At 38.3% G+C, this 72,089-nt stretch overlaps 1 protein-coding gene across 2 annotated transcripts; it reads right to left on the reverse strand.

Annotated features, from left to right (window-relative positions):
* Positions 1-11,889: 11,889 nt before the first annotated feature.
* On the reverse strand, positions 11,890-58,958 carry LOC149206193 (putative plastid-lipid-associated protein 14, chloroplastic). Of its 2 annotated transcripts, XM_089395339.1 has the most exons (15): positions 58,808-58,958; positions 57,285-57,677; positions 57,051-57,094; positions 56,866-56,944; positions 56,667-56,783; positions 56,262-56,444; positions 56,075-56,161; positions 14,782-14,888; positions 14,598-14,685; positions 14,399-14,479; positions 13,813-13,889; positions 13,441-13,576; positions 12,949-13,011; positions 12,781-12,858; positions 11,890-12,686 (listed from the first exon to the last, which is right to left on the reverse strand). In XM_089395339.1, exons 1-15 carry the CDS (start codon positions 58,883-58,885, stop codon positions 12,090-12,092), a joined length of 2,208 nt encoding a protein of 735 aa, XP_089251465.1. In that variant the 5' UTR covers positions 58,886-58,958; the 3' UTR covers positions 11,890-12,089. The 2 variants fall into 2 exon arrangements, with proteins under 2 accessions (XP_089251465.1, XP_089251466.1); XM_089395340.1 differs by lacking the exon at positions 56,075-56,161.
* Positions 58,959-72,089: the final 13,131 nt, after the last annotated feature.

Below are 72,089 nucleotides of genomic sequence, written 5' to 3' on the forward strand. Positions count from 1 at the left end.
TTTTAACTATGAATATTCACCCCCATTTTACCATGGGTATTATTAACTTGTAAATAGGCTTTGTTAAGATACCATGGCTTATCAATACCAAATGCCCAAAAACCATAACTCATTTCAAAATCAAAATATTTTATAAATATTATATTTTAACTTTATTTTATCACGTTTTTAAATTCAATCTAAAAACAAAAAGGTATAGGGGAGTTGTTGTAGTGGTGTAAATGTTTGTAAACATTTACATGTGGGCTCAATTAAAAAAAAATTACTTCACAGTTTTTGAATTAAAGCTTCTGTGATCCATAAATTGAATATGAAATAAATTTAAAAAATAAATAAATAAATAAAAATTAAAAAAATAAATAAATAAATAAAAAGTATTTAATAGTTTCTAAATTAAGACTTCTATGGTCCATAAATTGAATATGAAATAATTTAAGGTGAAAATCACATCATAAGACACGTGTGTTTCGAACCATCCAGTTTGGAACCATCCAATGTGGTAAAATGAACCACACTGGGCTGGTTTGAAACATGTCGACATGTCTCTTATGATGTGAATTTCACCGAAAGTTTTCTCATATTCTACTTAATAGTTGTTACATAAAATTAAAAAAAATAAAAAAAAAATAAAATAAAGTTAACATAAAATTAATAATAATATTTATAATTAATTGTAAGTAATAATAAAATCAGCTAAATCCATCTTAATTCCAAATCTACCAAATGTTGAGAGAGATCAAATCTCTTGAGATGCAAACCTCTTCTACAGTGAAAAAGATTTGATCCCTCTCGGTGTTTAGTAAATCCAGAGTAAAGATGGATCTAGGCTAGTTTACTTTCAATTACTTTATATAGAGAGAGATGTCATATGTAATATTGCAATATATAGAGAGAGAGAGAGTGCACGCTCTACATTGAAATATTTTTGATGATCTAGATTGAAGTGAGCATTAAAATACTTTATCTACTACATATATATATATATATATATATATATATGCGCCATGTGTAATGATGAAATTATACATCCCTCTTATAAGAATATTGACTTTGAATTGCTATATATAGAGAGAGAGTGTGTGTGTTTTATATTGAAATATTATTTTTATGATATGAATTGAAATATTTTTCTTATTATTAGCATTTTTTAAATGTCATTTGTCAACTCCATGTTGATTGTGAAAATAATTACACATCTTCTTCATATTACATTGTAAAAAACACTTTTGACACAATAATATTTGTCCATGATTATTTAGAAAAAATGGCTCAACTTTTTCAGAACTAGAGTTGTGCAATTACAGCAATCTAATGGCTAACCCTTGCAGAATTACACCAATCTAATGGCTAACCCTTGCGGAATTACACAATCTAGGTACAAATAAGATCATTTGGAAACTTGTGCTGAACGATGAGAACCAAGGTATTTTGTGAAAACATACGAAGGGATATAGTTGATAGGAGTTAGGGTGACACGGCAATTTCAAACAAGTGTTTGCATATCAGGCTATGGTACTTGACTCTCTTCCAAGATGCTCTTAAATATGCTAGTCACCATGAGCCATGTTAAAGAATAGGTAAGCCCGCCTTTATTTCTAGTGTTAGCCTTTGAGTCATTTGACAAGTGGCTATTTATTTTATTGGGCCCATCAACCTACTTGCAATGCACACTTATATGTTACAACGTAATGGTGATTGATTATATAAGGCCTTGGGTTGAAGATGCACCTACGCAGAGTTGCGACATTGAGAAGACCACATGTTTGATCGTTGGGAACAAAATTAGTAGGTTTGGTTGTTCAGATATTTTAGTTAATTATCCATAATCACACTTCGTACACTGTACAAACTGCTAACCTTACTAGGAAATTCATGATCTGGCACCATCGCAGTGCAAATTACCACCCTTAGTGAAGAGGAATAATGCAGAATTCTTATCAAATTTGAGAACTTTTGGGGAGTATCTATTTGTCTCTGTGGTTGGGCTAAAGTCTTCTTCTAGAATTGACCAAAGAAGTTTATCAGCTTACCATCCTTCATCAGTTTATATTAATTCGCCTTCATATGAACTAGACCCACATGAGTAATGAACAAAAATTTGAATCTATAGGAGATTATTATAGGCATTTGCACACAGTTGTATGATTCCTTGATATTTTCACCTTTTAGGGTTTTGAGAAACATTCTCCTATCTGTCAGGAACCATAGGCATAGCTCATTATTACATTTCGTAATTATGGTACCCCTCTATATTTGGCATATTCAACTTTTACTCTCCTATTTTACTTCTCTTCAACGTTCGTCAGTGTTAGTGTAGCGGCCAGTGTATGTACAGATCACCTTCCTATAGATAATAATAATAAAAACAAGATTAGAGTTGTTGCATTCCAAATGCATTGTAGCTCTTTTTGTAGGTAAGGTCTTTTGCTATGCTTCCAAAGTTATTCAAGGTTTTTATATACTTTTTTGACAGATTAAAGGGAACATCTTGCACACTTAAATGAGCAAAGGTGCAAAGCTAACTCGTTTATTTCCATTGTTGTGGTGCCACATTGTCCATATCAATTGCAACTTGCTGCTTCAGATCATTATCTTGCTAACCCCATTTGGAGATAGGTAAATTTTCTTCAATTAAAGTACCATACCTAGCAACATCACACCACTCTACATAATGATGTATCTGAGGATAAAGATGTGTCTAGATTGTGTTTGTTTTAACCTTTGATTTTAATCCTTTCAACAATTGTTGACTCGATTGCACATGTAAATGTAGCGGAACTAGGAGGGTTAGACCAATCTTGTTATTCTTCTTATTTGATAATTTATTTTATGCAATTCCATACATGATTATTAGTTTAGGAATGTATATTTATTTTTAAGCTGAAATATAATTACTTTTTTCTTTTTCTGAGGGGAAAAAAAAGGAGAAATCCATATATGGTTTTGGTTAAATAACAAATTGTCACAATGACTATAAAATGCATTTGGAGGAGGCACATAGACAATGTTATTACGGATAAATGTGCAAAAGATTGTTGATTGGAGTAGAGAAGAAAGGTTTTGTTTGCCTAGGTGCTAAGGCTAGTAGAAGAACCCAAGAGACAACCACTTGGACAGATTATTAATTTAATTGACTATTTCCTATAGTTAAACTTAAGAAAAAATAAAATTTCTAATTTAACTTATGATTTAATCTTGACCACTGATCAAGATTTACTATCAACCATTGAGAGGGAGATTAGGGTTAAGATCGAAATTATAAGAGGAGATAGAGTGAGTTAGTGGCAAGTCAATTGAGCACAAGCAAAATGTGTCAAATCAGCGAAGGAGGAGTCGAGGGTGTTAGTTTTTGTAGCATCGAATGTGTTCTAGCCACGAAATTTGGTGGAGAGGCTAGAATATATGTATTCTCCAAAACCCAAAAATTGTTTCTGGAAATTCCACCTAGAGACGACTTAATTAAAATAATTAATCAGTTTTTTAATATTTCCCAAGTCTAAACTTAAGAAATATGATTAATTAAAGGGTATTAATTAAGTCATAATGAGAATCTTCTAGAAAAAGACTTGGATCGAGTTCTAGTTAATCTTAGCCATCGATTAAGTTTTAATTGTGGTCATTGATGTCTCAACAAGAGATTATAAGAAGAAACTCGATGGGGCTTAGAGAACACACACCAGTAGTTCGATTTCACTCGCAGAGCGATTTCCTGAGTAGAAGCGTTGAGTTACCAGAGAGAGAGCTAGTCAGCTCAAAGCAGTGAGAGAGGAGCAGGGATAGTAAGGTCAGAGGAATTTTTCCGAGTTCCGGTGAGTGCACTACAGAGAGGCAATAAGTGCCACAGAGAAGCAGCGCAGTGCTTCAGAGGGGATTTTGTATTTTGCTGGGGAGAAGCAGTGATTTAGTGTCAGAAGTCGGAGAGAGAGTCTGGAGGCCAAGAGGATCCATTTTCCAGACAGTAGTTGATCAGATAGCGAGAGGGAAAGCAGTTCCGAGTTGTGAGGACACAATACTGCATAGGTTGACGCAGTGACTGCACAGAGGCAGCAAAGAGAAGCTCAACTAGATCCAAGGTCAATGTCGAATCGCCTGTGGGAGTCAGATTTTGTTCACTAGATTTATTGTCAGTCATTTCTCTGTATGGATTGCTAGATTTGAGCATCCATAGACTTGTACTCAGACTTACTACTACATAATATTAAAACCCTCAAACACTACACCAGTTTTCCTGAGTTGGGTTTTTCGGGGACTTGGTCCAAAAATAATTGTGTATTTATGTGTGTGTGCATATATTCTTCCAGTGTTTTTATTTCTTCTGCAGTATTTATTTTGTGAAGGTTGCAGTGTATTTAATTCGATATTTGTCATAGCACACAGCAAGTAAATTGTTTAATCAAATTAACAATTAGAAGAATTAACATCAGTTGTTGCAATAGGATTTGGGGTTTGCCAAATTTTCACATGGTATCAAAGCACAGATTGAAGCCGAAGAGCTCAATTGCAGGCTAGAAGAAGGAGCTTCGAAGCACTGCACAAGAAGTTGTTTGAAACCCTAGGGATTGTGCAATCCCTTTGGCCAGGAGGGTCAATTTTTGAGGAAAAGTTTATTTCTCTGAGAGAGTCGACGAAGAATAAATTTTCCAAATCAAAGATTACCAAAGGCAGAGGGAGAAGCAGTGTTTTCCTTGCAGATTAGATCTTCAGCTAGGACGCAGTTATTTTGCAGCAGTTTGCTGGTGCAAAATGGCGTCAGGAGGAAGGAAGAGCACACACTGAGGGAATTCTTTCCTCAGGGAACTTCTGGTTCAAAAGTTCAATTTTTCACTGTAGCGAAGCAGTAGTTGTGAGCAGATTTTCCCACTCCAGCAGGGAGTGCATAGAGCTAGTCAGCAACTGCGCAGAGGAGAAGAGGAGGAGTTCGACTTTTTGTAGAGATGGCATCAGCAGGGCTGAGAGATCAAGATCAATTGGATAGAGCCTCCAACTACGTGATCTGGAAGGCAATAATTTCTTGTCTTCTAGATGAATACAATCTCAAAGCCTACATTGATAACGTGGTAACTATACCCACGGATGCAAATCAGATGAAGGCCTACAAGGAGATGGTGAAAGCAAAGAGGTTGATTCTCGATGGGGTTGGAGATCACGTGGTGTCTCACATAGCTGGCAAAGATACTGCAAGACAGATGTGGAAATCTCTCATTACGCTATACCAAGGATCTTCTGAGCAACGCAAGATGTACCTTGAGGAGAAGTTGAGATGTACAAGGGTGCAGAAAGGGGAGCACATAGACCCCTTCCTCACTAGGTGCTATACCAAGGATCTTCTGAGCAACGTGAGATGTACCTTGAGGAGAAGTTGAGATGTACAAGGGTGCAGAAAGTGAAGCGCATATACCCCTTCCTCACTAGGATTCAGGGTGTCCGAGACCAGTTGTCTGCAGTAGGGTCAACGCCTCAGCCTACATAATTGGTGCGGTTAGCTCTAAACATTGTTTTCGAACACTGACATGTCTTCAGCCAGAGTATTCTGGGCAGAGACAAGTTGCTAGAGTGGGATCAAATGTGGGTTGATCTGCATGATGAGGAGATGAGACGAGATTTGGTGAAGAGCACCATAAGTGGCAACAGCAGCAGCATTAGGATGAAGCAAGTGAAGGAAGAGGAGAATGTAGCCCTCACATCAAAGGGGCAGCAGGAGCAGCGCAGGAGGAAGGACCTTTCCAAGGTCCAATGATGCAAATGTGGTGAACTTGGTCACTACCGCACTCAATGTCCTCTCAAAAACAAGGACAAAGAGGAGAAGTAGGATGAGCAAGGTGCATCTACGAAGATCGACATGTTGTCCTCCAGATTGGAGGAAGAGTTTGCCATGATCACCAATATACCTCTAGGAGTGAGGTCGGGTGATTTGGTTTTGTAGCCCTAGGGAGTTACAAGATGGGAAAGATTCTTGAGGAGGTCCACCTCATGAATCAATACCTTGTTGCGGAAGCCCATAACATGTAGTAGCAAGACGGATCAGTGGCAGATGGTATAGTCAGATGCCAGAGTGACAGATGTAGTGGCTAGTAGCGGTCAAATATTGGGTAGCGCAGTGCAGAGTTGGCAGCGGTGCAGTTGGCACAGAGCAGAGTCAACAACAACGCAGAGGCTTCAGTGACAGCGCAAAAACTAACAGCAGTCAGAGACTCGGGAGACAGATGCATCATACTTATCACAGTTAATTCAGTATTTTGGATGCATTTTAGTTGCAGCAGCAGCAGATGGAGAGGGAGTTGCAGTGTTGGCAGCAACAACACATATGCAGCATATATCAGAGTTGCAGCAACAACTAGACATCAACAGCGTGACAAGGGGTGGTGCAAAGACAAAGTGTTGCTTCAGTGGGTTGCAGCGCTAAAACACATTCCTCGCTAAGAGGGAGTGTTAGTTTTTGTAGCATCGGATGTGTTCTAGCCACGAAATTTGGTGGAGAGGCTAGAATACATGTATTCTCCAAAACCCAAAAATCATTTCTGGAAATTCCACCTAGAGACGACTTAATTAAAATAATTAATCAATTTTTTAGTATTTCCTAAGTCTAAACTTAGGAAATATGATTAATTAAAGGTATTAATTAAGTCATGGTGAGAATCTTCTAGAAAAAGACTTGGATCGAGTTCTAGTTAATCTTAGCCATCGATTAAGTTTTAATCGTGGTCGTTGATGTCTCAACGAGAGATTATAAGAAGAAACTCAATGGGGCTTGGAGAACACACACCAACAGTTCGATTTCACTGGCAGATCGATTTCCAAAGTAGTAGCGCTGAGTTGCCGGAGAGAGAGCTAGTGAGCTTGAAGTAGTGAGAGAGGGGCAGAGATAGTAAGGTCAAAGGAAGTTTTTCTAGTTCCGGTGAGTGCACTGTAGAGAGGCAATAAGTGCCACAGAGAGGTAGCGCAAAGCCACACAAAGGCAACACAGTGCTTCAGAGGGGATTATGTATTTTGCTGGGGAGAAGCAGTGATTCAATGCCAAAAGCCGGAGAGAGAGTCCGAAGGCCAGGAGGATCCATCTTCCAAACAACAGTTGATCAGATAGCGAGAGGGAAAGCAGTTCCGAGTTGTGAGGACGCAATACTGCATAGGTTGACGCAGTGACTGCACAGAGGCAGCAAAGAGCAACTCAACTTGAGCCAAGGTCAGTGTCAGATCCCCTATCCGAGTGAGATTTTTCTCACTAAATTTATTGTCAGTGATTTCTCTGTATGGATCACTAGATTTGAGCATCCACAGTCTTGTACTCAGATTTACTACTGCATAATATTAAAACCCTCAGTTGTTGAACCAGTTTTCTCGACTTGGGTTCTTCCGAAGACTTAGTCCAAAAATAACTGTGTATTTATGTGTGTGCGCATCTATTCTTCCAACATTTTTATTTCTTCCGCAGTGTTTATTTTGTGAAGGTTGCAGTGTATTTAATTCGATATTTGTCGTAGCACACAAGAAGTAAATTGTTTAATCAAATTAACAATTAGAAGAATTAACATCAGTTGTTGCAATAGGATTCGGGGTTTGCCGCATTTTCACATGGTATCAAAGCACAGATTGAAGCCGGAGAGTTCAATTGCAGGCTGGAAGGAGCTTCGAAGCACTACGTAAGCAGTTGTTCAAAACCCGAGGGGCTATACAATCCCTTTGGCCAGGAGGGTCAATTTTTGAGGAAAAGTTTATTTCTCTAAGAGAGTCGACAAAGTATAAATTTTCCAGATCAAAGATTACCAGAGGCAGAGGAAGAAGCAATATTTTCCTTGTAGAGCAAATCTTCAGCTAGGACGCAGTTATTTTGCAGCAGTTCACTGATGCAGAATAGTGTCAGGAGGAAGCAAGAGCACACACTGAGGGAATTCTTTCCTCAAGGAACTTCTAGTCTAGAAGTTCGATTTTTCACTGCAGAGCAGCAGTAGTTGTGAGCATATTTTCCCACTCCAACAGGGAGTGCGTAGAGCCAGTCAACAATTACGCAGAGGAGAAGAGGAGTTCGACTTTTTGCAGAGATGGCATCAGCAAGGCTGAGAAATTAGAATCGGTTGGACGGAGCCTCCAACTATGTGATCTGGAAGGCAAGAATTTTTTGTCTTCTAGATGAATACAATCTCAAAGCCTACATCGATAATGTGGTAGCTATACCCACAGATGCAGATCAAATGAAGACCTACAAGAAGGAGATGGTGAAAGCAAAGAGGCTGATTCTCGATGGGGTTCGAGATCACGTGGTGTCTCACATAGCTGGCAAAGATACTACCAGGTAGATGTGGGAAGCTCTCGCTACACTATACCAGGGATCTTCTGAGCAGCGGAAGATGTATCTTGAGGAGAAGCTGAGATGTACAAGGATGTAGAAAGGGGAGCGCATAGACCCCTTCCTCACTAGGATTCAGGATGTCCAAGACCAGTTGTCTGCAGTAGGGTCAGCGCCCCAGCCTACAGAATTGGTGCGGTTAGCTCTAAACAGCGTTTCCAAAGACTGGCAGGTCTTCGTCCAGAGTATTATGGGCAGAGACAAGTTGCTAGAGTGGGATCGAATGTGGGTTGATTTGCAGCTGGAGTAGATGAAACGAGATTTGGTAAAGAGCACCATCAGTGGCAGTAGCAACAGCAGTGGGACGAAGCAAGTGAAGGAAGAGGAGAATGTAGACCTCGCATCAAAGGGGCAGTAAGAGCAGCGCAGGAGAAAGGACCTTTCTAAGGTCAAATGCTTCAGATCTGGTGAACTTGGTCACTAAAGCACTCAATGTCCTCTGAGAAAGAAGGACAAAGAGGAGAAGCAGGATCAATAAGTTACATCTGCGGAGATTGACAGGTTGTCCTCCAGATTGGAGGAAGAGTTTGCCATCATCACCGATATACCTCCAGGGGTGAGGTGGGGTGATTTGGTTTTGTAGCCCCAGAGAGCTACAAGATGGGCAAGATTCTTAAGGAGGTCCACCTCATGAATTAATACCTTGCTACGGGAGCCCATAGCATACAGTGGTAGGATGGATCAGTGGCAGATGGTGCAGTCAGATGCCAGAGTAACAGATGCAATGGCTAGTAGCGGTCAGATACTGGACAGCGCAGTGCAGAGTTGGCAACAGTGCAGTTGCACAGAGCAAAGTCAGCAGTAGGGTAGAGGCTTCAGTGACAGCACAGAGACTAGCATCAGTCAAAGACTCAAGAGACAGATGCATCATACTGATCACAGTTGATTCAGTATTTTGGATGCTTTTTAGTTGAAGTTATTGCAATTGCAGCAGCAGCAGATGGAGAGGGAGTTGCAGTGCAGATGTAGTGTTGGTAGCAGCAGCACAGATGTAGCGTATATCAGAGTTGCACAGTAGTTGGTAAGCAGCATCAGCCAAACATCAACAGTGTGACAGGAGGTGGTGCAGAGACAGCGTGTTGCTTCAGTGGGTTGCAGCACTAGAACACATTTCTCGCTAAAAGGGAGTGTTAGTTTTTGTAGCATCGGATGTTTTCTAGCCACGAAATTTGGTGGAGAGGTTAGAATACATGTATTCTTCAAAACCCAAAAATTGTTTCTGGAAATTCCACCTAGAGACGAATTAATTAAAATAATTAATCAGTTTTTTAATATTTCCTAAGTCTAAACTTAGGAAATATGATTAATTAAAGGGTATTAATTAAGTCATGGTGAGAATCTTCTAGAAAAAGACTTGGATCAAGTTCTAGTTAATCTTAGCCATCGATTAAGTTTTAATCGTGGTCGTTGATGTCTCAACGAGAGATTATAAGAAGAAACTCGATGGGGCTTGGAGAACACACACCAACAGTTCAATTTCACTGGCAGATCGATTTCCTGAGTAGCAGCGCTGAGTTGCCGGAGAGAGAGCTAGTGAGCTCGAAGCAGTGAGAGAGGGGTAGGGATAGTAAGGTCAGAGGAAGTTTTCCCAGTTCCGATGAGTGCATTGCAGAGAGGCAACGTAGAGGCAGCGCAGTGCTTCAGAGGGGATTCTATATTTTGCTGGGGAGAAGCAGTGATCCAATGCCAGAAGCCGAAAAGAGAGTCTAGAGGCCAAGAGGATCCATCTTCCATACAGCAGTTGATCAAATAGCAAGAGGGAAAGTAGTTCCTATTGGGTTGTGTTATATTCTTTCCACGACTAGCCCACGTAGTTAACTGGGGGGTTGAAGGGGGAAGGAGCCCCCCCTTCATTGCGTCGATTGCATAGCGGGGGCTTCGCAGGGGGTTTGAGGGGTGCAAGTAACCCCCCTCTATGGGGTCCGGGGCAACACCCCAGAAAATTTTGTTTTTTGAACCCTATATATTAGGTTGGGCAGACCTACCTATGGTTTTGTGCATGTTTTTCACACATGGTTTTTGGACGCGATGGTTTTCGGTCCATGGTATTGGATACTTCGACATGTATAAATTTGTATTGTAACATTGAAAGAAACATCTTGAAAAATCAAGCTGGTAGTCTCGGTTTTGGGATCCAGGGGAAAATCTCTGTATATATGTGTTTTATGTGTTATGTTCTCGCATTGTTTACTTTCTGTGTTTTAAAATTCGTATGCATGTAATTTCTGTACGGGGTCAAAACCTATAGTTCTAAATTGTGAGGACGCAGTATTGCGTAGGCTGACGCAATGACTGCGCAGAGGCAGCGAAGAGCAACTCAACTTGAGCCAAGGTCAGTGTCGGATCGCTTGTAGGAGTGATATTTTTCTCACTAGATTTATTGTAAGTGATTTCTCTGTATGGATCGCTAGATTTGAGCATCCATAGTCTTGTACTCAAATTTACTACTGCATAATATTAAAACCCTCAGTTGTTGCACCAGTTTTCTCGAGTTGGGTTTTTCCAAAGACTTAGTCCAAAAATAACTGTGTATTTATGTGTGTGCATCTATTCTTCCAACATTTTTATTTCTTCCGCAATATTTATTTTGTGAAGGTTGCCGTGTATTTAATTCAATATTTGTCGTAGCACACAGCAAGTAAATTGCTTAATCGAATTAACAATTATACTGCAATAGGATTCGGGGTTTGCCGAATTTTCACAGAGGGTTTCAGCAATTCGCAGTGTTCCAGCAATCGAGAAGGAGAGATCGAGTGAGGATTAAATTTCCTCAGCTCAGACAGCCTTAGCACAGCCTCCAGTTCGCATGTGTGCCCGGAAGAAAAACATGCACACCTGTTCTATTCACACAGGACGCAAATAGCCAGATCTGCGCAGGCCATACGGTAGATAGTGCGTGAGAGGGATATTGATTCATCTCAAAGCTGATCAGTTGTTTTTCCTGAGATAAAAAGGGAAATTTCTCCCTCCTTGTACTTCTCAGAAGAAAATCCTTTGCTGAAGAAGGATAATAAAAGACACACATTGTTGCAGGTTTTCCCCAAAGTTGGGGTATCCTGGGTAAATCTTGTGTTATATGGTTGATGTGTTTGCCTTCTGATTTATTTTCCACTATGCATGTTAGAAAACTCATTGTATTTGCAATTTATGTTTCCAGTGCAGCAGTTGTTTGTATTTCTGATTTTTACACTTGGAAAATTGTAAATCAGTTGCTGGGTTTTAAGGAAATCTAACAGAGAATATATAGTTGAGTTCATTACACCTTCAAACCACTTGCCTGCTAGGTTTGTACATGAAAAAGTGTTAAAAGGGTGATATAAATGTTATTATTTGATCTCAGATTTAAAAGGTGATATAATGGACATGATTTCAATTTTAAAGTGCTCCTAGTTTTTGTTCAAACTTGTTTCTGTAAATTTGCAGTCTGATCCTGCTCATATGATTGTTTTCACCTGATGCTATATTGGGTTGTATGATAAACAATCTGTCATATATGAAATAGAACTTACACAAGTGCACTAGCCTGACCAAGCATAACTTACACCAGATGACTTAAACACCAATTTTAATTTTCAATGGCGTGCAAAACAAGGCATATATATACAGCATTCTTCCTTTTTAAAGAATGATGAATTTTAAATGTACAGCTCAACAAATGAAAGAATGCTTGACCAACATCAGAATGAGTGAAGAGATGCAGCTTCAAGCACATCTTCCTAACAATGACAGTGGGGTACATTTAAAGTAGTCAACTTTCAAAAGTGCGAGTGAAGAGGAGAGCAGAACCTGCGACACCTCGCAATATTAACATCCTTGAATCAACATATGTCCCACAGACCAACTTTGATATGTCAAACATTTCCTGGGGAACCTGTAGGCGAACTTCAAGCAGAACCTTACTTGGCAAGGAAGTACCTTTGGTAGCGTAGTCAAGATTCATTGTTACCTCTACATCTGATGGGACCAACTTCACCACAGGAAGACTTGAAGGTGTTTCTTTTGGTAGGAACTGGCTTACTTTTCTCCATTGTCCATTTCTTGAACTTTTCCGTGTCACTGGCACTTGAGAGGTTGTGAGGATGCTCTCATTGCTCTCACTGTCCTTTTCCTGAATGGCTCCTTGGTCTATAACCTGGGATTCAATTTGGTAAATTCTCTCTCCATTTGTCATCTCAACATTTGAAGTGATGTGTAGATTTCCTTCTTTGCCCCTTTTATCATGGGGCCAATGGGGATCAACCATGACTGTGAAATCAATATCAGCTGCCATAGAAAAGCTTCTTTTGCTGTCTTTGATTGGCAAAAAACTAAGATAAACATTTCCAATAAGAACTCTCGGGGAAGCCTACATGAAAAATGCAATTGTTGGAAGTTAACAGATTCATAAGGTACATGAGACACTAAAGGAAACCAAGAGATGCGTCAGAAGTTGAGTTTACCTCACGAATTGTTAGGCCTATTTGCCTCCCTGTATGATACAATAAACGCCATTTTCCAGGCAGTAATGCATGCCAGTTCTGCAAGTTCAGGAATTGGTACAGAAAGTATTTCAGAAGGGTGCAAGAAAAAACCTCAAAGTGTATAGGCTATGAAGAAAACAATAGTACCTTCCAATCTGAATTAGGATTCAACCTCTCCATAAGGTCAATGTAGTGTGCCAACCTGTTACGCTACACAAAAGGCAATATACTATCTTTAGATGTGCTAGACAAAATGTTTCAATCCATTGAAAAGCATTGGCATCATACGGTAAACATAAGAAATGTTCGGCAGAATTTAACCCTTTAAATTGTAAAACTTAATTAGCATAATGTTTGGGTTCTTCGCAACTAAATTATTCTTAACATGTGAACATTCAGGCTATCCTAATCAGGTAAAGAAAATTCGTTAAATATCTATTAGGCTACATGTTAGCAACTTATACAAATGAGGAATGCTTAGCTCTAGGAACGTATATGTTTCACTTTTCAATGCCTCTACTTTCCGAAAAAAATCAATTTGATCAAAACACATTTTCTGGTACCCATTCACCAGAGAAGAACTGAAAGAAGATTGGCGTAAGGCTATGAGCATAAGTATGTTTAAAGAAAACTGCATACCTGATGAGGACCATAAATGTACTCCTCGGCAATGCGTACAGCTGTTGAACCTAAACCCCAACGAATGATCCCAATAGAAGGCTCCACAGGCCATCTTGGTCCGCATAAAAAGGGATGTCTCAAAGCATCCAAGCAACTGTGAACAAGTTAAAGCAAATTCTAACCTAAGTCTAGAATTTATTCCCCCCCTTGGGGTATTCTAGCAAAGCATTGGTCCCAAAGATGGTAAGACAGAATAAGAATAAGAAAAATTCAACAAGAAGATTTTGAAAATGATTTAAATGGACTTTTGTATGTAGGCATAATAAATTCAAGCATCAATTCAGGCCTGGTTTTATATGTCTAGACAGAAAACTTCAATTTTTCAGCTACCTTATCCGGTCTGAAGGCTTTGTGGCAAGCATCAATGCCAAAAGATTCCAACCTGCACCCCAGTTCCTATCCATTATCTGTCAACCAAATAAATACAAATTAATCCTAAATGATAAACCTTGTGTTCATATAGATAATAGAGAAAAGGCAAATTTAAATACTTATATATCATTTTGTAGTTGTTGTTGTTTTCTCAATTACTAATTCTACCTTTTTAATATATGAGAACTATAAACTTTCCACTTTTTACCACTATGAGTTAACATTACTAATTCTACCTTTTTAATATATGAGAACTATAAAATTTCCACTTTTTACCACTATGAATTAACATAAAAATAGTTCCAACCCTTATATCCATATTATTATAACCTTACATCGAAAAAAGTTAAAATCACTTGAATACTCATCTCCTAATGAATACACCCTAGCTATATAATTTGGAACAAAAGCATGGTGGAAGAAAGTCCCTGTCTAGCAGAGGCAGGGCAGTTTCATATCAAATTGCAAAAACACTTGACAACCCTGCTAAATTTTCTAATTAATAAAGAAAAAGATCTGAAAGGCTATTAAAATGAACACATACCTGTACACCTATACTTCCAGCTGGAGACTTTTTGTAGAAAATTGGCAACAAAAACTCACGCAAGCATGAAGGATTGTTTTCCTGAATTCATACTTCCAATGTTTCAAAAAGTTCATAACAATGCAGACATGCAATACCAATTTATAAACACAAGAACTTGTCTGGAAGCTATGTTCTTCAAGAACTGATTGATGCACACCGTTGTTAAGAAGGATTTGAACTTCATGAATATGGAGGGATCCATGAGCTCCCGCAATACCATTTTAGCCATCATGAAGCCCACGCACCTGAAGTCCATACAAGAGAAATGTCGAATCCAAGTACATTGGAGAGAAAATGCAATTATTTTCATATTTATAAAAATATGACAAATCCTAGACTACCTGATATCGAATGCAATCATAAGTTGTCGCCTGTCAATATTGCTATCAAGTGCACTAGACTTTAAGCTCCTATCATGGAAATCAGCTGCATGTCCAAGTATCCCCACCTGCAGAAATAAAGAGTATCTTGAAATTTTAATTAAAATCCAAATTTGGTGTTTTTACTGTATATTCATCAAGCTCCTTGCACAGTCCCAACTCCTGTAACTATTGTCAAACACGAAATACTATTAATAAAATGCAGGAAGAGAACAGTAGTAGTTGAAAATTCAAAGTTGTCATGAATTTCAGTGTCAAACAGTTGATAGTTAATATCAAATGAATAGACCAGATGCCCATTCTTGGTCTAATCACAGCAGCATTCGATCACCAAAAACATTCTGAATTGGATCTTTCTAAGGTGGTTACGGAAACTCACCATTAAGGAAGGAAGTGAAATAGCCTGATTTCAAATGTCAAGGTTTATGCATTAATTTCAATCTAAAAGACTTGCTAAACTGACAACTAGATTGAAAAAGATTCAGAATAAGAAAAAGGGACTCTTTATCCAACATATCCTTAATTGTGGCTCCATAACTTGAAAGTCCAAGCTCACAAGACAAGTACAGATTTGAATCAAGATATTATATAAGAAAGTACAGGCCTTTTAAAGTGGACTAAACATCAAACTAAAACAGAAAATATAGGATGGAATCATTAACTGAAAATGAATGTTTCAAGTACCTTTTGTTTGGAATGAATCAGATATGCACAAATCGCTTATCAATCTCTGGGACTGTGGATTTTGTGGTCAAAATGAAGTCTGAAGCACCTCTTCTTTGAATGTATCTATGTTAACAAATTCTGGGTATATATTAGTTTGTTGCCATTTGCTAATCGGAATGAATGTTGTGAACCAACATAATTTACCTGTCTGTTTGAGATGTTTAATGTGGGCATTATGAAATGAATTGGATATAGAATATTAATGGCTTTTAGGGAAAAGGTGGAATGAAGAATATTCTAAGATTGTGCAAAGGAGGCTCACTGACTTTGACCTGGAAGTCATAATTTGCAATGTGGTTTTGCAGGTTTCATTTCAGCTTCAATTCAGGTACTTTTGTAATACAGGAGATCATCATTCTATAGTTTGTCATGCACCTGGATCTGTTAAAAGAAACACCGATAATGCTGGAACAAGGGGTAGGTTTGACCCTTACTTTATTCAAGGCAGAGGCAGACGAAGAAGGGAAGCCCATTCCCCTATGAGAAATAAATCCTATAATGATCCTGTTGGCTGGACAATGAACCTGTACAAGATCTCCCACGTGGTGATTACGGCTGGCCAATACAATATATAGTGAATCAGGTTGGGAGATTGCTGAAGAAACAGAAGTATTAACCCTAAGCAAAGATCCAGATTACATCAATCCAACTCACATCAGTGTTGAGATATATATATATATTAAAGTAGCCTTATATTTTGCTAAAAATATCACATATTTGAAAACTAAATGGGCATTATCAGCTGCAAATTGGGTAGTACCCCGACTGTTTTAATTTTGTGTAAGAACTGATTGAAATGGTTTAGTCTTAGACAGGGAGGATTCGGCCTGTCCTTTGGCTGGTCCTCTCTCACCTTTCAGTTTTGAACTAGCATAAATTCATATTAGCCCTGGATCCATTAAGTGCTGAGAGGGATCAGAAACCTCAAAGTGAACTTAACAGAACTGGGGTTAAATATATGCTAGTTTTTTTTATTTTACTGGGCCAATGCCAACATGTGTGTTTGTGTGTACATGTTAAAGAGTTACATAAAAACATGAAGTAACAGGGATCTCCCCCACCTGGGCCATGAAGCACCTAGCTTCTATCAGCACAATTATCTTTAAATATGTTGCATTTTAGTGCCCAAATGTTTTAGGCCAGGATTTCTGGTTCTCTCCCCTTGGCATTTTTCAATCTTCAAGACTCTACTGTATTCCAATCATTGTGTTTGTTCCCTTTGCACTTCCACTTCATATGATGGACTGTTTGGTCATCAATCACCTTACTTTTTGGGACCAGAGAAGCAGCTAATCAGATGATAAAGAATAATCCTAAGCGACAGGTTGAGGAAAACAATACATTTGAATAGTTGTTTATGGCTCTGATATTCTATAGTTCTAGATGATGACACACAGTGACATAATTGTGTAACTGGATCCCATTATGCTCTCTTTTCAGTCTTGGCAGTTATGCGCTCTTTCTTGCTGCTCAATTTCTGATATCAGCCACTATTTCGAGCTAGTAAATGGCATAGCTTTTACTGTAAGTCTTTTTTCCAGTTGAAAAAAGAAGAAAAAGCAAACACATTTCTGATCAAAATGACATGCCACAGAAATTCATCTATCAACTAGGCCACAGAAACAATGCCAGAAGACGTAAAATAGATGTAGCAAATGTCATGAAATGAAATGACTACTAAGGCTGAAACACATGTTAAATATATGCAGCAAATGTGCTTTTGAATGTCATGGCTGACTATGGAAAATTTATTAATTCTTCTATACATACCTCTCTCATTTGACACTCCAATCCCCACAAAATGTCATTATCAGGATTTGCTTGAACTACTGGTTGATCACATTAAGAAACAATTCTGGCTTGAAATTGAGGAGTTGGGTTATTTGCTTTGAAAAATTGTTTCTTGGAGACAGTTCAAAATGTTTGTTATTTGCATAAATAAAAATAGAAAACAAAGGAGAAAGCCCAGAAAGTATCTGATAGTAAGGTCACAAATTAAATGATTTATGTACACATGTAAATCTCAAGTTACGCATGCAATTTGAGTTTAATCAGAATTCCAGTGTGTTTTATTATTCATACATTCCCTCAACATAGTTGAAACTTGGCTGTAATAGAGAAAAGCTGTTTCATTTTGAAACTGTAGTAATTCCTTGTACATTTTTCTTCCAGTTAAGCTCTTAGGGTTCAGTCTTCAGGTTTTCAGTTTATATCAGCACTTTACATTCTGTATCTTGCTTTGTATAGGAGCCATTGTTGTGCTTCCACATTGCATCAGCACTATTGTACTCAGCACTCCAATCAACCTAGTTTTGTGGTCACTTGTACATTAATAAAATTACCTTATCTATCTTATCACATGATTTTACTGTTTGGTGTAGCAATGGTTTCAGTGGAGGTCATATTCACTTTCTTTTTGTCATAAAAAAGAAGCTCCAATAACATTACTACATTTGTCTTCCTAAAGACTAGCAATCAACAAACTTACTGATATGAGGCTTGGAAGGTGCCTTTATCCCTGTATCATGATTACATCATCCCTCTATGGCCAGCTGTTTTGGTGGAAACAGTTGCTTCCAAATTCCAAGATAACCTAATGACCATTAGATTCCAGTGGTACGGTATAGTGTCACTGTCCTTTGTTAGATTTACACCAAATGGCACCCACGCAACACTGCTGTGTTCCCATCTCAAAGTATCAACCTCGGTCAATTACTGTATATGCAGAAGAGGCTATCATAGATATCGAAAAGACTTTGCTCTGCAGCCTCCTAGATGGTTTGTTAAATTTATATGTCCATTCTAAGTTTGAATAGTGGTGAAACCGATTAAAATTTTATTCAACCTCCATAGATCATGCACTCCGGTACCTTCTTCTTAATGGATGTGACACTCATCACATTTTGATGAGAGCTCCTAAGTTAACTTGCTACTTGTCTAGGGCCTACAAGTAATTTGTGATCTTTCAACTATATAATCTCAACAGAAATTCTCAACAAGGGTCCAAAATCTTTTGTTTATCAAGTCGTAGGTGAGATAAGGCTGTAAATAGCATCTCGATGGGTTATCTTGTGAAAATCATGTAGGATGTCATTAAGGATGTTTTGGTTTAAGATGAAACAGGCCTTAGATGCAAAGGAACTAGTGGCAGAATGAATTCTATATAAAGCTTCTCTCTAAATGAAATAATAAGGAAAAGGATTCCAAATGGAGACCTGACACTTTGTTTAGTACCATATGCGATTATTGACAAATGCATTACAGCAAGGTTAAGGAAGATGAGATAAGATACTTTTTTATGTTTGTAGCACGGGCAGGTACTTCTATGCAGGCCTAAGTGTCTAGGCATGCAAAAGTCATTCACAGATCTCCTTCGGACACTTGCACTAGTGTGAGCAAGTTGCTTTTGTAACTTAGCCTAAGTTTTGACTTAGCAAAGTACATAATTAATATGTTAGCTAATTGAGCTAAAGTAAACTTAGGAAAAGTGAAATAATTACTTTAATGATTATGTTTTAATCTCAGCCCTTAATCTCAAGTGAGACGAGATCCAATCTCGGCCATCAATCACTTTGGAGATTAGGTTTAGGGATTTAGCTCAATGTAAATTTATAAAAGCAGGGCTGTGGAGAGGGAGAAAGCACATGATACAACAGCACAAGAGATGGACATCTCAGTGACAGGGAGGAGAAGGACTTCCACTCAAATGTGTTAGGTCCGAGGAAGGTGCAAGGAGTAGCAAGGGAGACAGATCCACATCAACCGAGGAGGAATGAAGGATAAATCTAGGGTTTGATTAAGTGGACTATACCAGGCTTATAGTTATTTATGTAAACTCCTCAATTGGGCCATTATCCCAAGATGCGAGCCCAAGTAGGTTAAAATTAAGTTATCAATGAAGAATTGTTGATTGGGTAGAATTTGTATGTCACTTGTGATTGAGACTGGTGTAAATATTTTGTTTCCTCTGAATATTTATGTTAAGAATCCAGCTATTCATTTATTCAGCAATTCTGTAATCTGCTAGGTCAATAAATTGTTAGGAGGTAGGTTCGCAAGAAAATTAACATGGTAACAAAGCAAGAAAATCTAAGAACCAATCTCTGAATCACACAAAAGCCAGGTTCATACAAGAATTGTTGAGGCCAAGTTCGGTCGTGATCGTACAAGGCACAATTTTTTTAGGTCGTACGTTGTATGGCGACCAAGGAAATTGATACAGTGGCCAAGCAAATTGTATGTTTGCCACTAAGTTAAAGTCAAAAAAATTGGCTGAGTACTTTAAAGCTTCAAATAAAAAATAAATTTAAAAAAATGAGTTGGCGGCTATGGTGGACGACAGGCCAACCGCCAGCCAACTTGCAACCAACCCACAGCCACCAAGAATCCATGCTCATAGACAAACTACAGACGTGTTGTGGATGGTCAGTGCATAATCTGGCAGCAGCAGCGCACATGGGAGTGGCACAAAGGAAGTCCACAACCAGAACAAGTGACCAGCGGTGGCAAGAAATTGTTGGACAGAGGGGGAAGTCACTGTGGCCGAGGGTTGCGTGAACGCAGGATAGTCAGCATTGTTGAGATGTGTAGCATCGGGAGGTATTCCCACATGCCAAATAGGCCTACCAAATTGACCAAAGAAAATTATGAAAAATAAAATTAAAATTGTAATTGTTGGGGTTCATGTAGGCTCCAAATCATCAAGTTGGTCCCACCATGAAAGGGTGTGACCCATTATCAGTCAGAAATTACCCTGTTTGTGGGGAGAAAAACTGAGGAAATATTCAAACCACTTTAGGATTGAAAGTTAGCCCTTCAATCTAGATAGGGATCTCTCTATGCCTTTGCTACTCAAGGTCACTACAGTAGCAAGTCACTAATATGCTCAATGGCTAGATTTATTTTGTAAAAATGATGGGCTTGGTTGGAAAAATGGTAACTTTAACCATTGGGCATGGAGTCATGGGATTGATCTTATGGAAATTCCCAAGAACTACGAGTAAGGCAGACAAGGATCAAAGGCATATACAATGTTTATTTAGATTTCGGGATATTCAAATGGTAAGCAAAAGGAAGAAAAAGCCCATTACACAAAGCAAATAAATGAAATTTGTGTAACTTTAGAGGATAAGATCGAACATTTGAAACTGAAAACAACAGAGCATCAAATATGAATTCCACTGTTTTACAAACTGTGTTTCAAACATGAAGAGATAACAATCATGAGATTTACTAAGAAAGAACACATCACAAACAAATTGACTGATAAACACAGCAAAGGAATCTCAGATATGCAAGTCTAAAACTTTTGCCTTGGGAATTTTCATATCGGAATAACAAATACACAATGGAGTCTTTGTTGTGCCAAAAAACAAACCCTTCTCTCTATTTTTCCATCTAATTTATACAAAAATTACATTAGTTTTGAGATCCACAATTTCTGGAAAGTTTAATTACAAAATTTGACAAAATATCAAAAAGAAATCAAGATCCAAAAGAAATGGATCTAAAAACCTCCTCATCCATCTTTAGTTTGTTGTTTGAAACAATAAAGGAGATGGTAAGATATGATCCCCAAGTCGAATTGATGAGGTGGCTCATCAACAGTTGTCTATGAGCTTTTTCTAGCGAATTTCTAAAAAATAGGGTCCAAATATGCCTTCGTATCTCCCAAACCGTGATAGTTGTGTAAAAACAGAAAGAGGTTTTTGTAAATGAGCCCGTTCTTGACAAAAGATTCTTTCAGATTTGGAAAATTCATTTTCAACTTCTCAAAACCGAGCCCAAAGTTGATAACTAAAACAGGAAATTATTTAATATTTAATCTGGAAAAATGGGCTGCAGTGATTCCTTCGAAACTTCCAAACCATTACACCTGTGTAAAAGCCGACAGACTTTTTTGTTAATGGGTCTGTTCCCGCCAAAAACCTCTTTTGGTTTTCAAAAGTTTATTTCCAACTGTTCAGAAATTGCATTTGAATACAGTAACTAAAACCAGGTTTTAAACTAAATCTGAAAATATATTCATAAGAAAACAACTAATGTGTTAACATTGAATGATGATCTATGGCGAACTGTTGTAGCAAAAAGGTGGAGTTGTAGCTGGAAAGTCTGTTGAAACTGTGGAAATTCTTTGTTTTTTTTTTGACGTGCTCATCATAACAGCTCTTCCTCAGGTCCCTGACTCGATTTAACAAAAAATGATATTTATTGTGTAAAAATGATCTCCAGAGAGCTTTATCCTAACCAATCTCTTTATCGCAGACTCAAAATATGCATACTATTCAGGCGCTGACAGATCAACTGGGCATATGCTGTGGAGATGAAAACTGCAAAAGCAGTAACAAGTAATATGTCCATGCTTGCCAAAAATAGGGCAGATTCTGGCGCTAACAGATTAACTGGCAGCGTTTTGTCAAAACAGAGCAAAAATGTCGCTGACGAAACATTTGGCAGCGTCGTCTTGAAATATTTATTTTAGTGTTTTTTGCTGCCTCTAGCAAGAGGTCCATATTGGTTGTTGGAGCTTGTTTTACCCTCTTGTTATTCTTGGTCTTGGGGCCCTAATTGAACTGTCCACCAAACTTTGAATGTGATAACATCTAGCTCCAATGGGGATGTTGTCACCTTGAGAGGCAGCAAAGGACCCCGTAGACCAGGTGCCTAGTCATTGGGCAGCTCCCAAACTCTGAAAATCAATTCATTTTCCAAATCTGAAACCTGTGACCTGACCTACAACCAACTCATTTTGCAACTGAACCAAACCCAAACTGAAAACTGAACGTTGAAAAACTTACTGAAAGAGATGCTTGCCTAGACAAGCTTATTGCATACCAGTTCCTACTCTAATCTGTTAGATGAATGCTCAATCAAGTGATACGGAATTTCCAGTGTAACCATGAAATGAGATGGCTACTCACTGGAATTATGCTCACACCTTCCTTGAGCAGACAGAAAAAGGTAGAAAGCGGCAACTCAAAACGAAAATTGAATCCAATCCCTGTACTGGTGAATAACACAAACTCCCTTGATGATTCCAATCGGCTGGCCAGATGGTCTTCAAAAACATGAAACATAACCCCATCTTGAAGATCAACAAAAAGACAAGCACTCTCTTCATTTATAGCTACTGGTTGTTCTATGTCATCCAACTCAAAATCATTTTCAAAATGCAAGGGGGCCATCTGTTCATATTTCACATCATCTATGGTAGGAAAAGGCTTTGTATACTCTTGAACACATTCAAAAGGGACAACAATCTTATGTGTTTGGGAACAACCTGAAAATGCTCCTTCACATATTTCAGCAAGAATGTCATTTTGATCTTTAAAATTTTCTGAATATGTCAATTTAAGAGACAAAGAATTATGAACAGATTTTGCAGCATCCAAAAGATCTAAAACACCTTGCTCTTCTTCACTATTTTCTTTCAACTCAAGGTAGTTATCATCATGGACGGGATTACTGCTTAAGGTTTCCATGGATACAATTTCAAAAATCTGATTTTCACCAGTTTCTTCATGAGGCAAAAATTCAGTAGATGAATGATATGAAGGACAGCTTGAAAGACTGTCTTCATCCCAATCTCAGTCACATGTAAACTGACAAACCTGCTGCAAACCTTGCTGGGAATGATCCTGAGTAACATGGCAGCTAGTATCTACTAGTTCTTCCTGACGAGAAGACATTTCAAACATGGCTTCTTCGATTTCATCAACCATAAGGTCTTCATCATCAACATCTATTCCCATGTGTTGAAAAAAGATTTTCAAAATTTGAACAGAAATTTTCAACCAGCACTATAGACGGGTATCTTTCTTTTTAGTTCATAACTTCATACAGAATCCTGAATAGAAATCTTCAAGGAAATATAGACTAGCAGATGGCAATCATTCATACCAAGATCGTGCATTTTCTTCTAAGGTTGCCATAAACATCTTCATCAAACAGTCCTCATGAAATTCAACCCCTAGCCTATGTATGTGCATGTGAAATTTAACCAAATGAAGAGCGGCATCATCCCCATTCTGATCTCTAAATCTTGGCAGATATGTTTGCCAATCTATGTGAGGAATACGATTTGGAAATCTAGGAATATGAGCATGATTCATAGGAGCATACCTTTCAGATTGTGGATTCATCTTGATCCAGTGGAGTCGCCAGTGATACTTTGATTTCTGGATCCTATTGAAAGTGGAGTCGCCAGGTGAATGATGTGCAGACTTTCTGTGTCTATCCTCTGTTTACCATCAGAGAGCAGATATGCTCATTGTCGTACTTCCAGGATGTTGCCTTGCAGCTTCGCGTCCCCGGCAACGGTGCCAAGATGTTATCATTCAGAGATTACCCTGGTTGTGGGGAGAAAAATTGAGGGAAACCTTCAAACCACTTAAGGATTGAAAAATGGCCCTTCAATCTAGAGAGGGATCTCTCTATGGATCTGCTACTCAAGGTCACTACAATAGCAGGTCACTAATATGCTCAGTGGCCAAATTTAATTTGTAAAAATGATGGGCTTGGTTGGAAAAATGGTAACTTTAACCATTGGGCATGGAGCCATGGGATTGATCTTATGGAAATTTCCAAGAACTAGGAGTAAGGCAGACAGGGATCAAAGGCATATACAATGTTTATTTAGACTTCGGGATATTCACACGGTAAGTAGAAGGAATAAACAGCCTATTACACAAAGCAAATAAATGAAATATGTGTAACTTTAAAGGATAAGATCGAACATTTGAAACTGAAAACAACAGAGCATCAAATATGAAACCACTGTTTTAAAAACTGTGTTTCAAACATGAAGAGATAACAATCATAAGGTTTACTAAGAAAGAACACATCACAAAGAAACTAACAGATAAACACAGAAAAGGAATCTCAGATATGCAAGTCTAAAACTTCTGCCTTGGGAATTTTCATAAATATCGGAATACTAGGTACACAATAGAGCCTTTTTTGTGCCAAAAAACCAACCCTTCTCTCTACTTTTCCATCTAATTTATACAAAAATTACATCAGTTTTGAGATCCACAATTTCTAGAAAGTTTAATTACAAAATTTGACAAAATATCAAAAAGAAATCAAGATCCAAAAGAAATGGATCTAAAAACCATCTTTAGTTTGTGTTTGAAACAATAAAGGAGATGGTAAGATCTGATCCCCAAGTCGAATTGATGAGGTGGCTCATTAACAGTTGTCTATGAGCTTTTTCAAGCAAATTTCTGAAAAATAGGGTCTAAATATGCCTTCATATTTCCCAAACTGTGATAGTTGTGTAAAAACTAAAAGAAGGTTTTTGTAAATGAACCCGTTCTCGACAAAAGCCTCTTTCAGATTTGGAAAATTCATTTTCAACTTCTCGAAAATCGTGCCCAAAGTTGATGACTAAAAAAGGAAATTATTTAATATTTAAATCTAGAAAAATGGGCTGCAATGATTCCTTCGAATCTTCCAAACCATTACACTTGCATAAAAACTGAGAGAGGTTTTTGTTAATAGGTTCGTTCCCGCTAAAACCTCATTTGGTTTTCAACAATTTATTTCCAACTGTTCAGAAACTGCAGTTGAATACAGTAACTAAAACAGGATTTTAAACTAAATCTGAAAATATATTCATAAGAAAACAACTGACGTGTTGACATTGAATGATGATCTATGGCAAACTATTATAGTAAAAAGGTGGAGTTGTAGATGGAAATTTTGCTGAAACTGTGGAAATTCTTTGTTTTTCTTTTGATGTGCTCATCATAACAGCTCTTCCTCGGGTCCTTGATTTGATTTAACCAAAAATGATATTTACTGTGTAAAAATGATCTCTAGAGAGCTTTATCCTAACCAATCTCTTTATCACAACCTCAAAATATGCATACTATTCAGGCGTTGACAGATCAACTGGGCATACGCTATAGAGATGAAAACTGAAAAAGCGCTGACAAATAATCTGTCAACGCTTGCCAAAAACAAGGCAGATTTTGGCGATGACAGATTAACTGGCAGCGTTTTGTCAAAACAGAGCAAAAAATGTCGTTGACAAAACATTTGGCAGCGCTGTCTTGAAATATTTAGTTTTAGTGTTTTTGTTGCCTCTAGCAAGAGGTCCATATTAGTTACTGGAGCTTGTTTTACCTCTTGTTTTTCTTGGTCTTGGGGCCCTAATTGAACTGTCCACCAAACTTTGAATGTGATAACATGACCCTTGGTCAAAACCCACTCATTTGACCAATATAAATACACAAGTCAATGTCCACATTTGAACCAATTCATCTTTTCTATTTTCTGATCCACACATGTGAAGTCAAGAAAGGATAATCTGAAGTTTGACCAATTTGCTAGAGCGGGCATTTGAACGAATTTGACCTGCCCTATTTGACCAGAGATCTCGTTGTGCTTGATTAAGAGTTTGACCAAGATTGACCACAAAGAAAGGCTGACTTTGACCGCAGAATAAGAGGAGACTTTTACTGCAAAAGAAGGCCGCAGTCAACCTCAGTTGACTGAAATTGACCACAGACTCTAACCATAGGTCCGAGTTGACCTCAGGCCGAATTTCAGAACAATTGAACAGCTTTGAACAAGATTGATTTCTCTGATTTTTGGAGGTTTGACCAGCACTGACTAGCTGGCATTTGACCATGTTTCACTAGTATCTTGGACTTGGTTTTCGGCACAGATTTCTAGAATATTCTTGGAATTGTAATTTTTGCTGAAAAACAATTTCTCCTTAGACCAAGTTTGTTGGGTTTTTCCCAAGGTTGGGTTTTCCCAAGGTAAATTTGTTGTCTCTTTGTTGCTTGGTTGTCTCTTTATGATCCTACAGTTATCATTGTATTACTGTTGAGATTTTCTATGTATAATTGCTTAATGGTACATGTGACATAAGTTAACTTGATCGAACAATAATTGAAAAGTAATTATCAGATTAGAAGATCAATTTCTCTTATAAAAAATCAACATGGTATCAGAGCCTGGTGAAAGAGCAGCCATTTGACTTCTGAGGTGGATGTTCATCCTCATTATTATCATCAACTGCTGATGCATGTTGCTTTTTTTTTCTTGCATAAGAGCTAGGGTTTCTTTATTCTATGGATTCAAAGGCTCAACAACAAGCTAGCAATGAGCATCAATGCCAAGTCATCCTTATGCCATCAAACACTCTATGTCTTACTCTAGGGTTTCATTTCACAAACCCTAGGACTTTCTCATTTAAAACTTCAATACAAGTTGTAACTTCCAAGTCTTCTAGGGTTTACAAACCCTAAGTCTTCCAACTCTTGTACCACACAACCATAAAGACTTCACAAAAAGGCACATACTTTAATCAAGTACCCCTCAATCCACTTATTCACGATTTCTAACCATCTATTTGACGATGATATCTAGTGTTAGGGGTTAATTCAATTCCCACTAGCCTGAAGAGCTCCTACGAAAATGCACCCCTAAACCTGTTGTCACGATCGTTGACTATTTCTTCGGCAATCCATGCAATCTAAAAACCTCTCTGAAAAGCAGTTTTGCTACTTGTTTGGTCGAATAGTCAACTGAGATTGCAAAGAAGTGTGCAAATTTCGCTAATTTGTCCATCACGGTATAGATACAATCTTTGCCCTGCGCTTTGGGTAGCCCAATGATGTTTTGGAATTGGTAGAGGTTGGAGAAGCCCTACAAGATGTGTGTGCTCGACCTTATTTTGTTGGCATGTCACGCATCCTTGATGTATTTGATCACATCTTCCTTGAGACCTTTCCATGAAAATCGTTCCCTAATTTATCGGTAGGTTTTGAAGAACCCCTGATGTCCAGCTGAGGGAACGTCATGCATAACCTTCAAAATCTTCTCCTTAAGGGCATATTTGGGAACCAGGTATATGCTATCTTTGTCGTAAATAATATCGTTGACTATTTTGTACTTGTCTTGGATGAGTCTATTGATTAGCGCACACGCAAACCGGTTATTGGCATATTTTGCTGAGAGATGAGCCTTCAAATCTTCTGCAAGTTCTATGAGGGAACATGCTACCGATTTCCTAGAAAGTGCATCAGCCACAACATTCCTTTTACCTTTTACATACTCAATATCAAAATCATAGGCTTGAACTTTACTTACTCACTTTTGTTGTCATTCATTCAGGTCTTCTTACTCCAAAAAAAACTTAAACTATTGTGGTTTGTCCTAACTACGAACCTATTCCCACCAAATACTGTCTAAATTTAGCCAAAGTGTGCATGATAGTGAGCATCTCTTTATCATATATAGAACAAAGTTTCTTAGTATCCTAGAGCTTCTGACTTTCGAATGCAATGGATGGCCCTTTTACATTAAGACAGCCCCAACCCCTTCTCTTGATGCATCACGTTCTAATACAAAGGGCTGACTGAAGTCAGGGAGGGCCAAAACTGGACATGAGCTCATTACTTCCTTGAGCTTGTTGAACCCAATCCCTTCTCTTGATGCATCACATTCTAATACAAAGGACTGACTAAAGTCGGGGAGGGCCAAAAATGGACATGAGCTCATTACTTCCTTGAGCTTGTTGAACGTCTTGTCTAATTCTTCCATCCACCTAAATGCTTGTTGAAGCAGAAGAATGTAACTAGTGTTGATCTTCATAATTATATTTAAGTCATGAAAAGAAAAATTATTTATAAAAGGAAATTTTATTGACTTATTAAAGCATAGTTTTCATGCTTGGGTCAATGGTCAATAGGTCAAAACACCAATTGAGTGCTCTAGGATTTTTGTTTAAGTCAAAGTCAAATTTCTTATGGAAGAAACCCTTCTTGGGTTCATGGTGTCAAAGAAAGAAATTTATTTTGTCAAACCCTCCATCCATCAAAGTCAGCATCAAATCGGTTCCAACTTCATCTTCTATAAGTCAGCCTCTACTATTATTCATGTCGGCTCAATATATCGCAGAAACAACTATAAATACCCAAGTGAACTCGTCCAAATGGAAGTGAAGTTAAGGAGTTCGGATGGATTACAGAACAGCGAATTTAGGGTAATTCAGATCATCTACAGGACTGAAGTATTGGGTGACTACAGGACTAGGTTACTGTTGCAGGTTGAAGATCTCTAATGTAGGCCGAAGTTACTACTACAGGACTAGGTTATTAATGCAGGTCGAAGATCTCTATTGCAGGCCAAAATTACTATTACAGGACGATGTCACTATTGCAGGACGAAATTGCTATTGCAGAATAAAGATTGAATTGCAGGAAAGCTGCATTCACCTTTGGTCAGCTTGATGGATGGAGGGGTAAAGTCAGTGTCAAAGGTCTTGGTTGCCTTACTTTGATATGAATCTATCAAGGAAGAGTTTGACTGGGTTTTCCCCTCCTTAGGGGTTTTGCCCTGGCTGAGTGCCTACATCTGGTGTCTCTTTGTTTTTATGGTTTTGGTAGTTGTTTGATGAACAAAGAAATAATAAATATAAGGAGAAGAAAAAGAATTTAATTAAGAAATCAAAAGCATCTATCAAAAGTAAAGAGATATCAATCTTGCCCTAGATTTCTCAACATGGTATCATAGCGTGGTTAATTTGAAAATAAGGGCAAGGAGGACTAAAAATCTGGGCGCATATACTAGTTCTCTCCACAGTGACTACACCGCAAACCTGAGCATAAATAGCAGAGGCAGAATATCTCAGTAAAGGAGAGCGAGGATCTAAGTCTAATCAAGGTCCGAAATCTGCATTAGAAAATCCGAATTTGTGGTGTTATCTCAGAGCTTTAAAATTCCAGAAGTATATGCACTTGCGGAGGAACCAAATTTATATTTTGAATATCAAATAAAGAACCAACATCAGTGCGAATTTGTTTAGAGACATTATAAGCTTATCTTGCAAAGTCACCCTGGAAAAGAGCTGAGCCTCCCTCAAAGTTCTGAAGTATAAGTATACATTAGTAAGGCTAAATATTAGTCAACGTCACCTTCAAGAAGAGCCGAAGATTTGAGCACATAATGAACTCAAGGCCAAACAAAATTGAGGCAGTCTTAAGAACATTTGAAAAGGTTGCAATTTAAAAGTTGCAGTTCTATGACAAATAATCCAAAGTCAAAAACTGCAGTCCAGTCATCAATCAAATTAAAAATTGTATAAAAGGTATTGCAAGAGACTGAACCGAATTATTTAAAAGGCATTGTAAGTTACAATCACCACAGATGTCAAGGAATAGAAAAAGGACCAAATCACTAAGGATCTGTTACCTAGCTACAGGCACTATATTTGAAGAAATCGCAATCTCTGACGTACATATTGGAAAGAGCAAGTTACATCAAAGAAAGCCAACTATTAAAGTAAGGATCACAAGACCTATTTCTGTAAGAAGGACAGTCCATCTCTCTTGGCAAAACATATATCCATTCCCTTGAAAGACAGTAAGATCTAACTCGTAAATCCTAGACTACAACAGTGATGAAGAAATTGATGTCTTGCTTCAGCATGTAAGAAAAGGTCATGAAGATTTCACCAATGGTTAGGTAAGTATTATCTTATTCTTTATGCCTCTAATCTCTAACTATATGTCTTCAGTTAAGCAAGGAGAACAATAAATTCAACAGAAAACTAAGGTATGTAATTCTTGAGATTAAAGTAACATTTGTTAAAAGGGGTTTATCATAAAATGCTTTAGGTTTTGATGATTGGCTTGAAGATTGTTAATATTTAGAATTATAAACCCTAGATAGATCATATATACTTTTGTTTCTAACTCATGATATCTAGGGCCCGTAAGTAGTGTCCCTAGAGCAAATAAAAGTTTGTACTCAAAACCCCTAGAAATCCATTCAAGGCAATCGAAACCCTAGTTAGACATTATGTTATTGTACATGTATATTTTGTTTGTGCTTGTCAATAAATATTGCAGGGATATATTGAAGAAAAGCAAAGATGGTACAAATTGACTCATATAGATCATGATGATGCTAAGAGGGAGTCCTTCAATAAGAAAACCCTACAAATTTTGTAAAAGGATCAACTCCAGGTATGACTAAAACCATAAGAACTTCGTTAAAAGACATGATCATCTTGAAATCTATTACCAACTTTCTTATGTTTAGGTTTTTGAATCATAGAGATTCTTATTAGGGTGATTAATCATAGATTGAATCTACCCTTGTTGAACTATCATTTGTTCATTTTTTTGAAACCCTAACCTTTAGGGTTCACTGTAAAACCCTAGCCTCTTGATGCTAAGGGTATGTCAATAATGTTGAAACCCTAGTCCTCTTAGGGCTAGTGATAAAGTCTAGAACCTATAATGAAAACTCTATCCTTTTGATGTTTTGGGTTTGGTATTGTTACGACAAAACCCTAGTCTTTTAGGGATTGTTGTTATTGTCCAAGTTATAAACCTAAACCCTAAATCTTTAAGATTTTGATAAGTTAGGGTTTGTTGTTAATCAATCGAAAGACTAGATTTTATGGTTTGGTGAATTAGGATTTATGAGTGAAACCCTTGTAATAACTAAAATGAGGCCTGAGGAATAAAACCCTAGACCTGTATTCTTCGGCATAATTAAAACCCTAGCTTGATTGAAATTGTGGTATATCTAACTTTGTTGTATTAGGGTTCACCTCATTAAATATTGATATGAGTTTCTAGTATATGATGATGAAACCCTAGATATGCATATGCTAATATGCTAACTTGATGTTTTAGTTGTAAGTATATATGACAAAAATCCTGGAAGAATTTGTCATTGAGTTGTAAATGCACATTGTTGAAACCCTAGATGTATATTGGATTGTTATTTGATTGAATTGTTGATATCTAAGGCTTTGTGTCTCGAAGATGGGGTTTATGGTTTATGACAAAACCCTAGCAAGAAGTTGAAGTCTAGTATGAAAAAGATGTGTCTCTTGTCAATTATGAACCTAACTAGGTATTTGATGTCTAAAGTCTAAATGCTTTGATGATTCCATTATAATGACATGATTTTGGTTGACTACATACTTATGTATATTTCTATTTGGTTGTACTTGTTATTAAGGTTTTGCAGGTACATGATCTTCAAGATGTTGAAGATGTTCATAATGATGAACATGATGAAGGAAGCTATAAGAATGATGATGACCAAGATGACCTCGATGCCATGAAGCATTCTCCGATGTTATAAATAATGAAGCTAATGATCTCCCCAAGATAAGAGGGAGCCTGGATAGAAGAAAAGGGTACATCTCCCCAGTTGAGAGGGAGTGCATATTATGACAGATATAATGAATACCTTGAAGAAAGAATGAAATCAAAAATTGAATGAAAGTACTAGATGATGAATCTGCAAAAGATTTAAAGAATTACTGAAACTATTTGGTGCTACTGAAGAAAGAGAAGAAGAAAACTTCTGACAAATTGTATAACTTGATGATGATATAAGTAGCATCAGGATGATTGAGGACCCCAAAGGTTTATGTTTACTTATATATAGTTGAAAGTTTATTATTGATTGGGGTTGTGTTTGTACAAGTAAATCTCCCCTTAAGAAGGTTGAACACTTTGGAAGCATGCTTGGACAAATGGATATAACTGGTTTAGTTTATAGGGAGAGGTGATGCATCTTGTGGTAACAAGATGCTTGGGAGGTTATCTAGTCGGCCTATGTGTTGATGTCTAGATCCCGAAGTAGGGAGGGTGGTGTTGGTCATGGAGTTCCGACCTTGGATTTGCACCTAGATCCCTAGGTTGTTGGTAGAGCTTAAAAGCCTAATGGTACCTGGAGTGGATAAAGCTGGAGTCCCCTTAGTCCCACCTGATTAGAGTACCCTGGTCAGGTATCTAATTTATAGCACTGCGTGTGCTAGAACTCTTCATAGTTCATATCATTTTGAGATCTCCCGTGTACCTCTATATGTATGTTATTATGAATACGTCCCTAGTTAAGAGGGAGTGTTGAAGAATGTAACTAGTGTCGGTCTTCATAATTGTATTTTAGTCATGAAAAGAAAAATTATTTATAAAAGGAAATTTTGTTGACTTATTAAAGCATGGGTTTCATGCTTGAGTCAATGGTCAATAGGTCAAAGCACCCATTGAGTGCTCTAGGATTTTTGTTTAAGTAAAAGTCAAATTTATTATGTAAGAAACCTTTCTTGGGTTCATGGTGTCAAAGAAAGAAATTTATTTTGTCAAACTCTCCATCCATCAAAGTCGGCCTCAAATTAGTTCCAACTTCATCTTATATAAGTCGGCCTCTACTATTATTCATGTCAGCTCAATATACAGGAAGAAACAACTATAAATACCCAAGTGAACTCATCCAAATGGAAGTAAAGTTAAGGAGTTTGGATGGATTATAGAACAACGAAGTTATCGTAATTCAAATCATCTACAAGACCGAAGTATTGGGTGACTACAGGACTACGTTACTATTACAGGTCGAAGATCCATTGCAAGCTGAAGTTACTACTACAAGACTAGGTTACTACTGCAGGTCGAAGATCTCTATTGCAGGCCGAAATTACTATTGCAGGACAATGTCACTATTGCAGGACGGAATTGCTATTGCAAAAATAAAGATTGAATTGTAGGACTGTATTCATATTTGATCATCTTGATGGATGGAGGGGTAAAGTTTGTGTCAAAGGTCTTGGTTGTCTTACTTTGATATGAATCTACTAAGGAAGAGTTTGACTGGGTTTTCCCTTCCTTGGGGGCTTTGCCCTGGCTGAGTGCCTACATCTGGTGTCTCTTTGTTTTTATGGTTTTGGTAGTTGTTTGATGAACAAAGAAATAATAAATATAAGAAGAAAAAAAAGAATTTAATGAAGAAATTACAAGCATCTATCAAAATTAAAGAGAAATCAATCTTGCCCTAGATTTCTCAACAATGCTCCTTCTTCGTCAAATCTGTTAATGGTGCACTTAATTGAGATAATCCTCTGACAAATCATCGGTAATAGTTGCAAATCCCAAAGAATCCTCATAACTTAGTTAGGCTCTTGGGTGTTGGCCAGTCCATATTGCATGGATCTTCTCTTGAAGAACCTGTACTACCCTTGCACTGATTATGTGTCCCAAGTAAAGAATCTCTATCAATCCAAACTCGCACTTTAATGCCTTGGCATAAAGTGACTGTTCCTGCATGATGCTCAAGATTTTATCCAAATGTTCCAAGTGATCATCCCATGTCTTGTCGTAAATGAGAAGGTCATCAAAAAATACTAATAAGAACTTCCTTGGCTGCTTGTTGAAGATGGTATTCATGCAAGATTGAAAGGTGGCGGGAGCCTCAAAGTGTCCATAGTGGCAACGAATGTTGTTTTTGGCACATCCTTCTTTCGAACTTGAATTTGGTGATATCCCGATCGTAAGTCAATCTTTAAAAAATATACTACACCATGAAGCTCGTCCAGTAATTCATCGATTCTGGGAATAGGATACCTGTTTTTTATGGTTTTTTTGTTGAGAGCTCGGTAATCAATACACATCCTCCACACGCCATCCTTCTTCTTCACCAAAACCACGGATAAGGCAAATGGACTTGAGCTCTATCTGATATGGCCCATTGCTACTAGTTCCTGGATAGTCTTCTCTATCTCATGCTTGAATTTCTTTGGATGTTGATATGGTGTGGTGATTACAGGCTTGGCCCCTTCTTCCAGTTCTATAGTAAGCTCAAATCCCTTTTTAAGTGGCAATCCTGGGGGAATATCACCAAATCCCTGACCATGTGTGTCCAACACTCATTGAATGTTTGCTTTGTATTATGGTTTGTCACTGTCGGGAGTCTTTTGACTCATAATCTTGTATTTTGCTGCATATGCTACCTCTTTGTGCCTAAATATGGCCTCCATCCTTCTGGCGGAAACGACTTGTGGTCCACCATTTGCCATACCCCTCAAAACTACCTTACAACCATTTGGTGCTTTAAATTCCATTTCCAATGCTTAGTAGTCCATAGTGTGCTTGCCCAACGAATACAACCATTGAACCCCCAATACCATATTAATATTTGCCAAATCAATTACATAAAATTCACTAGTGAAAGTATAATTAAGTGTTACACTCAAACCTGGGACCATCTGTGCGTAATCCAAGTTGTACCCATCCGCTACTATTACATCAAGGCCTTCGAGTTTTTCTGTGGGAAGCCCTCTCTTTTCTACTAACGTTGCATCAATGAAATTATGTGTAGCTCCCCCATCAATCAAGGTTGTGATGTGTTGTCCCTTGACGACTCCCCGACCCTAAAGGTGTAATATCTAAGTGTTCCTGAAAGAGATGTGATCCTAACTTGTGGTCGTGGTTTCTCTTCTTCGCAGGGTTTTTCCTCCTCTTTAGCTTCTTCCTGTGGTTGTTCTTCCTTGGGATTGCTAGGCTCAGCGGGTTCATCATTACTAGGTGTGGGTTTGTCTCCTTCCTCCTCCCCCTAGGAGAGTACTTCGATGTAATGAATCTTCCCTTTTCCTAAACTGCGATGCCCAAGTTCCCATGGTTCCCTAAAAGTAAATCATAGCTTTTTCCTCCTCTTTAGCTTCTTCCTACGGTTGTTCTTCCTTGGGATTGCTAGGCTCAATGGGTTCATCATTACTAGGTGTGGGTTTATCTCCTTCCTCCTCCCCCTAGGAGAGTACTTCGAAGTAATGAATCTTCCCTTTTCCTAAACTGCGATGTCCAGGTTCCCATGGTTCCCTACAAGTAAAACATAGCTTTTTCCTCCTTAGTTCGCTTCAGGTTTCCTCATCTAACCTGTCCCTTTTGGGCCAATCACGTTGAGGGGCCTTCTTCTCCTTATCTTTTGGGGGAATGAAAGGTTTGGGAGGGGCTTTAGATTTGACTACTGCATTTCCCATATCACGAGTCTTCTTGATAGCCTCTTGAAGGGTTGTGGGATTGAATGCTTTTACCCAACCTTGTAGTGGTTCGGATAAAGCCTCCGTAAAAAGCATGACTAATCTTTCTTCAGATATATTTGTTACCATGACAGTGATACATTCAAATTCTATAATGAACTCTTCATGCAATCTCGTCTACTTGAGAAGTGCTAATTCTCTGAAGTGGATGTCTGGGTTCTTCCGGTCAAATCTTTCTATCAGCCTTTGCGTAAAATATTCATAAGTAATGTTGGCATGCCCCAATGTTACTAGACCATGATACCACCATTCATGCACTTCCCCTTCTAGATGCAATGTGGCAAATTGGATTGCGTCTGCTTCTGCCATAGGGTTGAGCCTGAAGTAGGTGTCCAATTTTTGCACCCAAGCTCTTACTATACATTTAGATGACCCATCAAATGAGGGAAGGGAAAGTTTACTCACCTTGTGTGTTAGATCATAATTATGATGTCCCCTAGGTCTGTTTATGAATCTTAAATTACTATATTCATTGAAGGTCACGGTTGCTCGTGTGTTTTCTTCTAGCACTGCATATTCCCGAAAGTAATCGTCAAGTAGTCCGTTTGGTTCAACAACTTCTTGGTTTATCACGGCTTGATTATTTGTGAATTGAGGAAGCAATGGTCGGTGACTCCTATCGGTTTCCCTAGTGTTAGGAGGACCAGGGTTATGATTCCCACTCCCTTCCATGTTAGTTTTGTTGTTGCAAGCAACATTTTCATTTCCTATGAGATGAGTCACCAATTGAGCAAGTTGTTGTTAACCCTAGGCCAATGTTTGCATTAATTATTGTCCTTATTGTTGACCTTGTAATATCACATTTGATATTTTTGTCTGTCCATGTATCAGTACATGTAAGAGATCCATTATCCTTGGTATCTAGATCTCCTTGTTCCTCACCCTCCACGGTTGTCTTGCAATTAACCTTATTCTTACTGACTATAACGTTACTTGTATCTCCCTGAAACATACACAAAACTCACAAGTTGGCGGGATTTCAATGCTCTGAGACCACTGTAATATAACCATGAGGTTTTTGCCCTAGATTGTTTTTCCCTTCCTGTGACTAGAGTTTCAATAAAGTTACATGTATTCGGTACAGTCAAATAATTGCACTATATAAGTAACAATATTGTAATAATTTCCGCAATGCAATTCAACAATCCATCATCAAATAACCCAAATCCAATCCACAGGCTATGGTTAAATTTGAAGTGCAATAGTGCTCCAAAAGAGAGTAATCAGTTCAACAATTCATCACAAATGGAAACCAATACCAATTCAACATACTACAACAATTTATGAGATTTGACAATGTTCCAACAGAGAGTAGTTCTACCTCTAACCTGTTAACCCTATGCCTTCAGACAGTTCAATATTCCTTGCACTCTTCCTGAATTCAATACTCAGTAACCTCGTGTCAAGACAAAGGCTAGAACTTATTTTGTAGCTAATGAATGCTATACAATTGTAGGTCGACTTCAACACTAGATATGTCTCGGACCTGGCTATTATGAATATCGCACTATTGTATATGGTTTTCCCTCAAAGTTACTTGTCTACCACGGCATCTCCATGGAGAAACCTCAGAAAGACTCTATCTACCATTCTGAACTCATAATATGTCACAGAATTGTTTTGAGAAGATTTGATCTAAAACAACGACCCCGTTCTCACTTCGACCTAGATAAATGCAGAAACCCTACATCAGAGTTCTGCTTGCCCTTAGAATAGTCAACCTGCTTTAGGAACAGACTTTGCTTATCACAGGAGACATTCACATGCCTTCAACAACCATGTCTAACTCAGGAAGAAACCGTCGCTTCAACTTTTGTCGAGAATTACAACGAACCTCCACACATAATTTCGTTGCCTCTTCTATGACATTTCTATGCCCAGAACCAAAGATCAAACTAGTAGAAAATCTCGTTGCCCTTCCAAGAAGTATTCATGTGCCAAAACAAGAACAAATCCACGAGTTTCATTGCCTTTTAGATGACCTTCCTGTGCCAAAAAACCCTAGCCGAATTTCACAGGCCTTCTTCAAGAGTTGCCTAGAACAAGAATTCGCTTCTCCTTCAAATACAGGATACAAAAACCTTGTTGCTTCCAACAGCCTCTTGTTCATTAACCAAATCCAAACCTACAGAATTCGCTGCCCAACCAAAAACCCTTGTGCCAAAACAAAGAGAAGAAATAGGTATGTCAACTAGGGTGGAATCTTTCACCACTGAAATTAACAAGGTAGAAGGGGTCTTAAAGCCCTCAAAGCTAATGCTCAAAAACAGAATGAGATGATCCACACTTGACAATCCAAACTGACTTCATCCCTCTCATATTTTTAGATTTCCCAGAGGGATCTCTTCTTCTAAAATGATTAAGTAAACTTTACTCCAAGCCCCAACTTTGAGCTTTTTCGCCTAGCTGCACCAAAGCTTGCCCAACAGTGGGAATTTTGGGGGTTTTCCCCTTATAGAGGACCATAGCCTACGAGGATGGATGGGTTATTTCGTCCCATTCCTCCTCAATCGGTAGAGGACGTTACGAGAGCAAAATAGAGCAAGTAGATGTCACGTTGTACAGGAAGCTCATTGGGTCATTGATGTACTTAATCAACACATGGCCTGACATATGTTTTGCAGTGAACCAGTTGAGCCAGTTTATGATAGATGCTACTAGAGATCATTGGGTTGCTACCAAGCATGTCTTGAGGTATCTCAAAGGCATGACAGATTATACGTTGTGGTACGGATAGGTTGATGGAGTGAAGCTTGAGGGCTTCACAACTAAAGATTGGGCAGGGAGCTCTATGGATCGAAAGAGCACTTCAAGTTGCGTCTTCGACACTGGGTCAGCAGTTGTTTCCTGGTTCAGCAAGGAAGCAGAGATCAGTTGCACTCAGCTCAGCAGAGGCCGAGTGTATCGCTGCCATCTTGGCAGCATGCGAAGCCATCTAGATGAGGAAGTTGCTTGTGGGTCTTTTCAGGAAGGAGTTGGAGCTCACAGTGAATCTTTCAAGAAGGAGTTGGAGCCCACAGTGAATCTTTCAGGAAGGAGTTGGAGCCCATAGTGATTCAGTGTGACAACTAGAATTGCATTAAGCTCTCTGAGAATCCAATGTTTCATGATCGCTCCAAGCACTTCAAGATCAGGTACCAGCATCTTAGGGACTGTGTGCAAAAGGGATATTAAAGCTACTATACATTCTCATAGATGAGCAGGTTGCACATATCATAAAGAAGGCCTTAGTCAAAGGCAATTTCGTGTCTTTTAGAGATAAGTTGGGAGTTGTACAAAATCCCTTCCTCGATAAGAGGGAGTGTTGAAAATGTAGCGAAGTAAGGTCTTCTAGCTTGTGCCTTAGCCAATGAAGAATTTGATCTATCTTTCTCTAGCATACATGCGAGATCATGAGATAGACTTCAGTTGTGATGAGTTGATTTTCAGTTCATTGGAATGGTCATCAGTAGACTGCATGCGTAGTGTTGGAGCTTCAATTCATTAGAGTATTCTTCAGTTAAACTACAAGATGAGTGGAACAAGACAAGTTCAGTTAGGACAAGTGAAGACTTCAGAGACAAGTGAAGATGGGACAAGTTAAGTCCTCAGTTAACTTGGTTCACAACTAGAAAAAATCAAGGAGCAACTCGAGCCAATCTAGGTGTAACTAGGACTTGCTCTAGTTAACTGGCAGAGCAACTCATTGCACTAGTGTGAACAACCATTCGAACTTGGCCTCTTGCATGCATCGAAAGTCTATTAAGGCAGAGAAGGACAAAGGCACAAAGATTAGATGATTCTTTGTTGATGGTATAGTGCATTTGATTGAGGAGCAAAGATCAAGAATTCGAAGAGCAAGCCAAGACTAGGTTCAGTAGGAAACGATGTGTGAGGACCAAGATCAAGAGGTAGGGCCGAGGGCAGTGATAGGATGAGAACAATTTGTGGCACTGAGATTAGTGAGAAGAAAGTCGAGATCTTTCTTAGAGGCTATTTGTTGGTTGCAGTAGCAACGCACTGAATTGTAAAAGATTTATTTGCTCAAAGAACAATCAATAAGAAGACCACAACAACAAAAGCAGGTTTTCCCATTTGGGTTTCCTGGGTAAAACACGGGTGTCAAATTTATGTGTGCATGTGTTTTTATTTCAAGTATTTTCCGCTACATGTTGAATGTTAAGAAACTTTGTATCTTGGTGAAAGTTAAACTTGGTTTCAGTTTTTAGTTGCCTTGATTTTTCAGTAAATTCATCTAAGTAGTTGCAGAGTTTCAAGAAAATTAACAAGGAGGAGGAACCCACAAAGTCCTCCAAGTCTGTCAGGAAGGTCTCTTGGTATGAGATGACCTTACAGAATTTTCATGAGCAAGAGGCTTCTAGGAACACCAATCCAAAGGGAGTGGGACTTCAAGGATGTTCTCAGACTAGGTGGCAAGGAAGGATTCTAGTTCAAAGGGAGCAGCCAAGGCAGCGAATGCAGTTCCAGGATAGAAGCTAGTTCCAAGGGGCATAAGTACCACCTTCGCTAAGAGGGAGTGTTGATGTTTGTAGCTTGGGTAGGTACTTCTGCATAGGCCTAAGCGTCTAGGGCCTAGGCATGTAGAAGTCACCCACAGATCTCCTTAAGATAATTGTGCTAGTGTAAGCAAGTTTCTTTTGTAACTTAGCCTGAGTTTTGACTTAGGAAAACACATAATTATTATATTGGTTAATTGCACTAAAGCAAACTTAAGAAAAGTGAAATAATTACTTTAATAATTATGTTTTAGTCTCATCCCTTTATCTCAAGAGAGGCAAGATCAAATCTCAGTCATTGATCACTTTGGAAATTAGGGTTAGAGATTTAGTTCAATGTAAAGCTATAAAAGCAAGGCTAAGGAGATGGAGAAGACACCATACAATAGGACAAGACTAAGAGAGGGACATCTCAATGACATGGTGGAGGACTTCACTCAAGTGCATTAGGTCCGATGAAGGTGCAAGGCGAAGCAAGGGAGAAAAATCCACATTAGCTAAGGAAGATCGAAGGAGAGATCTAGGGCTTGATCAGGTAGATAGTTTCAGGTTTATTGTTGTATATGTGAACTCCTCAGTTGGGCTATTATCCTAGGACAAAAGACCAAGTAGGTTTAAATTAAGTTATTAATGAAGAACTATTGATTGGGTAGAATTTGTATGTGCCACTTGTGATTGAGATTGGTGTAAATATTTTTCCTCCGTTGAATGTTTATGTTAAGAATCTAGTGGTACATTTATTCAGTAGATCTGTTAATCTACTAGATTGATAAACTGTCAGGTGTTAGGTTCACAGGAAAATTAAAAATACTCTCATTAATGTCTGGAAAATGATCAAAATAATTATAATAATAGTTGTTAAATTGGCAACTACGGCCAAACTCCACGTGGGTCAGCTTATTTATGACAACTGATATTTTTATTGGATCCCTCTCGTCGAGAGGTGTAGGATTGATCTAACGATCATCCGATTCCGATAAGTATTTATGGAGATATGAATTTATTTTAATTATGGATTTATTATCTAGCCGACCAGCAACTTATGTAGGCTCAAGAAGCCCAAACGTCATGTCTATTCATCATATACGTTCTAGTATAAATATAAGAGGATTTGATGTCATTTGGACACAATTCTTGAGTGATCTCCTCCTCTCCACGTCTTGGGTTTTTGGAGAAGGAGTGAGACACCAAGAGAAACACACGTTGGTCCAAAGATGATGCCCTACCTATGCAGTCATGAAAACCTATTCATGGAGACACATAAAACGCAGCTAATGAAGGAAGTCTCAACGCTGTCCAGGACGCAGGCAATGCTATAATACGCAGGCAATAATATCCACAGCAACTATACACACAGCAAGTGCATGAAGCTGAGCCGCAGTGATGAAGAGGCATTATACACTAGGCAGTCAGGTATATACGCAATGCAGTCATGGTTGTATACGCTAAATGAAAAGATACGTTGTCATATATACGCACAGCAAATACTCTATACACTGTCATGCATATACGCAAGATCAGAAAGACTTACACGCTTACGCAACCACTATACGCACAATGAAGAGATACGCTATCATGATAAACATGATACAGCCTCAGCATAGATGGCAGCCACGCAATAGATCCGTTGACATGATACAGCCACAGGCATAGATGGCAGCCACGTAGATCCGTTGTCATATAGCCGCAGTAAGGAAAGGAATTCAAAACGCAGTCATGAATGGAGATTACACGCAAGTCTAAGAGACATGTAACTTACAGCCAAAAGAAGAACTGTTCACGCTGAAAAAGGACAGGTGTGGTAGTCGCAGTCAAAGTTATAAACTCAGGTACAAGGTCCCACATTAATGGCACGTAGCTGTAGATGATAGCGTGGTAAATCCAAGGCTGTCTATAACAGTCTTGACACCTAATCTCGGTGGTTCTTCTGTAGCAATTTAAGCATGTTGGACAGCATAATATAACAGTGATTAGAAGATGAAAATCTCGGACGAAGGGACTGTGTTATACACAGCAGTCCTGAGATATCTCGGTAAAATCTCAGTGGCAGTACAAACATCTTGTACAGCAGTGACATGGAACTATAGCCTAGCTGCTTTGCTAGGCTGTAAGCCATAGCAAGCACCTAAGGCTGATATGTATATGAACTAAAGAATGATGCACATGTTAAAGGGCAGCATGATAATGGGCAGTATGATGAATATGGACAGCATCATGAGATATGTGAGCAGCAGCATGATGAACATAGACAACATCATGAGATATATGGGCAGCATGATGAATATATGGGCAATATGATGTAGATCATGGACAGCATGATGTATGGGCAGCGTATGAGATCATGAGCAGCATAATGATGCATGATGGTGCTACACGGTAAGGTGCAGCAAATGGACGAGACGCAGAACGATGATAGGTGAAGGAGTCATCTTGGAGAATCAGTTGAAGCAGAATGTCTTCAACTGATCTCATCGTTATACGAAATGATCTATGCTAGATCTAGACAAGTCAAAGTATTGACTTCTGTTGTAAATGTACGCTCTCTCTCTCTCTCTTTCTCTGCTGAACTTTGAAGAACATAAAAGAAGAATTGGTCAAAGGTTTCCCCACACATTGTGGGGTTTGTCCCTGGCTTGCGCCACATCTTGTGTCCTCTTGTCTTGGCTTGTGTTCTGCGATTTATATTTATGTTCTATCTGCAGTTTACTTTATGCTGATGTGATTGCTATATGGAAAAGAAATCAAATAAATTGCTCTAGCATAGAACATACCTAAAATTAACAATCGTAATCTAATTTTAAGGCCACAGCCAACCCAGACATTAAATTAGTGTATGATGCCCCTTTGTTTGTGGAACAAGGGACCCCCTAGATGTAGTAATTTGACTGCTAAAGTCTACGAAAGTGTACATACTGTACCCCCCAAAGTATTTGAAACAAGTTTTTAACCATTAGCCCCACTCAAACTATATAGGTCAGTAGGACTAGGAAGTACAATTGGTGATATCAATCTGTAGGGTTTCCCTAAGCAACACTGAGAGAAAAAAAAAACAAAATACTTTAATATCAAACAAGAAAACATGAACTACATATTACATCAAAAAAGGAGAAAAAGGAGAGAGTGCAATAGATCAACTATAAGTCCATAAGAGAAAATGTGGAGCTTGAAGACAAGGAGGAAGAGGCATCCTCTGCAGAATCAAGCACTGAGAAGGATCCAATGAATTTTCTAACAAGGTTGTCTGGGGAGTGCCCATGGCTGAGAGGATCTAGCTGGATGATCCTGGGAAGCATCCAGGAAGGAACAAACTGTTTTTGTGAAAGGAAATTTCACGCTAGAAAATCTAATTACAATGTTAGAGAGAAAACCTTTCCTCAAAATAGACTCCTATAAGACCTATGAATGATAGGATTGAACTTCCTTTGTTTTGTAAGGATCAATTCAATGGGGTTGTTAAACCGTGTACGTCTTTATGGAGTTGCTGCAGATGCTCAGGGATATATGCTAAAAAGTACCTTTAGAATTTAAGGCATACTCTTGAAATGCCAACCTAGTCTGAAATTTGTAATATAGGAATTTTAAACCAATACATAATTCGACTTCTCAACAATTTGACAAGCTACTGAAATTTGTTGGCTTAATCAGAATCATTATTAGCTTTCAACTAGAATATATCCCTTAAGCAAATAATAAACATACCATTCATGTCAGGTAAACCCCACAAGTGATCACACATGCGACCCTTTCTATAATAAGGTGTTACTTGTGGTTACCCTAAAAACCAGAGGTAAGTCACATGCACACGACATGATCATCCAATATATCTAATATAAACATTACTACTCAGCCCATAGATATAATATAGATTCATAATAGAAAATGCAGCAACAAACATTGATTTCTAGAATCACGGGCAAATTCCTATTGCTAGCTATATTTGAGGGGGATTTCACTATTTCTATTTTCTACTAAAATAAAGAGATCTAGAATCTAGATGCATATGAAAAAATGGACAAGAACGTTTGAAAGTTGCCATAGCATGAAAAGTGCTAATGTTTTACAAGCAAACTTGCCACATGGAAAACAGCTTTAGAGATCTACAACATATAACTAACTGACTAAGAGCAAGAGGATGGAAATAAGAACGGGCTTATTCTATTATAAGCATCCTCTTCCAAGTCTCAGAATTTTTTATAGCTTGCATATGTCGATTTTCTAAAGATGATAGATTGTGTGGGTGGAAAATAAAAGAGAGGCTAAAAACTGTTTGGAGTGTAAAGATCACGTCCAGGGATCAAATACTCACAAAAAAATAATATCAGGAATAAAATCTGACAGATCAAGGAGAGTTTTCAGAGCCCTTTATCTACTACAATCACTATTTTGCACTGTATCCACTACTAAAAAATCTTTCATTTGGTTTAAAGCACTGTATAACTTCTATTGGCCTAAATAAAATTTATCCATTATTCTTTGGAAGCCAATCCTCTTTCTACATTCGATCCAACTCTGGAGAATGCCTTTGGTATATAGAAATCTCATAATGGTCAACATGAAAATGTCTCACTTATCGATATTTGATTTTGATCATACAGCTAACCCTTTGAAACATTTTATCCTTGTGGTATCCACACTAGTACTACTATGGGTGCATCCCATCCCCGAGAACCTCTCGTCCTTTCTTAAGTAACAGTTATATTGATCAAAATGAATGTGGCTTTACCCATACAGCCTCGGGAGTCAGTACAACCTAAAAACATCTTCTAGAAAAGAGAGGAAGGAATATGATAGAGATCTCTCACATCTCCCAAGCATTCAAAGTTGCAAAAATAAAAGAGTCTGCCTACTCCAAAACTTGCAAGTGGAAACTCATATATTATCCTAGCAAAAGGGGATACCAACAAAAAATAAATTAACTAGAGTCAAAAAGACAATCACATAGAATTGGCCACCAAGTCCAACTGAATTGTTGCCACAATCTCTCTCTGTGATTCTTCATCATCCCACGACACTCAGGTAACAGCTCCCGCAGAGGCAGATTAGCATGGCTAGCAATGCAAACAGGGGGGTCCCAAGTGGTAGAAAAGGTCACATCCAGCTCAATGAATTTCATTCTGAGAATGGAAAGTTCCCTCCAAGATTCAAGTTCCCAATCTCTCACAGCCAGAATTTGTTGCCTTCATGCCACATAGAAACAATCTTGGGCCTTATTGACCACCAGAAGCTTGGATTCAACCTAAACCCGCTAAGACTCTAACTGTTCAGAAGCCATGGACAGATTAGCCTGCATACCTGCAATTATTGCAATTTCTCACACTTCTCTAGACCTCGTGCACATTCCCTTCTATGGCAAAGGAATAGTCACAACAGTACATTGTTAGGACAAAGAGGTGGCACCAAAAATACCATCCCCTGAAAGCCGTGAACTCTACAACACTCCCCACAAGCGAAAAGAGAAGAGACAACACCAAGGTCCAAGAGAATTTCAAATCAAATGCTAAGCATGTGCATGTCTGAAGAACGTAAATGAATGCTTTTTCTGTGGAGTTAAACTTGATCCTTTTGGGGGAAATGCCAGGAGTACACACCTGCCTTGCCATGATTCCCACACATCAAACAGAGTGAAAATTGTATAGGGCATGGAATTCATTAAGTTTGAAAAATTAGTAAGACGGTTCAAGAAGATATGTCATTATCAAGTGAGGTGAACACCAATCAAAGATAACTTTTATGGAGGGGCATTAAGACTTAATTGGGTTAGAGCCCCTTTCTTCCAAACAACAACCGACCATCACGGGGCAGAATACTCGTTTTTCACTCCCTTTCCTCCATCCGAACCCACAACTGGCCTTATGCTCCAACGCATCTTTGTTTTCCATTTCTTCTGCCTTAGTGTTAAGTGCCTCTCGACCTGAAAGAAAAGATGTCTTGAAAACTAGCTATGACTGGAGAAAGGCAGTTTTTTGTGAATCCAGGTTGAATGATAATGGCCAAGTCTCCTACAATAACAATGGGTTCTTGTAATCACTCCTTGAGAAGCTTGATTCCTTAGTTTGTTGCCAATGCCTCAGCCTCATTAGTTTTCACTAGATTGATACCCCAGGCATCAATCTCCAAATGGATCCAAGAATGCCCTCTACGTCTTCATGAATCTTTTAAAAATCATGCCCAAGGTTAAAAAATCCCTTAAAAGATCAAAATTATCATAAGAGGGGCACCCTTAGCAGGGCGGAGAAACACTATCAGGAGGCCCAAAACCCGTGAAATCATGAAAAAAAACAGAGTAATTGCAAGCGGAACAAGTGATGCACAGTAGCCGTCCGATCTGGCCGATCAACGGTCCAGATCGGATCGGCAATCGCAATCGGCGGTGACCTTCGGCAGAGATCGGCGAGATCCACATAAGAGTTGCGATCACGAATAGCGATATCGGTGCTTTAATACAATATTAAATCAAAGCCGTCGAATCTGGCCGATCAACAGCCCAGATCTGATCGGCGGAGACTATCGGCTCTTTATATATATATATATATATATATATATATATATATATATATATATATATATATATATATATATATATATATATATATATATATATATATATTGCGATGAGCAAATGGCGAAGTGAATCTGGACCGTCGATCAAGCGTGCAGATCGACGGCCCATATTAAATTGGCAGATCACTGTCGGAGTATACAGAGGAGCGCTTTATAATGGCCCGAGGGTTATTGCGATGAGCGATTGCGATATATCGCATCGCATCGGAACTATGCAGTGGAGCGGGGCCGATACCCATAAGGGCAGCGATATTACGGACCCAATAATCCGATAGGCGGAATTGCATATATATTGAAGTCCGGAAAACTATGTTTTCCTTTGTAAATCACATTTTCACGAACAAACGAAAAACCAAAGGGAAAGGCGCCGATGCGATGTTGCAGACCCGAGAGGGTTCATTAACAATATTAAACAGAATTTCAAGTCCAGAATGTGGGGATTTACAGCGTTTTAGTGTATTTTCGTATTAGACGAAATACACAGAGACCGAGCCATCCCGATATGCGACCTGTGGGCGAACCCGATAGGGGATTAAACCATATTTAAAGGACTTTGAAGTCCGAAATATCATGTTTTGGCGGATTTTTCCTATTTATGCCTATTTTTTGTGTTGATGAAAAACGGCCGCGTTTGGGAATCCGATGGAGTTCAAGGGACCCAGGCATCCTTCCGTTACGGAATCGGTGGCCACCTCCCCTTCAGGCGTTATGCCATACCTGGGAAACGCTAGAAGAGGGATTCGAATGGACAGAGGCCCGGGAGACTAAAGGACAAGGAGATGAAGCGAACAGGCAGCCCAAAAATGGCTTTAAAAGCCACAGACAGAGCGCAAACAGGCAGGCAGTGTTGCAAGCAAATGCGAGACAGAGTTTAGAGCAGATTGAGAGCTGTGTGGGAGTCTGTGTACTCGGAGGAAGCTTGAGGGATTCAAGTGAAGCTCTTGTTATTGTAATCTGTTTGTGTGTGAGGCTCAAATTGAGCTCACTATTGTAAACAAAACTCTGCTTGAAGACATAATAGAGAGGCCACCACTGAAGGCTGGACCAGGAGATGTAGCCCAGGAGTATTGGGTGAACTCCTTATTAAATTTGTTGTGTCATGTGTTATCTATTATGTTTGTTTACTGCTTCATAGTCTGTGCATTTCGCAATCTTATCGATCCATTGCATATAATGACATAGACTAATCCATGCACATAAGTCTGTAATACCTTATTAATTGTCTTAGATCTCATTTTCAAATCAAGTGGTATCAGAGCTTTAGGTTGCTAAGGTTAGACAAGCTTGTGCTGGACTAATTAGTGAATGCTAACTAGATCAAAGCTTAAATTAGGAGAAGGAGGATTGGTTGAAACTAACCCAAAAATTGGTAGAGTCTATCCTAAGAGGAAAATGACAGAAGAAAATCCTTTGGAATCAGACTCTCAGTTCATGGACAGTTTCATGACCATGAGAGCCATGGTAGAGGAAATGTACCGAGAATTTAAGAAAGGTCGAAGTGAAGATTCTTCTACTTCCAAACAAGACAAAGGAACAGAAGAATCTCTCCTAAGTGACCATTCTAAAAGCTAAGGGAAATAAGAAAAGCTTCCCACACCTCCTAATAGCCCTGAAAATAAAAAGAATAAAGCATCTTTGATTAAATTAGATGTTAAATTTGATTTTCCAATATATGATGGAGAGTTAAATGTAGAGAAGCTAGATAACTAGATTAGGCAGATTGATGTGTATTGCAGGGTGCAGAGCATTGACTCAAATAGAAGTAAGATTCAGCTGGCCAGCCTACGCCTTGGAGGAACTGCCTTGGTATGGTGGGAAGGCAGAACACAAGCTGACTTGAAGAAGCATGGTAAAATTCTTTCTGTCTGGAGTGAATTTGTTTCTGCAATTAAAAAAAATTCTATCCACTAGCTTATATGCAGCAAGCTATGATGAGTTGGCAAACTCTTCGCCAATTAAAAGGGAAAAGTGTACAAAGTTACACCCAAGAGTTTAGAAAGAGAGCTTTGATTCTAGGCATTTCCTTAGACTCACCTGAAACTTTGTTGAAGTATATAGGTGGTCTACACAGTTATTTGAGACATACCATTCTCATGTTTAACCCTACTGGCATAGATGAGGTATCTGTTCAAGTTACACATCTAGAGACTAGAGGCAAGAATGTGATCCCAAAGATTGGGGGATCATCAAAACCCACTGCAAACAAGAACAAGGAAAAGAGGAAGCAGAAATGGAAAGAGAGGAAGGCCAATGTTGTACAAAATACCAAACCTTCATGCACTCACTGCAAGAAGGATGGACATGATGATGAACATTGTTGGTCTTTGCATCCGGAGTTGAAACCCAAGAAGTTCGATGGAAAGAAGAAGAAGACTGTTGCTGCCATACAAAAAGATTTGGGGTCAAACTCAGGTGATGAAACAACAATTGCAGCCACAGGTATAAAAGGTAAAAATTCTGAAGCATCTACTAGTAATTCTGCCCAAACTATTGATAGTGAAGAAAATGAGAGAAGAAGACATGAGCTTTTTCATATTAGAGTTATTTCCAAGCATCAAAAGATTGATACTTTGTTTGATAGTGGCTCACAAGTAAATTTAATTTCTGAAGCAATTGTAAAGAAATTGGGACTGCTAACCACACCTCACAAGAAGCCATATCCATTAGGTTGGGTATGTGATAAAGCAAAACTACAAGTGACTAGACAATGTAAACTTAGGTTTTCTTTTGGGTCAGCATTTGTGGATGAGGTTGAGTTAGATATTGTTCCCTTGGATATATGTGGGATTGTTTTAGGAAGTCCTTACTTGTATGATAGAAAAGCCATATTCTATAGAGCTGAAAATAAGTATCAACTCGTTAAAGATGGAATCAAATATATTGTAACAGCTCATAAACTCAAGAACAATTATACTCTCATAAACTCAGGGCAGATGAAAAGAACTGTAAATTCATGCAAGCAATTTTTACTGATGGTTGTAAAGGAAAAGAAACCTGAAAAAACCAATATATTTGAGGGCTATGATACTAAACAGCAAGCTAATTTAGAAAAGGTTGTTTCCGAATATGATATATTATTTCAAGAACCTAAAGGTTTGCCACCAAAAAGGGAAATTGTACATGATATTAATTTGCAGCAAGATGCTCTATTGCCTAACATCGGAATGTACAAGTTATCTACTTTAGAGAATGCAAAAATCAAGAAGCAGGTACAGGAGTTGCTCGAGAAAGGGTTCATAAGACCAAGCACATCACCATGCGGATCTCCAATCGTGTTGGTGAGAAAAAAGGACGGTTCATGGAGGATGTGCATTGATTACCAAGCACTGAATAAAATAACGATCAAGAATCGTTATCCCCTTCCTCACATAGATGATCTATTGGATCAGCTGAAAGAGGCTATTTACTTTTCCAAGTTGGACCTACATAGTGGTTACCATCAGGTCAGAGTAGCAAAGCAAGATGCATGGAACACTGCTTTCAAAACAAAGCAAGAGCTGTATGAATGGCTAGTCATTCCTTTTGGCTTAACTAATGCTCCTGCCACTTTCATGAGAGTAATGAATGATGTACTCAGGCCTTTTATTGATGATTTTGTAATTGTATATTTGGATGACATTCTTGTATTTAGTAAAACATGGGAAGAACATTTGCAGCATGTAAAGCAGACTCTAGATGTTTTGAAAAAGGAAAATCTCTATGTTAAATTATCAAAATGTGAATTTGGAAAAACATCTTTAAATTATTTGGGTCATATTGTAGGGAGTGGTGAACTGAAGATAGATCCCTCTAAGGTTGCAGTCATTGTAAACTGGCCTAAACCCAAATCTGCTACTGAAGTTAAAAGCTTCCTAGGGGCAGCACAATATTGGAGAAAGTTTATTGCTAACTTTTCCTTAATTTCAGCTCCTTTACATGCATTGACAGGATTGAACAAGGTGTTTCAGTGGGGAGGCAAATAGCAGAAAGCCTTCGACACCTTGAAAGAAAAAATTAGTATAGCACCAGTACTAGCATTGCCAAATCTTCAACAACCATTTGAGATCGAAACAGATGCCAGTGATTATGCCATGGGAGTAGTGTTGATGCAACATGGTAAACCCATATGCTACCATTCTAAGACTTTTAATTCTGCAGTAGTTAATTATCCTACATATAATAAAGAATTGTATGCATTAGTCCAGAGTGTGAAAAAGTGGAAACATTACTTAATGGGCAAAGAAACAGTTATACATACTGATCATCAACCACTTCAATATTTACACTCACAAACTAAGTTGCAACAATCAAGACACTATAGGTGGATGGGTTTCCTACAGCAGTTTCATTTAGTCATCAGATATAAAAAGGGCATACACAATAAAGTTGCAAATATGTTATCCAGACCAATCATAAATGCATCTACTATACTTAAGCATAATTCAGTAATGCACAAAAGCTACATTGAACAATATGCTCAAGATATAGACTTTAAAGATGTATATGCAGCTTTAAGTAATGGAAAAAAGGTAGAAGAATTGGATTACTATGTTAAAGACCGACTCTTGTATCACTTGGGAAAGCTATGCATTCCACAAACAGAGAGGATTAATATAATTAGGGAAGCACATACTTCTTTGATATCAGGTCATTTTGGTGTAAGCAAAACAATTGCACAACTACAAAGATACTGCTATTGGCCAAAAATGCATGAAACAGTTTCTAGATATGTAAGAGGGTGTACCATGTGTGCTAAAAGCAAGCCCAGCAATAGAAAACTAGGCTTGTACACTCCACTACCAGTCCCTTCCCGTCCTTGGGAAAGTGTTTCCATGGACTTTGTTGGGGGATTGCCAAAATCTAGAAAGGGGCATGACTATTTATATGTTATTGTGGACAGGTTCAGCAAAATGTGTATTTTAATACCTTGTAATAAACAGATTACAGCTGAACAAACAGCGAAAATTGTTCTTTCAGCATGTCTAGGTGCATTTTGGGTTACCCACTTCCATAGTATCTGATCGAGACTCCCAATTTGTTGGGAAGTTTTGGTCAAGTCTGTGGGAATTAATGGACACTAGACTAAAGAAAAGCACAACCTTTCATCCACAAACAGATGGCCAAATAGAGGTAGTCAACAGGACAGTGATCCAGTTGCTCAGGGGTTATTGCAGCAAGCATCCCAAGCTTTGGGATGAACATTTATGTTATGTGCAACATGCTTACAACCGTGCTAAACATTCTTCTACACAGAGATCTCCTTTTGAGACCTGTTTTGGTTTTATACCAAGGTCTCCCTTGGATTTTGTCTTTGAAAAAGATATAGCAGTTGCTGGACACAATGATGTGGATAAAGCAACCAGATTCGTTGAACAGATCCAAGAGATTCACCAGGGAGTGCAGGAACAGCTAGAAACGAGCCAAGCCCAATACAAGGCAAGGCATGATAAACACCGGGTGGAGCACAGCTTCCAAGTTGGCGATCAAGTCTGACTGTATATCAGCGAGGACAGAATGCAAGGTGAAGGAAAGAAGTTGAAACCAATAAGGTATGGGCCTTTTAAGGTACTTCAGAAAATTGGTGAGAATGCCTTCCGCCTTGATCTGCCAACATACATGCACATCTATTCAGTAGTAAATGCAGAAAATTTAAGACTGTTTGAACCTTCTTTAATTGAAGATCCTGAAGAGCAAAGTCAATTGCCTTCCATTGATGATCTGTTGCCTGAATACCTCAATGAGCTGCAAGAAGATATAGTTCTGGACAGGAAGGTGAGGACAACGCGCAGAGGAGATGTCGAGTACCTAATAGTAGGACTCAGAGGTTCAAAACCCAGCAGTGCAAAATGGATAGAGATTGGACAAGTGAGGCAGCAATATCCTCACTTGATTGATGCTTGAAACCCAACTTTTGGTGGTCCAAAAGCCTTTTTCAGTGGGAAGGTGTGATCCAAATGGATCCAAGAATGTCCTCTAAGTCTTCATGAATCTTTTAAAAATCATGCCCAAGGTTAAAAATCCCTTAAAAGATCAAAATTATCATAAGAGGGACACCCTTAGCAGGGCGGAGAAACACTATCGGGAGGCCCAAAACCCATGAAATCATGAAAAAAACAGAGTAATTGCAAGCGGAACAAGTGATGCACAGTAGTCGTCCGATCTGGCCGATCAACGGTCCAGATCGGATCGGCAATCGCAATCGGCGGTGACCTTCGGCAGAGATCGGCGAGATCCACATAAGAGTTGTGATCGCGAACAGCGATATCGGCGCTTTAATACAATATTAAATCAGAGCCGTCGGATCTGGCCGATCAACGGCCCAGATCCGATCGGCGGATCATTATTGCCAAAGACTATCGGCGGGGATCGGCGCTATATATATATATATATATATATATATTGCGATGAGCGAATGGCAAAGTGAATCTGGACCGTCGATCAAGCGTGCAAATCTACGGCCCATATTAAATCGAAGGATCGTTGTCGGAGTATACCGAGGAGCGCTTTATAATGGCCCGAGGGTTATTGTGATGAGCGATTGCGATATATCGCATCACATCGGAACTATGCAGTGGAGCGGGGCCAATACCCATAAAGGTAGCGATATTACAGACCCGATAATCCAATAGGCGGAATTGCATAGATATTGAAGTCCGGAAAACTATGTTTTCCTTTGTAAATCGCATTTTTGCGAACAAACGAAAAACTAAAGGGAAAGGCACCGATGCGATGTTGCGGACCCGAGAGGGTTCATTAACAATATTAAACAGAATTTCAAGTCTGGAATGCGGGGATTTACAGCGTTTTAGTGTATTTTCGTATTAGACAAAATACACAGAGACTGAGCCATCCCAATATGCGATATGTGACCTGTGGGTGGACCCGATAAGGGATTAAACCATATTTAAAGGACTTTGAAGTCCGACATATCATGTTTTGGCGGATTTTTCCTGTTTATGCCTATTTTTCTGTGTTGATGAAAAACGAGCCGTGTTTGGGAATCCGATGGAGTTCAAGGGACCTAGGCATCCTTCCGTTACGGAATCGGTGGCCACCTCCCCTTCAGGCGTTATGCCATACCTGGGAAACGCTGGAAGAGGGATTCGAACGGACAGAGGCCCGGGAGACTGAAGGACAAGGAGATGAAGCGAACAAGCAGCCCAAAAATGGCTTTAAAAGCCACAGACAAAGCGCAAACAGGCAGGCAGTGTTGCAAGCAAATGCGAGACAGAGTTTAGAGCAGATTGAGAGCTGTGTGGGAGTCTGTGTACTCAGAGGAAGCTTGAGGGATTCAAGTGAAGCTCTTGTTATTGTAATTTGTTTGTGTGTGAGGCTCAAATTGAGCTCACTTTTGTAAACAAAAATCTGCTTGAAGACATAATAGATAGGCCATCACTGAAGGCTGGACCAGGAAACGTAGCCCAGGAGTATTGGGTGAACTCCTTATTCATGTGTTATCTATTATGTTTGTTTACTGCTTCATAGTCTGTGCATTTCGCAATCTTATCGATCCATTGCATATAATGACATAGACTAATCCATGCACATAAGTCTGTAATACCTTATTAATTGTCTTAGATCTCATTTTCAGATCAGTTCAGAAGCCATGGACAGATTAGCCTGCATACCTGCAATTATTGCAATTTCTCACACTTCTCTAGACCTCGTGCACATTCCCTTCTATGGCAAAGGAATAGTCACAACAGTACATTGTTAGGACAAAGAGGCAGCACCAAAAATACCATCCCCTGAAAGCCGTGAACTCTGCAACACTCCCCACAAGCCAAAAGAGCAGAGACAACACCAAGGTCCAAGAGAATTTCAAATCAAATGCTAAGCATGTGCATGTATGAAGAACGTAAATGAATGCCTTTTCTGTGCAATTAAACTTGATCCTTTTGGGGGAAAATGCCAGGAGTGCACACCTGCCTTGCCATGATTCCCACACATCAAACAGAGTGAAAATTGTATAGGGCATGGAATTCATTAAGTTTGAAAAAACAGTAAGACGGTTCAAGAAGATATGTCATTATCAAGTGAGGTGAACACCAATCAAAGATAACTTTTATGGAGGGGCATTAAGACTTAATTGTGTTAAAGCCCCTTTCTTCCAAACAACAACCGACCATCATGGGACAGAATACTCGTTTTTCACTCCCTTTCCTCCATCCGAACCCACAACTGGCCTTATGCTCCAACGCATCTTTGTTTTCCATTTCTTCTGCCTTAGTGTTAAGTGCCTCTCGACCTGAAAGAAAAGATGTCTTGAAAACTAGCTATGACTGGAGAACGGTGGTTTTTTGTGAATCCAGGTTGAATGATAATGGCCAAGTCTCCTACAATAACAATGGGTTCTTGTAATCACTCCTTGAGAAGCTTGATTCCTTAGTTGTTGCCAATGCCTCGGCCTCATTAGTTTTCACTAGATTGATACCCCAGGCATAAATTTTTCACTCCTTTCCTCCATCCGAACCCACAACTGGCCCTTACGCTCCAACACATCTTTATTTTCCATTTCTTCTGCCTTAGTGTAGGGTGTCTCTTGACCTTAAATAAAAGATGTCTTGAAAACTAACTTTGACTGGAGAAAGGCATTTTTTTGTGAATCCAGGTTGAATGATAATGGCCAAGTCTCCTATAGTAGCAATGAGTCCTTGTAATCTCTCTTTGAGAAGCATGATTCTTTAGTTTGTTGCCAACGCCTCAGCTTCATAATTTTTCACTAGATTGATACCTCAGGCATAAGCTAGCTCTTGGAGTCCTTTAGGATTCCTGATGATCTCTCCTGCACCTACAACCACTGTCTAGAGAATCTCACGATTGTCACTTACAAACAGAGGCATTCCCTCTCACAGTACCATTACTTAATGTTGGACTTGTTGGTTTATATGCCTTGAATTCCTTTTTCCCAAATGGTATGCAGATAGTTAAAATCAATTTCAACAATACTCAGCATGGCTAACGCTGCCTTATCCTCTATGGGTTTTGTGTATATCCATGGAGATTAAATGTTCACGTGATCCTAACTTGTTTGACAGACTTTGCTATTGGGTTTACCTTGCTCTCTTCTTTGGTTAGGCTTTAAATAGTTAAGAGTTGCTGGCCTACTTGCAGGCCAATACAAATAGTAAACTGTAGACAGTCTGAATGGATACGATTTGCCATCTATTAATGATAGTCAATGAAAACATCATCGGTTTTTCTCATGTATTAACGATCAATAAAAACATCATCGATTTATATATCCTTGCAATAGAGTTAGACCGTCTAATGCTAAGATGTGTGCACCCCATATACAGGCCAGCAAAAGAAAAAAAAAAATTAAACCTTTTATGTCACTAAAAATATTTTTTCAATTGCCACTGAAAACTTCCCAAATAATCCACCGAAAGGACTAAATAATGATAAATTATAATGCGCAAAGAATGTTGTATGTCCCAAAATAAATGGTCTGTTTCTGCTTGATTTGGAAAAGAAAAGCACAAAGGTAGCCATAATGACTAAAACCAAACAATCAAATAGAGTCCCAATTGTCATAGGTCAAAACTTAACATTTCCGCAAACTAATAATCAAGATGAAAAGACCGTATCATCAATTTCAGTTATTTGGAGAAAATAAACATTTTAAACTAGAAATTACCTTGACATGTCTATCTACACAACTTATATGAACATTCTCCAGGCGTAACTCGGTATGTGCAAGTCCATGGCTATGCAAATAGTTCACCTGGGCATAATGGTGATATGAGCAGTCAAAGATCTCAGCTAAGTAAACTCTAGAGCAATCTACGGGCTAAACACCAAAATAGTTAAGAAATTAGTTTTACCCCAATTAAAAGGTCTCTCATCAACATTCGGATAAGCCTTGATTGCCGAGATACAGCAGGTCCACCAGTTGTGTCATCTCCCACTCTTCTTGCACAGTCTTCATCTAAAGCAAGCTTAGCTTCCAGCGCTGGAAGCCAGTCTGTGAGTAGCAGCCAATGGTGCAGCGAGTAGCTCCCATAGTACTGTCACAATATAATAAGTAAGTATCATGGAAGGCCTTAGTAGACCAACTGTTCTGGAAGAAGCCACTTTCTTAATATATAGTCTTGGAAATAAATTATGTTACCAAATATCCAACAACTCAATTAACCAGTTCCATAATCACCATTCTTTGTTGCACCCAGGTCCCAACCTACTGCTTTCCTTGCTACTACTAGATTTGAAGGGCACTGCAGTTGACTTACTCCATGCACTAAGGTGAATGAGCACTGATCCATAGCACCAGATGGAAGTATATATCCATGGACTCTTGTTGCATATGAACGATACATAAACTGGCGACGAGCAAGTTTTCTCAGAACCTGGATAACAAAACAAGCCAGGCATAATAAGCAATTGACTAAATACAATACTAAGAAAAAAACAAATAATACCAATGCTCACCTCTAAAGCACGTCTGCCCCTGCGCTGCGCATGAGACCCTGTAAGTTGCCGTAATACCACTCTAGAATTTTTCAGAGGGCTTCACATCCATTAAGATCTTTCGAGTCAGGGGTTATATAAATGTGTGTCTAGTTTGGAGTATATTTCAGATAAGATATAAGATAAAGTCACTAGAAGCAACTTACCTCTCAGAGTTTCTGACAATAGCTTCGAACACCACTTCATCTTTCTGCATGGCAACCCAAACCAGAGACCCATTTCAGGAAAATCTACAAGACTTGCATCTTAAGTATCAAATACCTTCAAGAAAAGTAAACCCAATAAAATTATGCGGACTCCATGTCTTTCTAGGTCAGTTCAAGAATACTTTTTATTCAGAATTGTAAGGGATCTATTTCGATACCAGCAAAGCTACTTACCCGGCCTGAAAGTCCTATACTAACATGGTTGCACAGCTCAAAGTCAGACATCTTGAACTGTGCCACAGGGTCTTCCTTCTCCATAGAATCAAACCAAACATTTGCCGGGTTTTCCTCTGATTCTGATGGAATTGTAATGCTTTTGCTAGCGCATTGAATTCGGCTGCCTCCTTCCTTTGAAAACATTTGCTTTGTGCTTAAAGAATAAAAAGAGGGCTTGAACGACCTCTTGCCTGATAGCACCATCCATCTTGCCCTTGTTAAGGTGGATGACAAACTATCGACAGATTGAGATTTCCGTTGTGGGTTATTTCCAAGAAAAAACAGCAAATCGCAGGTCTGTACAGCTGGAATGTAGTTGGCTCCATTTACTGTTGCCATGGAATGAGTATTCTGCCAAGACATTGATGTGTTAGTAGGTAATGAAAAATGCAATAAGCATATGTAATGAACCTCATCTACAGACAAAAAGATTGGAAATATGGCAGAAAAAGTTTATGGCCATGCTGGAAAAGCAAGCATTCATAAACATTCTCAGAAAATGCATTTTAACCACATTCCCTTCTGCTCGTTTCCTGCATCTTCTTTGTTATCTAAACTAAAACAGAAATCTGTTTCATGGCCATGAAAGATCTCTAAAACAGACAAAGGAATAAGGAAATTGTTCTCGGCAGAAGAATCTATCCACCAAGGAAAGTCTTTGCTAACAATGAAAATTTCCCCATTAGTTAGTTGTTTCAATGAAAAGTTTGAGGAAACACCCAGACTATTAGAGGTATATTTGATGGAAGAATAAAAAACATAGCTATAATGCTGAATGATCAACTAGATTGCTACCTCGCCATTCATTGAAAGAGAACAACTTTTGACAAGCTAACGAATGTTTTCAAAATATACTGCTAACACATAAGTTTTAATAAAATTGCTATAATAATAAAGGTAGTCTCCGAAATTGATAAAATTGCTATGTTCAATGGTAGCCTCTGAAAATTTTCCTGATAAACCAAATGTTATGTTAAATGGAATCTCAGTTCAGCAGACGGTTTTTTGGTTAAGTTTTACCGAGATTTAATTTATCAGATTGTTAAATAACATTGAGACCCAATTCAAGTTTGGGACTATGGACCAGCGATTGAAATACACATTTATTTATTTTAGTTTAAAAATTCATACAAAACCAGCTCTATGAACTTGGGCTCTGATAATTTATTGCCGCTGTTTGAATCAAATACAAAACTAGCTCTATGAACTTGGGCTCTGATCATTTATTGCCGCTGTTTGAATCAAATACAAAACCAGCTCTATGAACTTGGGCTCTGAGAATTTATTGCCTCTGTTTGAATCAAATTAAACACAACCAGTTCCCGGACTCCGCTGTTAGATAAAAATCGAGACACTTACTAAAATCGGACTTTTCTATGATGGATTGAAAATTAAACAGACGACGATAACAAAAGAGAGAATTCAACAGTTAGTAATTTAAAATTATTATAAATTTGAAATTGGGAAATGAAAAAGCTTACCAGTAGCAGGCAGGGATGCTGAGAGCGTGGGAATGATTGGAGGGTATGGAGGGAAGCAGGAAGTATAAGTTGGGGCATAGGGGTATGTCCAGCGTGTGGGGAAGGAAGGAGAATGCGTGTCGTGTTGGTTACATGGAAGATTGTGAGTGGTGGGATATTTGTGACGGGAGGTCACTGCATTCCACTGTAATGCCCACTCATTACTGCCACGTTCTTAACCTCATATGGCATTTTAATGGGAACATCTCTTTCAGTCTTGGAAATTACTAATCCACATCAATGCATGGATAAAAGTTTTAATTTGTTTTTTGGCTTTTCCTGAGGAGGGAAGAGTTCACAAGTTTAGTCTTAGACGGTTATGGTTGAGTAGTATTTTAGAGTTAGCGTCATTGTGCCAAAGAAATTTGGTAATTTATAAGTAGTATTTTAGAGTTAGCATCATCGTGCCAAAGAAATTTGGTAAGTTATAATAATTTGTTGATGATTTTTCAAAGTAAAGATTTTCATTTTTGTAAATAGAATTAAGCGTGGCCTAAACACTCTGCCTTGAGTTTTTGGATTATGGAGATTTTATAATTCAAATATGTGTTTCTAAGAAATTTGTTTTGGCTTTTAAACCAAGTATATTATTATTAGGAAATTATTCAAAAATATAGAACAAATAAATTATACGGTATCTTGCTTCTAAACTAAACTAAATGGATGATTTTAGTGCTTATTTATATTTGTAAGTAAACAATGTTTATGTATCATCATCATTGAAGTAATAATATTGATTTAATGTCTTACTAAAAATATCCATTATTGATCTCAGTGAAGGTTTAGATTTTATTTAAATTATTAAATGTATTTATGTTTCTATAAATGCAAAACAGGGCAGTACGCTGACAGTAAAGAAAAAACAGAGAATTCGATAATAGGGAGGAAAACAACAAGATCAGCATGGATGAAAAGGGGTGTAGGCTCAAATTTGAGTCTTATGTGCCATACTCCGTAGCAATCAAATCCTACCCAGGTCTACCTAAGTTTAGTTTGTTGGAATTGTAGAGGTTACCCTTGGAGGAGGGGACCTAGGTTAGGGCCTATTGTGGAAGGTAGAGACATAATTTGTCTCATGAAAACTCATGAACATGATGGTTGCAAAACTCATGTGTTTGACAATTATTTGAAGTTAGCAGTTTGGAACAATGTAACAGAAAATGGCAAAGGGTATGGGGGATACTAGTTTTAATGAAAGAAAAAGAAGGTCGACACATTTAGTTAATTAAAGAAGATGCAAATAAACAATATTTATGGTTCAAAATATCAGAGAATGAGAATGATATAAGAATTGCAACATGTTATTTTTCCTCGCAAGTCTCAAAAACTTACAAAAATAAGAGGCTAGACAACAAAGATCCGTATGCAACTTTAAAGCAAGATATTGTCGCGTACTCTCGGCAGGGAGAAGTTCTTTTAGTGGGAGATTTCAATGCTAGAACATCAAATCATCAAGCTAGTATTCTTTGTTGCAAAGAGGATCACAACCCTATTTGGCTCACTGAAGAGGAGAATCCCCAATCGGTGAGGAGTCAAAAGGATGACAAAGCAATCATTTTGGAGAGGAGTTGCTTACATTGTGTGGGGCTTTCAACTTAATTATTTGCAATGGTCTAGATAGATGGAAAAGGTCTGGGAACTTCACTTGCAACACATATAATGGAGCAAGTGTCGTTGACTATGCGATGTGTTCACAAAGCTTGATAGAAAAGATAAACAAAGATAAGATTGGAGAGCATATTTGGGACTTAAAATCAGACCATACCCAATCTATATAAAGTTGTCATGGTTAGAAGAAAGGCAGCATAGGAGGAAAACCCAATGCTCTCAGCAATCACTATCAAGGGGCAAGATTCTTCTAATACAACAAAATTGTACTATCTTCGGGACAATGTTAGAGAGATTAATTCAGAAGGAGAAATTGGTTTCAAAAGCTTCCACGGTCATGACTTAAAAAATATAATTCAAAGTGCACTTGAGAAGTGCAAAAGAGCAAAAAATAGGAAACCATAATCAAATTGTTTTCCTGTAAATGCTTAGTTTGATGAGGAATGCAAAATTGCAAGGAGAACCTTGAAAAAGGCAAGCAAGGAGAAGATGAATGTAAAATTATATAAGCAGATACTAAAAAGGAAAAAAGATGAGTTCATGCAAAAAAGGCAAGAAGAGTTAATATATCTAAGCAAGAATAACCCAAAGCTTTTCTGGCAGGAACTTCAACCAAGGAAGAAGCAAAGCGAAAATAATAGTACAACCAATCAATGGTTTGAATATGCAAGACAACTCTATGAAAAATAATTAGAGGCGGAGCCTCCCCCAAGGATCAACGCAACTACAAAGCTCTTCATGTTACAAGAGGTGGAGATTGGAATTAAGAGGCTAAAAGCAGGAAAGGCAAAGGACTTGGTTGAACTTCAAGAAGAGTATCTAAAATGGGGAATTAACACTCTTGCGCTACACACCATGGAAATATTCAACCGCATCATTCAGCAAGGATTCCCAAGAGACTAGACAACTAGCCTAACAATACCCCTTTTTAAAAGTGGAGACATTAATAATCCCTCCAACTATAAAACCATTATGATCAATCCTTCGCTTGCAAAGCTTTTCGGCAACATGGTATAAAATAGAATCAGTAAGTGGGCAAAAGTAAAAGAAAAGAGGGCAAGAGGACAAGCGAGTTTTAAGTCAAAGCATTCTACAATGGATCAGTGTATCACGTTGAGACACATTGTTGAAAAGGTTTGGGAGGACGAAGAAGAAGTCTTATGTTTCTTTATTGACTTCAGAAAGGCATTTGACACAGTCCCTAGAGATAAGTTGTGGCATAGAATGGAAGAACTTGAAATTCCTTTGCATTATAGAGTCACGATCCATAGACTTCGTGAAGAGGTGAAAGTCAAAATTAGAACCTCGGCAGGTATTCCATAAATCTTTAGAAGTGACAATGGAGTCAAGCAAGGTTTCCCTCTATCCCCTACTCTTTTTGGTTTATATATTGATAAATTGGAAGAGTGTCTAAATCTGCAAGGTGGAGATGGTGTTCAGTTGGGGGAGTTTGTGATAAAGCTTCTTCTATATGTTGATGATCTTGTATTGATTCCTAAATCGGCCCATGGAATGCAAATGCACCTATATTGCCTTGGGCATTTTTTTAGAGCACTGGAGATGCAAGTCAATACTAGCAAGACCAAAATAATGATTTTCTCTAATAGAAGGAAGCAGAGCCATCATATGTTCTTCTTTGAAGGCAACATTCTTGAAGAAGTAAATGAGTACAAGTACCTTGGGATTGATTTCAACAACAAACTTAATTGGGAGGATTGCAGAAAGAAGAGAATCTTAGGTTGGTGGAAAGTATTATATGCTCTTCAAAATAGATGTAGAGAGGCAAATTATGGGATTAGAAAACAATTCAAGTGATTTTTGGACTCCTAGTTTGTCCAGTGATGATATATGGGTGTGAATTGTGGGCTAGCAGCACCCCCATCTCAAAATGGAAGCAAATTTAAAAAATCCAAAAATGCTTGATCATGACCAAGTTCAAAATAAAAAGTTTGGTACCTTATGAGATAATGTTGAGTGAAACAAGAGCAACTCCCATCAAAGCAATTGCTATGGTGCAGCTCATAAGATATCTAAAAAGAATTGAGCAAATGGGAGTAGGTGGATGGCTTAATGTCATCTTCAAAGAAGGCATGAGTGAAAGAAAGAAAACATGGATGAAACAAAACTACACATGGATGCAAAAATGGAATATCTACCTCAATGCATGTCCCACAAATAGCAAGGAGCTAAATAATTTTGTTATGGAGAAGTTTTGTAAATGGGTATGGGGAAAAGAGTTGGGTAGAAAGAAGAAGTACTACATTGTGGAATTCAACCCAACATTTGATCTACAACAAAAAGAGTTCATTGGAGCTAACATTTCGTGGAGGGCAAAGGTTCTTATTGCTAAATTAAGAACCAACTCGCATCAACTTTGGTGTGAAACGGGACGATGGAACAGGCCTAAAGAAGCTTGGGAAGAACGGGTATGTACATTTTGTACGTCTGGGGTAGTGGATTCAGAAAAACATTTCATTTTGGAATGTGATGCATTCAAAGACATCATAGAAAGTTATGGGAATATGTTAGCACCGGTTTCTTGGCATTGTCTTTTCAGCGAGGGGATTGTTGGAAGGTTGGGCCAGCTCATCATCAATTTGAATAAGAAAATGATTGAATTGCAAAAGGTGAAAAGCAGGGAACTAATGGCCCCATAGACTATTTTTAGTCTCGTGGATGTTAAAATATCATTTCATTTTATTTGAAAAAATTTAAGAAACATATTTAAAAAATTTAATTTAGCTATTTATTATTGGAATCCTAAAATTTAATCATGTGAGCAAAAATTTACAATTTGAGTATTCCTTTAGATATTCAACATATTTATTCCTATATTATGGTGAAGGTTAGATATTTAATATCCAACTCTTTGTTCAAATTTAGAAGATTAATTACTCAATGTTAAATGTTGATTTTGCTACTTTAAGAATTATATATAGATATATATATATATATATATATATATATATATATATATATATATATGTTTTTTTTTTCAAACTCATTGCTAAGGATTGAGGAAACTTTTAAGGATGTAAGTGTAAATTTAAGTGAATCTTATTGCACCTAAAGACCCTCCAGAGTCTAGTATAGGAGAGATTTGTAGATGTAATGTAAGTATATAAACATTTTTAAATGTTAACTATTACAAATATAGAAAAATATAATTTATTTTTTTTTTCCAAAGGAAAAAACGAAACTTTTTATTAAGTTTATAAAAAGTTTACATTGCAGATGCGAATCATCACTGCTCATTCTGAGATCTGTCAAGTATGGATTACAAAATATTTCTGCCTTATGCCTGAAAACTGTTCCCATTAGGAGCTGTAACTATCCCTGATTTGAGTTGTCCTGAGTTTCTTTTGTGCCTAAAAACATGCACAGCAGACTTTGAAACGATCATGAAGGAAAAAAACTAACAAACCGGGTCTCCTCGTGGATGAGGAAAACAACCCGTCACTGAAAAGTTTAAGAAAGGCCGCATTATCGTTGTTGTTTGTATTGAGATTTTATATATACACAAAAATTTGTTGATAGTCAGTAAAGCAAAAAAATCCCTGCCAGAGATATCAGAACGGTTGAATATAAGGAGGCTGGTCTGATCTTCTGATTTGGCCTTGATCGTCTTCTTCTATTTGCCAGCTGCCCAAATCCTGTTGAAGACCATCTTTAGAGAGCTTATCCGCCAAGTCATTTCTTTCCCTGTAAATGTGACATATGGAAAAACTATTAAACATTGTTTTCAGTCTTTGAACCTCTCCCAGAATTTGTTTTAAAATTTGATTACTGCATGTACTTTGCCCGTTTACCCATCTGATCACATTTTGGGAATCCCCAAAGATTTGAATAGTGAGGGTGTGCCTTTGAATGAGCCAGCATAAGAGGAGTTTGAGGGCAAGTAATTCTGCATAATTATTGGAGCCAGTTCCTAGCCCCACGGAAGCTTTTAGGGAGTGAGATGGGTTTTCATGGATGACGAGTCCTGCTCCTGCTTTGTTGTTTTGGGATGCACCATCGAAGAAAGCCCAAGGGATTCCTTCTGAGATCTGAATTTCAGGGACAATTCTGAGAAAAATATAATATATATATATATAAAGAAAAAATATAACCAAACACAATTACACTCACTTGCTAATTGAAATTGTCAGTTCGTTGAATTTGTCCATTAATAGAGTAGATGGGAACACAACTAGATGATACAGATTTGTTCTAATTATTTTATTTTATTTATTTTATTTTAAGGTTTATCTTGTGAGGCCTTTAGGTATCTCTGTAAAATCTTAGGATTACCAATTCATATTTTTTTTTTATACTTATAAATATGTTTAGGATAAATCTAGTTTAGTTAACTCTCTGCTTTTAAATCTCTTATAAGCAATAACGATTACCAGTTCATATTATTTTATTATGGTTATAAATCTCTTCAAGATAATTCGAGGTTAACTCTTTGCTTTTAAACCTTTGATAAGCAACAACGACATGGCCAAATTGTTTGTATTTTCCATTATTTATGTGCAGTTGCAGCAAACATTTCTTAAACCATTACAAATATAGAGCTACTATCTCCATAAATATAAAAGGAAACATATGCATGACTCTCATATTCAATCAAACAATAAGAGAAATGATGTTAACGGTGAGCCCAGTATTATTATCACATGGCTGTCTCTTACCATTCTGGTTGGTAGAATGGTAGCTGTTATAAAATGTAACGAGGTCCAGGCTTCATAATTATCTTTGTACTTATGTCATTGTATTATTTATGTAAAAAGCAAAAAGAAGCAAAAAAAAATAAAATTCAAGCATAGGTTTCATGCTCAAAAAATTAGTATTTCATTAGTTAAACATGTTCTTCATGCTTCTAGGATTTGATGAGTCACAGAGTCAAAGTCCTACTTGGATCTATTGTAAAGAAAAAGGAAAAATAATTTTTAAATATATATTTTGGGACAAAAATCCCTCTAGATGTCAGGTCAACCCTGCTTGTCAAGTCAACCTTGCCTCAAAGGACATGTCCATTCACACCCCTTTGGATAGTATAAATAGAAGATGATTTGAGCACATTTGGACACACAATTTCACTGGATTGGTTTTAAATTTTCACAAAAGAAGGAGGATCAAAGTCTGAAATGGATGAGGGTTTGTAGAAGTTCTGCTATATATTATCTCTTGTTGAAAATTTATTGTTGGTCTCTTGTTGTTGATGGATTTGCTATGAAAAATAAGGGTTTGACTTGGCATCTAGAAGGATAGATCATGGGATTTGGATATCTCATTTTGATTTGATTCTATAAGAAGAGAATCTTTCTCGGTTTTACCCTTGGAAGGTTTTTTCCTTGGCTTGGAGCCTATATCTTGTGTTTCTTGTGTACTATGTGTTGACAAAGTTAATCCTCTTTGCGGACAAAGAAGATCCCTCTAGCCCACTGAGTGAGTCTAGCAATTGAAGTGACAATCAACTAGACACCTTCCTAGATTATAATTGAAAAGTAGAACAAGAGAGATGGCCTACCTTGCTCTGATGCTAATCCGATTTCCTTTATTGAGATCCTCGAAGCGCTTGTGTCACGGGCTTGTTCCTACTTCTTTTAACACTTATGTACCTGCACAAGTGACCAAGAGACAACAAAGCATGCCAAAACCAATAGCAAATCCAATAATAACCTACTTAGCTGATCAAGGAATGCCAAGACAATACATACATGAACATATATATTTTAGGAAGATGAACCAGAAGTTGTATTATTATTTAAAGAATAAATGGAAGGTTACAACCATAGCCTTGATGTTGAAAGGCTCTCCTTGAGTGGTAATCCAAGTCCAAGCCAAGAAACTCCCTCTAAGCACAAGCTCAGCATAAGGGTGCAAATGGACATAGATCAACCCAGCCTCTAACCTGACCAACCATTTGGGAATGGGAGAGGATGAATTTATAGACTGGGGAAGGGAGTTAGGACTTCTCCAAAGATAGGATTAGGCCCTCATCTCAAGGAGGTGGCTCATAGGGATAAGACAAAGAGGTCAAGTTGGGAGGATTCGACCTCATCTATATGAAACCACCTCCATCTCGCCGCTCTAAAAGCTTCTAGATCACGAAGCTTCCCATCCTCTTTGGGAAAATGCCTTTTTGGGATCATCACGGGTATATGAGCAAATAGAGTGATGTCATTGTGAGTTGGGTATAGTGAAACATGTGACCATTGCGGCTTTTAGCCTCATGAGAGTGATGATGCTCAAATTATGGTTAAAGAGTTATTTCCTTCAGGGGGAGTTCAAGGAATTTTCCAATCAATGTCTTAGGAAGGCTCTGAACTGTATATATGAATGAGTACATTGCATTATGGTCATATTTCGAGCACTTCGGGGTATTTCACAAGGAAGTGCAGGAGGCGTGACAAAATATTTGTGTAACAGATGCCCCCTAAAGCATGAAGGCAGAACGAGGAGTGATGGCTGAGATGCTTTACGATCTTTTGGCAAGGACGAGGACACACACTGTCAGGATACCTACAAATCAAGGATGCATATACATATACATATCTGAGATCAAGATATGAATCTACGACATGGGCATAGCCATCCAGATGATGAAGACTATATGAAAAGATCCATGGCATGGGCGCAACCATCCAATACAAAAGGATCATCTGTAATCTAAGATCCAAGGCATAGACGCAGCCATCCGATATATAAGGATCATCATCATAAATATAAAGTCCCACGGTATGGTCACAGCCATCCATATAGCAGAAACATGTGTACAATCATGAACAATATACGCAACCTGGGTCATATTAGACAAGATTCAAGGTCTTGCGCTCCATCTCGACTCGATCAAAGTATGAATTCTAACATGTGAATGAACGTGTCGCAGTCGAACATGCTAGAAAACCACCTGATTATTGGCCATTGATGTAGACCGTTAACAGGAACGAGAGGAACCACCCATAATGACAATGGCTCTCAAGGTACGACAATACAATCCGTGAATGTGATAACGAAGCTGAAGTCGAACACTCGTGGAATCATCCGATCAAAGGCCAATGACGAAAACCTATCGTCGGATGTGAAGAACTTGCCATTAAGGCAAGCAAACTCTAAGGTACTGAAAGGGATTTTCTAAGTCATTTTCTTGGATAATGAGCTGAAGTTGACAGGAAGTGACCTGTAGAAGGAGGCTCATAATGATTCCCTCATCATCGACACGAAAAAAGGAATAAAGTGGAATAAGTTTCAAGACTGTAACAATGACTCAAACAGTGTATAGGTAAATAACTATAGATTGGACTTCTCTTGAACATATTGGCGACACGACTCTGGAATGTGGCAACATTAGACTCAACATAGGACCAAGGGTCATAATGACTATGTGGAATAGTCAAATGAGAGGAAAAGTGGATCACTCAAACCCGGAAGGACAAGTGACTAGGTGAGGATATCCTAAACCCGACACGAGAAACAAATGAGTGTCATGTTCAAGAGCGACATGTTGCCTATACAAAGGATGTTTCATCTTCACTTTTCCCCACTATTTCTAGCGAGTACCTCTTTATTTTTACACAAGCTTGAAGAGGATACCATATGCTTGTCATATAAGTTCACCCTTCGGATGAATCCATCCTAGTAAGTTTTACGAGCCCTAGGAAGGAGAAGCTCGGGCTCGTCATGGTGACAAGTCTTTTGTAGTTTAAGTTTTACGAGTCTGATGGAAGAATAACTCGGTGTCTTTTTCATGTTTTGAGAGTTTGAAAAAGAGACGAAAAAGAAAACTCCATCAGGTCCCTTTTCGTAATTTTTCTCTCAAATCCGAAAAGGTAGAAAACAATATTCGAGAGAACCTCCTAGCCATGTTCGACTAAGGTGTTCCTTTTTCATACAATAGTCTATCTCAGTCCGGAAAAGGGTTAAACTTATACTGAGTATGCATCAATTCATTTACTTTAACGAGTTTGAAATGACAAGTACTCGACAATCTTTTCATATTTTTGGAGTCTGAAAAGAGTTGAAAGGGGACTCCACCTAAAGGAACGAGTGGTATAAAAGGATAACAACTGGTTCCGGTAATGATGGAACTACTCAAAACATGTAATGGTCAAGTGGCTGGCTAATAAAACCACTCATCGTAAATGTTCCTTCAGTAAAGCTAAAACAACCAAGTGAAAGCATATAATCAGCCAAAGATATGGTGACGATGGAATGAAAAAACCAAGGCTCATCTAGCAAATAGGCTAATAGAAATGACAATCACAAGATGTAAAGCAAGAATGGTTTCATGTTTACACAAGCTTGAAACATTACAAACTATTCTTGAGTATACTGGAAGATGGTTTCATTTTTCACAAGCTTGAAACATGCAAAAAATTATGCTTGGATTTGGTTTCATTTTTACACAAGCTTGAAACAAAGATAAACTATGCTTGGGTTTGGTTTTACACAAGCTTGAAACAAATATAAACTATGCTTGGGATAAGTTTTCATGCCCCTGACAAAATCACTCAATTCGAGGTACATGCCCCCCAAGCTTCATTTCATTCACCTAAGTAGACTACTGGTTACTAACAGGTGGATGGGATGAAGGTTTAATTACGAAATCAAGTGAAAGACTCGACTGGGATTTTACGAGATCTAATCAAAGACTCGAATTGAAAGGGGATTTGTTTCATTTTTTAATGAGGTTTACATAGTAAAAGAGCTATCCTCATAATCCTTTGTTTCATTTTTTAAGGAGCTTGACACAAGACAAGGAACTCTGCTCCATGATCCTTGTTTAATTTTTTAACGAGCTTGACACAAGACAAGGAACTATGCTCCATATCCTTTGTTTCATTTTTTAAGGATCTTTACACAAGACAAGGAACTCTGCTCCATGATCCTTGTTTCATTTTTTAACGAGCTTGACACAAGATAATGAACTATGCTTCATGATCCTTATTTCATTTTTTAACGAGCTTGACACAAGACAAGGAACTCTGCTCCATGGTCCTTTGATCATAGAACAAAAGAGGCCATGGCTTCCAAGAGGTTCTCATCACATGGGAGAACAATACTCTGGAAGGAATACATGTCTAGGAATCCAATTGAAAAATTGGGTTCCAATGCCCCCAGTACATAGCATACTACATCACCTACTAGATCATCAGTACATGTGGGCATGGAACAGGTGGCCACGTAATTAACCTATGGCGAGGGTGATACCGCTTGTACATAAGAACCATTTAGGGATGATGGTTGAGTGGAAGCTGATTCAAGACCAATGAATGTAAGATGATTGATGATCACAATGCTTCCTTCATGCGGGAAACACATCACTCGAAAGAGGGAAGAAACAAGAGCTCCCATGACGTAAACATAGTCACGTCCAAGGAGTAGATTAAAATCCAACGAGCCCTGGACAAACATCACGTATATATAGACAATATTTCCTCCCAAAGTAATAGGCAACTTAGGAAGGATCCCTAATGGTTGACTGGTTCCTCTGTTAAAAGCTAAGAGATTCTAGGTTCGGTCCCCAGTGGAGTTGCCATTTTGTTGACAAGATTAATCCTCTCTGCGGACAGAGATGATCCCTCTAGCCCAATGAGTAGGTCTAGCAATTGAAGTGACAATCAACTAGACATCTTCCTAGATTATAATTGAAAAGTAGAACAAGAGAGATGGCCTACCTTGCTCTGATGTTAATCTGATTTCCTTTGTTGAGATCCTTGAACCACTTGTGTCACGGACTTGTTCCTGCTTCTTTCAGCGCTTATGTACCTACACAAGTGACCAAGAGACAACAAAGCATGCCAAAACCAATAGAAAATCCAATAATAACCTGCTTAGCTAATCAAGGAATGCCAAGCCAATACGTACATGAACATACATATTTTGGGAAGATGAACTAGTAGTTGTATTATTATTTAAAGAATAAAGGGAAGCTTACAACCATAACCTTGATGTTGAAAGGCTCTCCTTTAGTGGTAATCCAATTCCAAGCCAAGAAACTCTCCAACACTCATCTAAGTCTAATGAATAGCTTCTAAGCACAAGCTCGGGAGAGGGGTGCAAATGGACATAGATCAACCCAGCCTCTAACCTAACCAACCATTTGGCAATGGGAGAGGATGAATTTATAGACTGGGGAAGGGAGCTAGGACTTCTCCAAAGATAGGATTAGGTCCTCATCTCAAGGAGGTAGCTCATAGGGATAAGACAAAGAGGTCAAGTTGGGAGGATTCGACCTCATCCATATGAAACCACCTCCAGCTCGCCGCTCTAGAAGCTTCTAGATCACGAAGCTTCCCATCCTTTTTTGGAAAATTGTCTTTTTGGGATCATCGCGGGTATATGAGCAAACATAGTGATGCCATCATGGGTCGGGTGTAGTGCAACATGCGACCATCACGGTTTTTAGCCTCATAAGAGCAATGATGCTCAAATTAGGGTTAAAGAGTTATTTCCTTCAGGGGAAGCTCAAGGAATTTTCCAATCAATGTCTTAGGAAGGCTCTGAACTACATATATGAATGAGTACACTGCATTATGGTCATATTTTGGGCACTTCAGGGTATGTCATAGGGAAGTGCAGGAGGCGTGACAAATTACTGTGTAACACTATGACCTTCATGTTTTTACATTTGATAATTGTTTGATGAAAAATAACATAATTAAATTAATAGGAAGCCAACAAATTTCACAAGTAGTTATCAGAGAAAGAGAAATCTAATTTAACTTACAAGTCTTTTAATTTCTCAACATGGTATCAGAGCTAAGGTGGTTTGAAGTTGGAGGCGAATATCACATTTGATTGGTTTTTGGATCAAGCCCTTCAATGATCTCTCTGGTTTTACAAGTTGAATTTATGTGGCTAATATTGATGAATTACTATGGATTGGGTGAAGATTCAGGGCATATAAATCGAACTACCTTTGTGATATAAACCTTGATCTCAGTTTTGATGTGAAGCACTATTTCTGTGGTTTGATTGTTCTCTTGTAATGGCTTGGCTCGTACATAGTTCGAGTTTTCCTATGTGACTAGCAAATTTGACTCGCAGTATATAATGGCTTAGAACGATGGTTCAAACCCCTCTTCTCAATAACAAAAACTCACATATATTATGACTTAACTAACTGTTATCGTGTCCAGAAGTCGTTTGGTGATTAAAAAAATAGTGGTTCGCTTAATTGTGGCTCACATCTACACAAGGACTTGCACAATACTGATATCACACAGTGGTGACATAACACGACAAACATTATCTCCGTGAAAGGCTCGCAATCTTTTTTGTGGTGGCAAACATTATGTTGAGGCTTGTATACATTCTTATTCCTTGCAATTGATGTATGGAAAAAGACACTAATATGACGCCACCTTGGATTACTTTTACAATGGCCATTGCATTAGATCTCATTTTTGTAGCTCGATCTATAATCTACAGTGGCATTGTATCTAATAACCATTGGCATTGTGATTGTATCGTAGCTCGCTTTATGGTTTACATCCGGAACTTGCATTTTGTAATTGGCTTTATATATACAATGACATCGCACAATGGTTCACACAAGGAATCATAACTTTGTATCATCATGATTTTGGCATGGTCTACTAAGAAGCATTGAGACTCTATGATGTCATACTTCTGTTAAAATTCGTCT

This window comes from Pinus tabuliformis, chromosome 1_2 (genome assembly GCF_031772625.1).
Source record: "Pinus tabuliformis cultivar Carrire ecotype Pingquan chromosome 1_2, CPIR1, whole genome shotgun sequence".
Classification (NCBI taxonomy): Eukaryota; Viridiplantae; Streptophyta; class Pinopsida; order Pinales; family Pinaceae; genus Pinus; species Pinus tabuliformis.

What these genes read in the sequence shown, in the direction of transcription:
- LOC149206193 (XM_089395339.1), bottom strand. Translation starts at nt 58,885, where the DNA reads ATGCCCCAACTTATACTTCCTGCTTCCCTCCATACCCTCCAATCATTC. An exon ending in ATTGTCAGAAACTCTGAGAG is followed by an intron (nt 56,945 to 57,050) that starts GTAAGTTGCTTC and finishes ATGGATGTGAAG; the next exon opens with CCCTCTGAAAAATTCTAGAG. An exon ending in ATGATTGCATTCGATATCAG is followed by an intron (nt 14,686 to 14,781) that starts GTAGTCTAGGAT and finishes TATGGACTTCAG; the next exon opens with GTGCGTGGGCTTCATGATGG.